The following is a 72,089-nucleotide window of genomic DNA, read 5'->3' as shown; positions in this document are numbered from 1 at the left end:
TTGCAATGAGCTTGTACAAGACATTGCACAAGCTTATTGGCCTGAAATCCCCCACCTCCATAGGCTCAGACAGCTTTGGAATCAATGTTATGTATGTGAAATTCAAAGACTTTTCAAACTTGCCATCATTCAGAAAACTCAAAGCTGCTTTACTGATCTTTTCACCCACAGTCCCCCATAAGTTCTGGTAAAAACAAGCACTATATCCATCTGGACCAGGAGATTTATGAGGGCCCATATATGGAAAATTTGATTGTTTTGATATTATATATTGAAGTACTTTTAATTTCAAATAAGTTAAAAAGTACATTTGAAGATTTTGATGCTTTTCCTTATAGCATTTTTTGGATAATCTGGAATGTAGTTCAAATTTTAAAAAGATTGTCAATGGGCGAAAATATTCATACAACTTTTAGATAATTATAACTTTTAAACTTTTAAAAATATGATCATAATCCTTAAAAAATCAAATGATCGTCATTTCTATTTCAGAAAGTATTTCTTTAATTTGTTTCCAAACAAATGTAACATGTTTAAAACTACTTTAAAGATATGGGAAATGATTTGTATAAGCCATAAATTAATAAGCCCTATACCGGCCCTTGTAAAAAAGTGGATCTCACCTTAAAAAAGTGAAAAAAAAAAATATTTTACTGGAACCCACTTGTTTACAAAAAATTTGTATGAGATTTGTCTATTTAGGGCTTAATTACTCTAAACATATTGTTACTAAACTGTAAATACATTTTTATTAGTAGAACTTATTACTTAGGTGTGTTTGGAATTGTGGTGGAAAATATACCTTATAACTTATAGTTTAAGTAATACTATTAAAAAGTTATTTACTGCTTGGTTTCCATATGTTTAAAATACTTTCAAACATGTTACATTTGTTTGTTAACAAATTAAAAAGTGTTTTCTAAGATGGAAATAACAATTATTTGATTTTTTTAAGATTATTATCATATTCTTGAAAGTTTAAAAATTATAATTATTTTACAGTTGTATGGGTATTTTCGCCCATTGAAAGTCCTTTTAAAATTCAAATTACATTCTACATTTTCTTAAAAATCACATTTGAGGAAAAACATCAAAATCCTTACAAGTATTTTTTGGCTTATTTGAGATTAAAAGGTATTTTAATATGTAACACCTAAACAACCTAATTTTTCTATTAAAGAACTTTTAAAACTATTTAAGCACTTTTTAAGACTCCTAAAGCAAACTCAAACATGCCTTTAAGCTATAAGTTATATGCTAAGTTATAAGTTATATTTGTCACTGTAATCCCAAATATGCACATAAGCTAATAAATAATATTATTTGAAAACCTTTACACTACATACCATTATGATTCATATATGTTACCACGGCATTTCTTGTTAATCGATTGGTATATAAAATGCTTGCGTTCTCATTGTGCACTTTTCAGTTGTTGGATCAGGCATTCTACTCTTGAAATTGCTCATGCAACTAACTACAAATAATGGTGGCCTATCTCTTAGTTTCGAATAGTTGTTAGCCGTCCCGATTCTTTTATGGGAAAAGTTTCGATCATAATTGATTTGCCCTCCAAACGATATGTGGACATAATCCCTATGCCAAACCACGTAAATTCGTGTGCCTCATTCTCTACTTACATTTTCTATTTTTATTTTTTATTCACTGTTATGGATGTACATACGGGTATCGTATCGACGCTCCGAACTACCACCATGAGCTTCTGGCCACTTTGTAGAGGCCTAAGTCACAATCATGGGTTGGGGATGCTCTTTCTCTCGTTCTGACCTGTTGGATGATTTTACGCCTTAATACCATGTAAAGAAAAAAACAAGAAAGAGACAAAAGACTTGTCAATGAGGAGACATAAAAGAATTGAAGTGACTTTAATTAGAGAGAGGGCAAAGTTGACAAATGAGGAGACATATAGGCATGTTTGGGTAATGCGATGAGATGACAATTTTATGAATTATAGTGAAATGATTTATGAATAGTAGTGAAATAGTTTAAGTTAAGATATTTTATTAATTTTGGAAAATGAGAGAGAAAATGTTAAATAAAAATATTATAAAGTTAAAAAATTGTTTGAATATAATTTTTTAGAAAAAATCTATTTATCATCCTCAACATCCCTTAATATGACATTAAATGATAGACCCACAAGTGAAACATGATAAATAGTTTCCAATAATTTAGTATCATATCATGGAATGATGAGAGAATGATAGTAAAAAGGATGATGAGTAGCATTACTCAATTTTTTAATATAATTTTTTTATTTGAAATTTAAAAAATTTGTATTATTTTTGTGTTTTGTTTAGAAGTTTGGAAATTTGTAATGATTAAGTAATAATTAGATGAAAATCTTAAAAATTTAAAATAGAAAAGTATTTTATATTTGAATGATGTTTGGGAAAGAAATTATGAGAAATTTTTAAATAAATGAGATGTTCTCAACTCACATCTCACTTCCCTAACATGGCCTATAAACACACGAGAGAACAGAGACCAAAGGGGAGAGAGCAAGAGAGGCATGGATTTTACTTTTAAGGGCAAGGGACTAAAGATCACAAGGGAATCATCTTCTTCCTTCTTCTACCTACTTCGTGAAAACTATGCCAATAATCTATGAGTCACCATGAGAGCTTGCCTTTTAACATCTTCTAAATGGATCTTGTAAATGTGAAAAGCCTGCAACATGCATGGCTGTATATATTTGCATATATATATAGAATTTATAGAAATCATGGACAGCTGTGTTGATAGTTGTTTGAGAAGTATACATGGAATGTAACATATATGTTCAGCAAGAGCCATGCAAAAGAAACAGAGGAGAAATAGAGGAAAGGAAATTGGAGTAATTCATGGAGATTCAACGAGATTGTTTCTTCATTCCCCCTCAAGGTCGAGGCGGGATAGGACCAACAAAGAGCTTGCTCGATTGGGTTCGAACTTGGGACTATAGAGCGGCTTGGTGAAGATGTTAGCTACTTGATCATGCTCATAAACATGCTTCAAATTAATTAGACCTCGTGCAACTTGTTCTTGGACAAAATGGACATCGATTTCAATGTGCATTGTGCGGCGATGAAAAATTGGATTCTTGGTCATACTTAAGGCACTGATGTTGTCAGAATGTAGCGTAGGAGATGGAAGCTCATAACCGATGCTTTTAAGCAAATTCATATACCATATTAGTTCAGTCGTTGTTGAGGCTAAGGCTCAATATTTTGGTTCGGCTGTAGAACGAGCAATTGTAGCTTGCATCTTTTTACCCCACGACAACAAGTTAATTCCCATAAACTAGCAAAGCCATTGGTGGAACGTTTGTTGTCTCTTGAGCCTGTTCAATTGGCATCACAAAAGCTAGGGGTGCTACTCGCATGGTGTGAGGCGGGGTGGACCCATCTCGCCCCCCGCCCCATACCATGCAAGGGGAGGGTTTCCAACCCCACCCCAGTACCGGAGGTGGGGGTGGGGTTGAAACCGCACCCTGCCCCACCCCTGCTCAACCCAATGTCCCATTGGGTCTATAAATTATTTTTGGGTCTAAAATTTTTTTTAGACCCAAATTATATATAATTAAAATTATAAATTAAAATTTATACATTAAAAAAATATAAATTTATTAGAATTATATTTTAGATTGTCTTGGCCTCTTAGGCCAACCTTTATATAGGAGGCCAATGCAATACAATAGTCATAAATTGAATTCAATTTCAAGTTTTAAACAAATTGTATATATCTATATACAATATATTTATATAAATATTAAAAATATATATTTTATATTAAATAGGGGAGGGAGGCAGAGCGGGGGGCGGGGCGGGCCTCGCTAGGGGTCTTCCATGCAGAGCGGGGACGGGGGCAGGCCCCCACTTCCCACCCCTAACAAAAGCCATGAAATGCCGAGATGAGAGCTTTTGTGAAACAAAGGCCTAGATTTATGGTGTCCTTGAGGTATCGAAAAATTATTTTAATATCAAGAAGATGGGGAGCCTGTGGAATTTGCATAAACTGACAAACAAAGTTTATAATATAGGCTATGTTGGGCCTCGTCAAAGTTAAGTAGTGTAATGTTCCAACCATATGTCGATAATGAATTGGATTGGACAAGAGTTGGCCTTCATTAGCTTAAAGTTGAGCACCTAGTGCAAGCGGAGTAGATACGGGTTTGGTCCCCTCAAAATTGAATTGTTGGAGCAAAGTTAATAAATACCTTGATTGTGTAAGAGTTAACGAAGTAGAATCCCTTGCAACCTGCACTATACAAAAATAATGTAATTCTCGAAGATCTTTCATATGTAATTTTTATTTTTTGATAGATTATTTATAGAGAAATAATATTTGCAGTTATAGAGTACGTAAATCATTTATTTTTAAAAGAAGTGAGTGAATATGAAATCTATATGAAAAAATTAATTTTTTTACTAATAGACCTCACTTGTTTTCACAAAAAGTACGCAACACTTATACAATTCATAATTCTATCTAGCATTACTCTTATTTATAACTTGCACAATTCTTTAAAAAAAAATAAAAATTAGCAAAATTCTTTATAGAAAATGATGGACGCGTAATTAATGTAAACTCCAATTATTATTGAAAAAGAGTTGAGCTTTAGCCATTGGAAATGAATTTGAGTGGTAGGTGATTCGAAATAAATGGCTTAATAATGTATAATTAAAAGAAGGGAACCAAAGAATCTCAATTTATAACATTATTAACCAAAAATTGATCTGTCCTAGGTATCCACACTTGTGCATTAGCTCCTTGATTAATTCCCTTTGACAGCTCACCCTCACCAAATGACTTGTCATTTTTTATCTTTAAAATAATAATACTAAATATAATTATGAATTGTGCAAGTCGCATATTCATTTTAAAAAAAATTAATATTTATTATTAAAAAATTAATATTTTTATGTAGATCTCATATTTACTTAATTTTTTTTTAAAAAATACGTTACATGTATATTAAGTAATTTAAATTATTAATTATATTAAATTAAAAGTATTTTTTTTACTATACAATATCAAACGTCTCAAAGCCTAATCACAGAGAGATTTTATATCTATTTGCAAGCATTTCTCAGGGATTTTTATAGAAATCTAGGAAAATTATTACATAAAAAATTAGGAGAAAAATATTTTTTTTTTTTGGAAAAAAACCATTAAAATATATTTAGATTGAAAAGACCATTAAAATATATTTAGGTTGAAAGGAAAAAAGATGTTTAAAAAAAAAAAATCATAAAAAGTCTTTCGAACCAAACATTTGTCCGACAAGATGGTTTGGATAGTGAGATGAGATGAGATGGTTTTAGATAAAAGTTGAATAAAATATTATTATTATTTTAGAATTTAAAAAATTTAAATTATTTATTATATTTTGTGTGAGAATTTTAAAAAAATTATAAGAATAAGATGAAATAAAACTCTCTAAATCCAAGAAAAGGTCTTGGGAGCAGCCACTGTATACTACATCCAAATTGCACACATTACGTGTCGAAACGGGAGTAGCCATTGAGAGCTGAGATGAGAGAGACAACAAATGAGAGAGAGAGAGCTGATGAGAGAGAGAGAGTAGAGATGAGGAAGAGAGACCCGGCGAGAGAGAGAGCTGATGAGAGAGAGAGAGTCCAAGATGAGAGATAGAGAGACCGAGATGAGAGAGAGACTCGATGAGAGAGAGAGTTGATGAGAGAGAGAGTTGATGAGAGAGAGACTGAGATAAGAGAGAGACTCGATGAGAGAGGGAGATCGAGATGAGAGAGAGAGAGTTCGAGAAGAGAGAGAGAGTCGATGAGAGAGAGAGACCGAGATGAGAGAGAGTCAATGACAGAGAGAGATTAAGATGAGAGAAAGTCGATGAGAGAGAGAGTCTAAGATAAGAGAGAGAGTCGAGGAGAGAGATCGAGATGAGAGAGAGAGTCCATAAGGAATGAGAGAGATCTAATAAGAGAGAGGAAAAGGTCTAGTGCGTTTTGCACAAAAGAAAAAAAAAAAAAAAAAAAAAACCTACTAGATGACTAAAAATAGGTATATAGTATATATAGTGTATGCACGGCTATAATAACTACTACGTAGCAATACTCTTAAATCCAAATCATCTTTAAAATGCCAAATCCACTCACTTTCAAAACGCAGTCAGACATTGTTTTTCTCACATGCACTGAATACGACTCATAGATTTGAATATTCAGAGAGACTTTAAAGTACAAAACAAAAGTTTCACCGATTCCTCAAATTTCACGAATTGGATTAAAGCAAAATCTTTTTCCGATTTATATATTAAAAAATATAATTCTGAAATTTATAAATAATTTATTTAATTTCGAAAAAAAAATTTGTGTTCTCTTGATTTGACTCGTAGGTATATGGCATGTGGCGGACATGATTGTCAGAGCTTTATGGTATTCTATTTCCGTGCAAAGAAAGAGAAAATGACAAGTCATTTGGAAAGATGTTGTTGACACGTTATATACACGTATGTTACATATCGATTATTAGGTTAGAATGTTATAAATTGAGCTACTTTCTTCCTTACCTATTTATATCAGTCTTTAAAATTATTTTTGTTACAAGATAAATTTAATATATTATATAAAATTATATCAGTTTATAAATTTATTTTTATAAAATTATTTATAAATGTAGAAATTATATAATTATAATTATAATTAGACTTAAGTGTGTTGGCAATAAATGGTCATACTAGTTATAAATGCAAGAGTCGCATGATTGGGAAAGCAATAAATGGTCCTATATCTTTCCCCTCCGTTCCTTCTTCCCCTTGCTATATTCATATTCTTTTTAGTGGTTTACTTTTCTCCTTTTTCTTTCCAAGGTGGAAAATACTTAATTTGGATAGTAAAATATTTCACTACTATTTATTATTTTATTTTTAATTTTTTCTTTTTTTTCACTTCTATTTAATATTTTATCATTAATTTTTTACAGAATATCTGAGATTACTTCACTACCAAAACGCAACTTATAGTCATTCAGTCACTTTCACGTGACACGCAATATCGTATATAGGATAATTGGAGAGTCACTTAAATCTCTAATAGACTGGTCCAAAGATAGGAAATAAAAAGTCCATATAATAGATCCAACAGGTCAAGAAACCTACAGGAACACAGTAAGTTTCACAGGATTAGATTGCCTCCAATAAGATTACTATGGTAACCAACATTAATGGTAGTAGATATATACCACTAAGAAAAAGGCGAGATACTCGAGATATTATTTCCCAATATGTCAACATGTTCCTTCTAGGATCTTATCCCGAGAATATGGCGATCAGGATCTCGAGATTTGAGAAAAATAAATTATCCTTATCAGCAATAGTTGTCCCCTATATAAGAGATCAACACCAATAAATCCAGGTACGATTCCAGACTCCCTTTTTTTCTAAGCAATACGTTCATATTCCTGATTTAAGCATCGTAGGTGCACCAGGCATACCGGGCCACTTTCTTCCTTGTCGCAGGTCATTGATTAAGATCAGTTGTTGGTGAAACACAACTTCAACAATAACGATATATTTACAACTATTCTACTATTCATTTTAAATAAATCAATGTAATTACAATACTTTATTAAAAAATAATTTTAATTTTACATGAATACTCTTTATTTTAAATAAAATAATAAAAATAATTTCATATTAATTATAAGTTTATTATTTTTCATTGATTGGCCGCCAAACTACAAAACTAAAGTAGTAGTGACTCAATCTGATGAGCAAGTGACTCAAAGTGGTACATGGACACACACATCACCCCAACTCCAATGCTCATACAACTGCATGCACGCATTGTCCTACTAATTCCTTGAAAGTCCAAGTTGTCCACATATCCTACTAGGGGTGAACTCAGTCCGTTCCGGCCCGGTTTTTGGCCATTTTGTGGACCGGAGCGGGTCTAGGGATTTTCTGCCCTAGACCGGACATAGTTTATATAGGTCTGGTCCGGTCAGGTCCAAGGTCGGTCTATTCGGTCTAAATATGTCCAAAATGAGTCATTCAACTCATCTAAATCTGGTTTTTTTTTTTTTTTTCCAATTTCAATTATTTTCAGCCCACTTGAAGTATTGTACATTTTTTTTTAGCTAAAACTACTAAAAAAACTTGATCTTGAAAAATAAAATGATAAAAGAAAACTAATCTATATAAAAAATTAGAAAAACCAAAAAAAAAAAAATAATGGAAAAGTTATTACAAATTACACATTATAATCCAAAACTTAACAACTTAACATATAATGTGTAATTTCTAAACTTCTATGGGCTGACAAATATTCTTCCAGTTGCATTCATGATTCCTCCTCCTCCTGATGCGTAATTTACACCATATAATATAGCTTTTCCAGTGGAATTTGGTGACAAAAATGAGACAACATAGTTTCGTGCTCCTAGTTCTTCTCCTGATATTGGACTCTGAATGTTTTTCTAAAATGGTTACCGAAAAAGAAAGAAGAACTAAATGACACTTTTATTAACTCAACCCAACCACCCCATCCCCACATGCACCCCACTAAACAAATATAGACAGATTAATAAATCATAACCCATATAAAGAGATCATCAGAGCCAAGTTTACCAACAATCTTCTCACCTCTTTAGTCTTTAATCAACATTGGGTGTAAGGCCAGTAGGCATTGAATTTGACACATCCATAGAATCAACAAAGTTCGGGTCCCCAACAAGTTCTATCCATAAAAATTTAAAACAAAATAAGTTAAATAAAATTACATAACATAGAAGATAAAACAAAATAAACCACAAAAAATATTGAAGGTAATTTTATTACATATCCATATCCAGCTGCTTCTCAAATCCTCCACTTCATCCATTAAAGTCCTAAAACTTATCGGAGTAGAAGAAGAACAAAGCAAGTTTTGTGCACATATGAGACCCTCAACCCTCATTGGATTTAAACTATTTCGGAAAGGGTCAAGTACACGACCCGCAATGCTAAATGTAGATTCAGAGGCCACAGTAGATACCGGTATTGCAAGTACATCGCGTGCAACCTTTGAAAGTACGCGATATCTAATTGAATTCACATTCCACTAAATTAGAAGGTCAAAACTATCATCTTCATCTTCACATCTTTCAACTAGATATCTATCAACACTATCATCTTCATCTTCACACCTTCCAAATTGTCTTTTGACTGTAACTGTTGCTTAAATTCGACCATCAAATTTGCCTTTTTACTCTCCACCTTGTTAGCTGAAGAAGCTACATCTTCATGTTGAGAACTTGTGCGTTGAGGAGAATGCCCTTCTTCATTTTTTCTATATGTCTCATACATGCGGATAAATGCATTTTTCACCTTCCAACTGAAATCAATTTTTTTTGCATGATCATGTGCATATATTTTTCCTAACCCAAAATCAAGATATCGCATCTTATAGCGAGGATCAAGAAGAACACCAACATAGAGCAACACATTCTGATTTTCTAAGTTTTCTCAATACTTGTCAAACTTTTTCTTCATATTTGCGGCCATTAATCCCATCACGGGGTTTCGTTCTTCACACTCTATGTTAATGGCATCTTTAATAATAACCAACTCCGGGAAAAAAAACATTACAAGTTACATATTCACCCCCCGAGAATTTTAAAGTTGCATAATGAAATAATTGAAGAAATTTCACAAACAACTGTACATTCGCCCAATCAGATGCATTGGGAGGCCCTAACTTCTTTGACTTTCTCGTATTCACCACATGGTCCACATTTTCATCATCGATATTGTCATCATCATCATCTCCAATACTACTAAGGAAGCATGGATCTTCTTCCTCCAACTGATCAAAAACCCTTTTAAATTTTGAAGCCCTCTCCAACATAAGATAGGTAGAGTTCCACTTAGTCAGTACATCTAGGCAAACTTGGCTTTTGGATTGAATCTCTTCCAACCCCACACATTTCTTAAAAGTACTCCACCTTTGAGAGGAGGATTTAACATACTTCACGCACCCTTCACCTACGCAATAAACTCATCATACTCTTTTAACTCCTCATGAATGATTAAGTTCAAAATATGGGCACAACATCGAACATGCAAGAATTCATGTTCCAAGATATTGTCTCTTCTATACTTTGTTTTTTTTTTCAAATAAGAAACAACCTCATTATTAGAACTTGCATTATTAAGTGTGAGTGCAAGTATTTGTGGTCGCCCCCAATCATGCAAACACATCTCTATGCCCTTATCAAGGATATCATCCTTGTGATTTTCAACCAAACGAAAAGAAAAAAAATCCTTTTGTGTAACTTCCAGTCATCATAATAAAATGTGCTGTGAGACATATAGTTTAGATTTTGCACAGATGTCCATGCATCCGTGGTGAAGGAAACTCGCTGCCCTCAAAGAACATTTCTCAACTTTTGTTTTTCCTTCAAAAACAAATTAAAGCAATCCTTGACAACAATCATACGGGAGGGAATCCCTACCCACTTAAGACAAACCACAAGCATAAACTTCTTAAAATCCTCCCCTTCAGCATACTTAAAGGGTAACTCATCAAGAATAATCATCTCTGCTAAGGCTTACCAGCAAGCCTCAACACTAAATGCAATAGGCACAAGTCCCCCACTACCACTACCATTTCCTCCATCCACCTTTCAACCTAGAGTTATCTGGGATTTATCCGTTTTCTTAAACGGACATTTCTTACATTGATGCTCAATGTGATACTTCATGTTTTTTTATACCATTGGTCTTCGTATCACATGCATACGAAGTAGCACAATAATTACATGCAGCCCTAGATTTACTTGGATCACCTTTTGGTATTTTTGAAAAGTGATCCCAAACAAAAAACCTAACTCTACCTCTTTGTGACCCACCAACTGATTGATCACTTACATTAGATAGGGGTGGGGGTGGGGGTGGGGGTGGAGGCATGTTTGGGTTTGACTCTTGCACATCATTTGTAGAAGACTCCATCTATAAAAACTTTCTAAGGCCAAATTCCTCATGGGCTTGGGCCTTCCTCAAGATCTCATATGTCTTCTATTCCAAGCTAATTTCTCAATGGGTTATTCATCCTTTCTTGGCCCAAATTAACAATATTTAATAAAATGCATAGAAAGCTTAGCAAAAATCTTGGTCATCACATCCTCCCTCTCTTAGAAAAAGATTTTATCCTCGAAATCGATACTGTAGTCACAAAACAAATCTATTAATAGAAAGAAAACTAGTCCTCATTGGTACCTCTTGCACTAGCTGTGGTAGAATCCTTAGATGATGACGGAAGCGATACTTCACCTTCTTCTTTTGTCACTAAATCTTGCGATGAATAGAATATTACGTCCAAGTCATAATCATAATACATGTTTACTCGCATCTCATTTAACTTGTCCTCAATCTCGAGCTCAGTATCTTCAATGGGTTGTCTTTCACAATAACGAATACGGTCAGTAGACGTATCTAAAGTTTCAAAAGCCTCATATCATAAAGCGCGAGCTTCTGCAGCGTGATTGGACTTTGCCTCAGGGCTAAGTCCGAGTAGACGTAACCTTTTTGCATCTCTCCATTCCAAATGATTGTGTGGGGGTTGACACCAAATGATCGTGTGGGGGTTGACACACTTCATGTGGTAGGGCTTTCCTTAGAAAAATATTTCCCTGTAAATCTGCATCCAACACATGAGTGCGATGATGCTCGAACCTTTCCATCTGCTGCCAGTGAGCACTCATCATTTGATCCATCCTTACTCGTCGGTTCCTGCGACTGCATTGCATCTCGCCCTAATCTACGCTATCGAGGATACAAACATGCGAGGGGTATTCCTATTAGGAAAAGTCTAAAGGCAAGCGGTTTGCGCACCCATGCGCACCAAAGTGCTGACATGTAATGGATTTAATGAAACGGTGTGTTTCATTTTAGTCATTTGGGGAGGGAAAGAAGTTTGTATCAAATTGCAAAAATGAAGGGAAAAAACGCAAGTCCATCACAGATTCTCCTCCATCCCACCTTCTCCTCCATTCTCGCCCATCACAGAAACTTGAAGGCTCCTCCATTCTTGCCGAAACGGTAAGGCTCTCTCTTTTCTCTATTTCTCTTCACTTCAGCAATGTTGATTCTCGGTCTCTTTCTCTTCCTCTTCAGCACATGACTCTTCTTTAGGAATCAACACCATGAAGCCGTTTCTTCTCAGTTCTTTCAACCTCCTCTTCACCTCATTCGTAATAAAATCATCATCATCATCCTCAACTTTAGCATCAGGATCAGCAATAGCAGACTTACTCAAATCATTACCACCATTCTCAATCTCTAGTTCCTCGGGCTGGGGCATCGGCTTATCCTCTAAATCTTTTTCTATGCCTGGTTTATCTGCCTTGCTGAATTTTTTGACTTTAAAGAAATTCATGTTCCACTATCGATGCTTTGCTGATAAGCTTTTCTGGTGCCAAGAGTACCAACTAGATTGTTTCCTCTAAATCACAAATTAGAATCCCAAAAAGTACACTAGTAACTCTGTAGACAGAATGATTTTCTCAGGAAAAAAACCTCCTTCTATCCCGAACGATTCATAGACCCAATGTGAGATGGTACAGTCAAAATCCAACAGAACCCCCCGAAGACCTTGGTCGAAAATCTGTTGCATCTACCGAAACCATTTGACGCCAGAATCTGGCAAGCATAAACCCTTCGAAATTGAGATCCATCTCCTCAAAATAAACACAGCGATGCAGTACTAAAACAACAAAACACTAATATTGAAGCTTAGATCAGCTTCAAATCACATTCTTTTCGCAAAGAAACGAGATCTTATGAAAACCCATTAGCCGTAGCGAGCTCGAAACAGTAAAAACACTAATGACTTCTTCCCCATAGTAAATTATAAAAAAACACACATAAAATCTTATAACATCAAAAAATGTGTGAGCAACGTGAGACCATAGACACCCAGGAAACCCCAGAAGCAGAGCTAAAGAGTGAAAGAGAAAAGTAGTGATTTTAGTGGAAAAAATGCTTATTCAATCAATGTTATGGAGCGTGATTCGTGAGCATTAAATTGCTGTGATTTCCGATTCGTGCGTAATGGAGGAGGGTGTACTACTGGAACCATTTATTGTTTTAGCTTTATTGGAAGTGTAAACCGATTAATTAAGAAGCAATGCGTTGGATTTTTCTGGAAAACACACAACAGTAGACTGACTGCTCTTTCGTACAGAGAATATTGTCAGAAAACCAAACTAGGAGACGCGGGATTCTTCTTTCTTTTGTTTTAGTTGCCCCTGCTGCCTGCCATGTCACCTTTGGGTACACAATTGGTACGCAGCTTTGCTTGTACCTAGAAGAATTGTTCCTATTATGAGCCATGCCCTGTTCACGGGTATGGTAGGTGAACATATCAATACTAGAATTCATAGATAACATAGAGACATCCACACACAAGAAATTAAGGTACAATCAAACAGTCATTCATAAATGAGATTCATGAATATACAAGTTCTAAGTTACAAACAAATGAGGATATTTAGCCCTTATCAAATCTTCTCTTTCCCATGTCGCTTCTTAAAAAGTTGGGTTGTTCCAAAGTACTTTTACTAAAGATAATTTTTCGATTCCTTAGCTCTTGGTCTTTGCTATCCACAATCTGCACATGTCATTCTTCATAGGATAGATTTGGTTGAAGTTGTATACTACCAGCTTTCATTACCACAGGCTGCCTTTCCCCAAAACTCTTCTTTAATGACGATACATGAAAGACATTGTGCACTCCTTGCATCTTCGTTGGTAGATCCAATCGATATGCCACGGCACCGACTCTTTCCATAACTTCGAACGGTCCTACATACCTGAGACTCAATTTTCCTTTCTTCCCCAACCATATGACTCCCTTCATGGGCAAAACCTTGACTTACACCCAATCTCCCACATTAAATTCTAAATTCCTCCATCGTTTATCGGCATAACTCTTTTGACGAATTTAGGCTACTTTCATCATTTTCCGGATTAGTTCCACCTATTTTTGTACGTCCTGCAGTTATTCTGGTCCTAACAACCTTATTTCACCAACTTCATCCCAATATAGAGGGGATCTACACTTCATTCCATACAACGCTTCGTAAGGTGCCACTTGTATTGTAGTCTGAAAGGTATTATTGTAAGCAAATTCTATCAATGGCAAATGGCTTTCCCAATCACCACTTGATTCCATTATCCAAGCACGTAACATATCCTCCAATGTCTGGATAATACGCTCTATTTTTCCGTCTATCTGTGGGTGATAGGCACTACTAAACCTCATATTCGTGCCCAACATCTTCTGTAAACTTTGCAAAAAATGCGATGTGAACTGCCTGTCCCTATCAGATACTATAAACTTAGACACTCCATAAACCCTGACTATATCCTTAACATAAACTCGAGAAGGCTTGTCCAACGTCTATTAGCAATTGGTAGAAAATGTACACTTTTGGTCAATTGGTCAATTATGACCCAAATCGAATTCTTCCCTGACCATGTCCTTGGCAAACCTATCAAGAAATTCATAGACACATCCTCCCACTTCTATTTTGGGATCAGTAATGGTTGTAACTCTCTAGCTGGCATTTGATGCTCAGCATTTACCAGCTGACAAATTGAACATTTTGCAACAAACTCTGCCACATCTCTTTTTATTCCATCCCACAAAAATTGTCCTTTCAAATCTCGGTATATCTTGGTGCTACCAGGATGAGCAGTATATGATGGGCAATGGGCTTCCTTCAGAATCCTTTCCTTTAATTCAGGAACATTAGAAATCACTTTCCTCTCCTTGTAATACAACATCCCATCTTTACCAATTGAGAAGTGATGTGGTCCTTAGGATTTCAAAATTTTCTATCGAAGTTTCTCCAATTTATCATCCTTACCCTGTCCTTGGAAAATTTCCCCATCACTTAATGGTACAATCTTCTACACTACTGTTAACCTGATATCTCTTGGCGGCTTTCCTATCAGCAATTCTCGTGTTCCTGCCAAAAGCGATTGCACATCAGCCTGAGTCTTATGACTAAGGGCATCGGCTACCACATTGGCTTTTTCAGGGTGATACTTAATCTCACACTAGTAATCGTTGATCATCTCAACCCATCCTCTATGCCTCATGCTCAGTTTCTTCTAACTAAACAGATATTTGAAACTTTTATGGTTAGTTACACCTCAAACTTTTCTCCATGAAGATAATGTCTCCAGATCTTCAGCACAAAGACTACTGCAGTAAGTTCCAAATCATTAGTATAATTCTGCTTGTGATCCTTGAGTCGCGAGGCATAAGCGACGACTTGCTCTTCTTGCATTAATAAGCACCCTAAACCCATCTTAGAGACGTCACTATAAACCACATACGGCTTATGAGGCTCAGGTAAAGTGAACACAAGTGCTGTGGTTAAACTCCTTTTGTGTTCCTGGAAGGTCCTTTCACATTCCTCACTCCAAACATACTTGTCATTCTTTTTAGTCAATGCCGTTAAAAGACCAGACAGTTTAGAAAATCCTTCGATGAATCTTCGGTAATATCCTGCCAAACCTAGAAAACTATGTATCTCGTGGGCATTGGTCGGTTTCTGCCATTCCATTACTGCTTCTATCTTAGCAGGGTCTACAGTCACACCTTCACTGGAAATGACATGTCCAAAAAATTTCACCTCTCTAAGCCAGAACTCGCCTTGCTAAGCTTAGCGTAAAGCTAATGTTCTTGTAAAGTCCTCGACACTATCCTCATGTGCTCCCTATGTTCTTCATCACTTTGGGAGTAAATCAAAATGTCTTCAATGAACACCACTACAAAGCTGTCCAAATACTGCCTAAATATCTGATTCATCAAATCCATGAATGTTGTTAGGGCATTTGTTAGTCCAAAAGGCATTACTAAAAATTCAAAGTGTCCATAATGAATCCTAAAATTTGCTTTAGGTACATCTTGATCCTTAATCTTCAATTGATGATATCCTGATCGTAGATCTATCTTAGAAAATACCGACGCTCTTTGCAACTGATCCAACAAGTCGTCAATCCAAAGTAAAGGGTACATATTCATAATGGTTACTTTATTCAAATCCTGATATCCAATGCACATCCTCATAGCCTCATTCTTCTTTTTCACAGATAGGGCTGGTGCACCCCATGGGGACAAACTTGGGCAAATAAATCCCTTTTCGAGGAATTCCTCGATTTGAACCTTCAACTCCTTCAACTTGGTCGTGGTCACTCGATAAGGTGCCTTGTATACTGGGGCCACAGCTTGCTCCAACTCAATTACAAACTCTACTTCCTGGTTTGGGGGTAATCCAGGCAGATCATCGGCAAAAATTTCAGGAAACTTTTCTATCATAGGAATCCCTTTGACTCCTTTAGGTTCCGTTGTTGCACTAGTCATAAGCACTAGATATGCATCGGCTCCTTCCTTCAAGTCTTTCTTCACTCGTCCTATCGTTAAGGTTGACATAATCGACTTCACTATTTCTCTATCCCCCATGTAACAAATTCTGTCCTTCGGGGGTAATTTGAAGATCGCTTTCCTTCTTCGGCAATCTATCATAGCATAGTGCCTAGACGACCAATCCATTCTTAAGATCAAGTCGAATTCCATTAAATGGAAAACGATCAAATCTGCGGTTACGGTCAGTCCTGCAACTTACGACGGACAATTCCTACTTGGCCTTGTCCTGATTCATAATCCTCCTCAGTTGCTCCACAATCGATCCTAAGCAAAAGCACCCAATATTTTGGACCTCCAATCCTCAGGTCCGAAACTTGCATCAACTCAAGCCCTAGTTGAAAATAAACCCTAAAACCCTGTGTATGTATGTGTGAGCTCATACGTGAGACTCCACAAAACAAGAGCTAACTTCCTCTAGCTCGAGTGTGTGTGCTTGAGAGCATGAGTTCATGGTGAACTTGCTAAAACCAAAACTTGCCTCTCATGGCCGTGTGTGTGGTGAAATGGAAAGGTGGTTTTTGGATTCATAACTTATGTAATTTCCTCCTTAGAAGGTATCCTCTAATTTTGCTTGCCCTCAAAATGGTGTTTGAAAGAAAGAGAGTAACGTGGGTAGTGTTTGGATGGTGAGAAAGTGATGTAAAGTAGAAAGAAAGGTGGTGGTCAATAGCTTCAAGAGAAAGTCCTCCAAGTTACTAAAAAGAATAGGGTTTTCGACATCCCCTCCCTTTTATAAACATAAGTGGCTTCTTGTACAAGTTAAGCTTATTTGCATGGATGCCAAGTGGCACCTCACCCTTGAGTCTCTTATCCTTCTCCATCATTAGATTGTGTTGGAAACAAAAGGGAGCTTTTTGGGCAAGTGGCGCCCCCTCTCAAAATCGAAACCTTCATCCCCAATTGCCCTTCATCTTGTGTCTTGGTTCAATGAACCCTCATGGAAAAATAGTCTTTTACCTAAGATCTTCCTCAATCTCCTACAATTGTGCATGTGTGCCAAGTGGCACATGAGGAGTGTGTGTGTGTGTGCAAGATGGCCGAAAAGTCCATTTCTTCCCTAGAAGAGTTTTCCCCCACCAATGATTGGTCACAAAGGTGGCAAAAGTGCACAAACTTCCTTGTCCTAGCCATCCACCTCAAGGGATTTTCTTACAAAAATCCTTCTAGAAACCCTAGTAGGCGTGTTGCTCCTTCTTCTAACAAGATCTTGCCCTTTCCCGAGACAAGACTCTTCATTTTCCATTTGCATGCATGACACATGGCAAAAATCAAGTCATGTCTCTTTGTGGTTTTTGTGCATGCCCTATGGGCTTCCCTCAAGTTCCAACTTTTCATTTCTCTTCATCTTCCTTCTAGAAGCTCTCCCCTTTAGTGACTAGTGTCACCATACTATCACCTCACAAGAAAGCCTTCTTGCATGTATGACACATGACAAGAGGGAATCCATTCCCTAGGGTAGGCATGTACCCTAATTTCCATTGGGCTCCAAAACCCTAATTCTACTACAAGGCCGAATTCCTCATGAGTTTGGGCCTTTCTCAAGATCTCATATGCCTCCTATTCCAACCTAATTTCTCAATGGGTTATTCCTCCTTTCTTGACCCAAATTAATAATATTTAATAAAATGCATAGAAAGCTTAGCAAAAATCTTGGTCATCACAATGTCTTTCTTATTATCTAGTACTGTATTTATATTTACAAGCCAAGAATGATCAAGCACAACCACCAAGAACCATTGTATAGCGAGGAGAGCGTCGTTCGACCACACTGTGGGCCTCAAAAGGCCACATAATCCCTTGAGAGATCCTTTAAAATTTAAAGGCAAAAACAACAACAAGTTCTCCCATCAAAAGAAAAAGGAGTCACCAGATATGAGAATGAGACCAAACTATCTAGGAAGACTATCACAAATAAAATTTTGCATGACCAGAAAATTAGTCCAAAGTTTTAAGGATAAGTTGCTCATTATTTTCTCAAGCACTTCATATTTGTTGTTTAGCTTTAGAGATTCAAAACTTGATAAAATTCAACATCCGTGGCCTCATGGGCCATTATTGCAAAAAAAACATGGGCGGGCATGCCACATCCCATGCATGCAGGTGAGTTCACCACTCTAGATAGGGTGCGCTCACCATCACACCCCACAAGGACTAGTGGGCTCAGGTCCCAAGACGTGTGTGCCCCAACTTCAAGCAAAGGGCGCTCCGATGAGGGTGTCCGACAAGACTTAGCAGTATGGGCTCAACAAACAACGCGTACACGATTTATTCCATCTCTAAGATGCTGAGATCTTTCAAGCTCACAATCCACGGAGCTTGCCTAGGTGACGAGCTCAGAGCTCACCAAGGACCCACGAAGCTCGCCAAGTGGCAAGCTCACCTAAAAACTGATAACATTAATTGAGACAAATAAATGAACAAATCTTATTTACAAATCTAATGTAAAAATATAATTGCAGCCTATAGCCGCAACACCGTGTGCTGCAGTAAAAAAAGAAAAAAAAATACATTGGAGTGCTGCGGCTATAGGCTAATGTATAGAATGGTTCAAATCTAATTCCATTTAAAATCATGTCGGGAATTGTGTGTAGGGTTCAAGTTTATCGATTGCCCTTCCACAACACGTGGCCACTTTCATTTCTCCCTTTGGGTTTGCCAACAAAAATTCTATTAAGAAGTCTCGATAAGTAGCACACACCACACACCCACAACAACTATTGTGAAATGTCGATTTTACTCTCATTTAAAACACAACCTTTCTTAGGCTCACCCACGAGAGTAAGGAAATCTCAAAGGCAACAAAACTTAACCCATAGGGGGGGAAAAAAAGGCTCAGGCAAATTTTCACCCACAAGAGGGAAAGAAGAGGCAAGCAAAGCTCTCACTTTGATAGACATGGGATCTACTAGCCCGAGTGGATTGCACAGAAAGGTCTAATTTTTATTTTTCATTCCGTGTTTTTTTTTTTTTTTTTTTGGTTTAAGTATCAAAAAATGAAAGAAAAATATGGGTTGAGAGAAGAGTGTGAAAATTGAGAATTAAAATATAGGATAACATGAATTTCTCCTCCTTCTCGAGCATTTTGTTTAAAGTAGATCACTTCGTGCATTTTCCCTAGAAAAAAATATCCCCCTTCTAATTTAGATTTGAAATTACACAGATCAAGGAGAGAGAGAGAGAGAGAGGTTGATTACCTTTTTGTTGTCCCGCGAATTGCGGTTTGCTACCCCCATAATCACAAGTCTATGAAAAAGAAATTTACATGCCTGCCTCACACAATCTTACGGCCTCTCCTCCCCTTCCCTAGCCCCCCACCCCCGCATACTTACTACTCTAATTTTTTTCCTCCTCTCTCTCTCTCTCTCTCTCTCTCTCTCTCTCTCTCCTTCCTTGAGCAAATCTGCATGTATGGAAAGGGAAGTGGATCCCACAATACCATGGTCTTGGTCACGATTGTGATGCCGACAAGGATGTTCATCGCGCTAGAACTTGAGCCTTTAAGGCCTCCATATCTGGCCTCATTTACATCACCGAGAGCAAAAGTGGGTCTACCACGCCTTAAGAGTACATGACACTTGTATAATTTATAATTATATCTAATATTACTCTTATTTATAAGTAGTAGAATTCTTTATAGAAAATGATGGACGCATAATTAATGTAAACTCCAATTATTATTGAAAAAGAGTTGAGCTTTGGGAATGAATTTGAGTGGTGGGTGATTGGTCACCCGAAATAAATGGCTTAATAATGTATAATTAAAAGAAGGGAACCAAAGAATCTCAATTTATAACATTATTAATCTGTCCTCGGTATACACTTGTCAACAACTTGCATTAGCTCCTTGATTAATTCCCTTTGACAGCTCACCAAATGACTTGTCAATTTTTATCTTTAAAATAATAATATTAAATATAATTATAGATTGTACAAATCGCATACTCATTTTAAAAAAAAAAATAAGGTTTATTATTAAAAATTTAAGATTTTTATATAAATTTTATATTTATTCTATTTTTTTTTTTTTAAAAATACATTATATTTATGTACTCTATCACTGTAAATATCATTTATATGAGAAATAGAATACCATATTACTGCCATGTCACCCACACATGTCATGTATCCATTGACTTCATCCATGAGTTACGTGTCAAATCAAGATAACAGAGTTTTTCTTTAAATTAAACAAATTATTTATACATTACACGTGCGTTTATTGACTAATTTAGAGATATATTTTTTTAATATATAGATTGGAGAAAGTTTTCATCAGTCCAAGTCGAAAGAAACCCCAATTCTTTGTTGAAATATTCAGCAACAATGGCTTATTAATTTCTAACAATTGACTCCGCATACATACTAGCTACCTAATTACAAAGTCTGATTTCACTCTTTACAAATTGTATCTTATGAAACGATGTCGTCTACTCCGATCCTAAGCATTAAGCAATTAGTTTTATTTTTCTATTTCTTCAGAAAAGTAGATTGGATTTTTACTTTCTTTTTTCCTTTTTATATATTTGCAGAAAGTGACAGTTGACCAATTAGTGAAGATGAACATTCAAACTTTTGTTTTGTACTTTCATATAAAAATAATCCTACGTATGCTTAAGTTTACAAGAATATAAGAAAATAAAAAGTAATTTTTAAAATTGATATTTAAAAATTAAAAAAAAAAAACAAAATAGGGTTAAGATTAACTCCAATAATATAATATTAACTTTATATATAATCATAGTAGGACACAGAGTCTATAGATTTCTTAATGGTCAGAAGTCTATAAATAATATTGAGTAGTTAAGAGTTCTCACCTACAACATCATTATATCTCTAGCCATCGGGAGATACTCGAAGGTAAAGTTGTTATGGTAATCCTTCTCTCAAAGTCAGGTCAGATTTTTTATCGAATTGTAATGGAGGGAGGTATATTTTTTAGCTGTTATTATTTTATTATCATGGATTATAGAAAATCAAAAATCTAATTATTAATGATTATGTTAAAATATTTAACAGTGGCTACCAATACAGGGGACGGCTTATTGAGTATTTTAGAGATATATTTTTTTTCATATACATATGTTAAGTAATTTAAAATTTTTAATTATATTAAATTAAAAGTAATTTTTTTACTATACAAAATCAAACGTCGAAAAGCCTAATCTAGAGAGTTTTTATATCTATTTGCAAGCATTTCTCAGGGATTTTTATAGAAATCTAGACAAATTATTACATAAAAAATTAAGAGAAAAATATTTTCTTTTGGAAAAAAACCATTAAAATATATTTAGGTTGAAAGAAAAAAGATGTTTCAAAAAATAAAAAGATCATAAAAAGTCTTTCGAACCAAACATTTGTCCAACAAGATGGTTTGGATAGTGAGATGAGATGAGATGATTTTAGATGAAAGTTGAATAAAATATTTTTAGAATATTATTTTTTAATATTATTATTATTATTAATATTATTATTATTTTAAAATTTAAAAAATAATAATATGAGAATCCGAGATAAGAGAGAGAGTCAGATAAGGGATAAGAGAGATATAATGAGAGAGAGAGGGAAAGGTTTGGTACGTTTTACACCAAAAAAAAAAAAAAAATTAAAGAATTAGAAGTAATTATATAATATGTGTAATATATGCACAGTTACAGTGTTCTATAGCAATGCTCCTAAATCCAAATCATACTTAAAATGCCAAATCCACTCACTTTCAAAACGCTGTCAGACATTGTTTTTCTCCCGTGCACTGAATACGACTCATAGATTTGAAACTTCAAAGAGAGAGACTTCAAAGCTCAAAGTACAAAACAAAAGTTTCGCTAATTCCTCAAATTTCACGAATTGGATTAAAGCAAAATCTTTTTCCGATTTATATATTAAAAAATATAATTCTGAAATTTATAAATAATTTATTTAATTTCAAAAAAAAAAAATTGTGTTCTCTTGATTTGACACGTAGGTATATGGCATGTGACGGACATGATTGTCAGAGCTTTATGGTATTCTATTTCTGTGCAAAGAAAGAGAAAATGACAAGTCATTTGGAAAGATTTTTTTTTTTTTTTGAAACATGAAAAGATGTTGTTGACACGTTATATAGATGTTACATATCGATTATTAGGTTAGAATGTTATAAATTGAGCTACTTTATTCTTTACTTAATTATATGCGAAATATTTTAATCTTAAAAATTGACGAAATTTATTATAATATATCAGACTGTAAAATTATTTTTGTTACAAGATAAATTTAATATATTATATAAAATTATATCAATTTATAAAATTATTTTTATAAAATTATTTATAAATGTAGGAATTATATAATTATAATTATAATTAGACTTAAGTGTGTTGGCAATAAATGTTCATACTAGTTATAAATGCAAGAGTCCAATGATTGGGAAAGTAATAAAGGTGTGAATAGTCATATGGTGTTTCTCTTTCTCTATGTCTCTCAACTAACTAAGGTCTTGTTTGTGTATACAAATATTTTTAGGTATATTTTGATATTTTAAAATATTTACAAATATTTTTAGATAATTCATTTCTAAACATCATTTAAATATAAAACTTTTTTCTATTTAAAATTTTTAATTTTTTCATCTAATTATTATTTAGTTATTATTATTTTCCTAAACTTTCAAATAAAATACAAAAAATAGTACAATTTTTTTCAAACTTTAAAACAAAAATAATATTCAAATAATATTTTAATTTTTTCTCTCTATTTTTTCAAAACCTAAAAAAAATATTAACTTAAATAATTTCACTATTATTTATTAATTATTTTACTATTATTTATAAATATTCTAAAATATTTTAAGCATTCAAACAAACACTAAGTACGGCCTCTCCTATCTCTTTCCCCTACCTTCCTTCTTCCCCTAACTATATCCATATTCTTTTTAGTGGTTTACTTTTCTCCTTTTTCTTTCTATGGTGGAAAATAATTATAGTCATTCAATCACTTTCACGTGACATATAATATCGTATATAGGGTACTTAAATCTCTAATAGACTGATTCAAAGATATGAAATAAAAGGTCCATATAATGGACCTAACAGGTCAAGAAATCTACAGAAACACAGTAAGTCTCACATGATTAGATTGCCCCCAATAAGAATACTATGGTAACCAACATTAATGGTAGATATATACCACTAAGAAAAAGGCGAGATACTCGGGATATTATTTCCCGATATGTCAACATGTTCCTTCTAGGATCTTATCCCAAGAATATAACAATCAGGACCTCGAGATTTGGGAAAAATAAGTTATCCTTATCAGCATTAGTTCATCCCTATATAAGAGATCAACATCAATAAATCCAGGTACGATTCCAGGCTCCCTTTTTTTCCAAATAATACGTTCATATTCTTGACTTAAGCATTGAAGATGCACCAGGCACATCAGACCCCTTTCTTCGTCGTAGGTCATTGATCGAGATTAGTTGTTGGTGAAACACGACTTCAAGAATAGCGATATATCTACAACTATTCTACCATTCATTTTAAATAAATCGATGTAATTACGATGTTTTATTAAAAAAATATTTTAATTTTACATAAATACTCTTTATTTTAAATAAAATAATAAAAATGATTTCATATTAATTTTAAGTTTATTATTTTTCATCCATTGGCCGCCAAACTACAAAACTAAAGTGTTAGTGAGTCAATCTGATGAGCAAGTGGTTCAATGTAGTACTTGGACCCGCGTATCCCCCCAACTCCAATGTTCATGCAACTGCACGCACGCGTTGTCCTACTAATTCCTTGAAAGTCCAAGTTGTCCGCATATCCTACTAATTTGTTTGATACATTTTTAGTTCGCGGGTGGACTTAAACAGAATAGTCGAATGATACGCGATGGTTTTAGGCAGATAGTGCTATGCTGAGTAATTTTACATATAATTACGAAATGTGTAAACACAACATAATCGTTTTAAAAAAAAAAATAAAATTTACTATTAAAAAATCAGTTCCGTTTCTAAGCAGTCGGGCTAATATTAGAAGCATAGCAACCCTCCTTTTTATCCTGCCACCATGTAAGAAATCACACAATAATTTCAATAGTTTTAATCACACACAATAACATCATTTGCAAAAAGGCTCCATTTCACCCACGTGAATTTGAAGATTTGAATCTGAAAGTTTCTGGTTTTTTCTTGCTGGTTTATTGCGTATAGGTTTTGTTTGGTCGCCCAGAAAATTTGCGTGCTATAAAAAAATGGCATTGAATTGCTGAGTTTGAACTTATCCAACTTTGTTCGCACATCTCTTCCACTTTTTCTTTTAGAGGGAAAGATGATTATATGCTTGGAAATATAATTGAGATTGAGCTCCACAATTTCATGACCTTTAATCACCTGAAATGCAAGCTAGGATCACGCCATGCGAGAGGAGACGAAGGGGACAATGTGTGCGTAGGGGTAGCCGTGCGAAAGAGATGCGAAGGGACTGAAGTAGATGAAAGGGAGGGGCAGTGAGCTTTCCATCTGTAAAGGGATAAATGAGTTCGAAGGGAGAAACGAGTGGGGGCTGAGATGCACATATCTCAATGATAGTTGTGGTGGGAAAGCTTACGTGTCACTTAATTATAAATGGACTGTTAATTAGTAGTAAAATTAGATGGACCGGTATTAAGATTTTCTCTTAAAAAATTAATTTTTTTATATAAATTTTATATTTTATTTATTTTTTTAAAACGGTTATGCGACGGTTGTACAATTCATAATTATAAATATATTTTTATTTTTTTTTAAAGAGAGGAGACACCCGAAATTTACATAGCTCAGACGTTAAAATTTATGTTTACAAGTCTTTTAATGACCAAATTCACTGCGAACAATGATGGTACAAGCTCTCATGCTTTCTATTACAATGATTAAAAATGGTGGAGGGAGAGATTGGAGAAGACGAGGATGTCTCTTGCAAGCTGGGAAGAAGTCGCCTTGGCTGGTTTGCATTTCTAATGGAGTGTTCTCCATTTTAGTTTGAAAAATAATAAATATACGATACTTTTTACAATATATTTCATAATCATATTTTAAAATAAGAAGTATTATTATAAAGTAACGTATAAAAGTAACACTATTTTATAAAAATATCTTATTTTATAACATGTATAGTAAAAATTGTTGTAAAAAGTATTATGTATTATTACTATTTTAATTTACCTTTCTCTCACCTTTATGTTACCTCCCTTCTAGCCTTTAGTCATATCTTGTCTTATGTGTCAGCCCCTATTTTTTTTCTTGGCACTTGGCCGTTTGTCTCTTCCACTTTTATCTCTTATCACTTATTGTGGGCCTCAAATAGATTAATGGGTTGGGCTTTAAAGTCTTGGGGTATTTTAGACCCAACAGTATCAGTCCGCCAACCTATCGAACCAGAAAAAAGTAGAGAAATAAAATCTATTTTTTGAGAAGACGGTGGTGCATCTATCAATCAAAGGATATTTTTGTTGATTTCTTATACTTTAGGGGTGTGCACCGAGATAATCCGAATTGGAGTTCCATTTTCCTGATTTCGACTCCGACTTTATTTTATTAGAATTTAAATCTAAACTCCGAGTTCGGTTTGTGTAGCCTCTAATCCGACTCAGATTTTAACTCCAACTCCTACTTGTCGGTGATGAGTCGGATTTAGACTTTTTTTAGTTTTCATTTTTATTTTATATTTAACCTATTTTTAAAAAAGAATTTTTTGTAGGCTTTCAAATTTTAAATTTTTCCAAAAATTAAAAACTAAAACTAAATCATTCACTAGTAATTTACTTCTATATTAATATCTAACTCATTTTTATATTAAACTTATACTATATTGTCTAATTACATGTTATCACACTATAATATTACACATTATTTTTAGTATCTAATTACATGTTATTATACTTTAATAAATTAGTATTATGTGTTATAAACTTATTATATTAGGTCTATTTCAATATTAATATCTAGCTTATTTTTATACTTGATTATGAATGGTAGTAATACTATGATGTTTACATTACTAAATTATTATTAGTCTATTTATATTATAGTATAAGTAAATTTTATAATAATTAGCTCATACTAGTATATTATTAAATTTAACTATATAAGTTCTAGTTATATAACCATACTATTATAGATGATAAATATATAAATAAATATATATTTTTATAATATATATATATATAATTTTAGAGTCGGATTCGGAGTCAAAGTCAAATTTGGAGGGCAAAGTCGAAGTTGGTCCAGTGACACATTTGACTAAAAAAAAAAAAAAGACACTAACTCTGCTTTGTCGAGGTCAAATTTAGAGTCGGGTTGTTGGATTTTTCTCAGCCCTATCTATTTGGTCCCATATCAAAAAGTCATTTATTTTACACATAGTTGTTAGTTACGTTTACATTTGCTAGAACGGATCAACTCACTTTTTAATCTCAAAACCCCTTGATCCCCAAATTATAACTTGTCCATGTTCCTTAACGATATAAGGAAAAGAGTTTGGAAAAATAAACACAAGAAAAAGGGTAATAATTTGTACAAGTCTCAAATAGAACAAAATATTTTCTTTTTTAGTGGGACTTATTTTTTTACAAAGGGTTTGTACGAGACTTGTACCTAGCATTGCCAACAGATAAAACCATCTATAAGATTTATAAATATGAGAGATTATGTTATATATTTACTCAAAAGTGCAATGAAATAGGGACGATTCATTGTCCCAAAATGTTGCAACCCTTTTTCAATTCTAAACCTTTGTTGAGGAACTTCATAAGCAAATGATCTTAATTTTAACAAGACCAAGAATTTGTGGGATGTGTAATTAATATTGAAAGCTGGAGTAAATGATGGGATATTAGAATGTAATTTGGAAAATAAGAAGTAAAAGGAAAATTTTGACTAAAATCTTCATAACATAAGGCCTATAAGTAGTTTAATATGATACTTGACATGGTTGCTTGGGCATGTTTGGATGCATGGATTATCTCAGGATTTTGTGAATAGTTGTGAAATGGTTTGAGTGAATATATTTTATTTGATTTTGAAAAATGATAGAAAAAAGTTGAATAAAAATATTATAAAGTTAAAAATTTATTTGTTAATATTATTTTTGTTTTGAAGTTTGTAAAAATTGTATTGATTTTTGTATTTAAATAATGATGAGGTAATGATTAGATGAAAATTTGAAATTGAAAAGTATTTTGTATTTAAGTGATGTTTAGAAATGAAATTATGAGAAGTTTTGAAAATTTTGAGAATTCTCTTGTTTGCCCAACATTCATTTGTCAAATCATTTATACATGCAAGCATTTATTTTGTATGTTTTTGTTTTAAATTTGACCATGCCACGACATTAATACAATGAATTAAATTTTCTCCTTGTGTTTTAGTTTTTTCTTTTGTTGAGAGGTAACTTGATTCCTGTTCAAAAAGCACCTCCACAGATTGTTCGTTCGAGTGGTATCTATGCTACTTGAGCAAAGCTTCAAATAGTGAGTTTGCTCATCACTTGCTCGACAGTCAGCTCGAGCTAGACACAACCCATGAGTTCGCTCGACAGTCAGATCGAGTAGGATGCCAACCCAAGAATTCGCTTGACACTCAGCTCGAGCGAGCGCCAACCCTAATGTTCTATCAAGCCTCGCTCGATGCTCCACTCGTGTGAATGTTCGTATTAAGGGCTCTGCGCCATTTTAGTATAAATACGAATTGTTTTCATTGTATTTCATTGTTTATTATACTTTGAGCATCCGAAAACTTACAATGAGAGAGTGAGGTCCTCTTGTGAGAATCCGAAGAGTCTATTGGGTGTATTGAGATTTTGGGATTTTGGATTTTATGATTAATTTCTTGTACTCCACCTTTGTTAATAGTGAATTCATTAAGACTGACCCTGCCTGTGGATGTAGGCTCACATTGATCCGAGCCGCTTAAATCTTTGTGTTCTATATGTGATTGTTGATTTTTCTTTTGTCTGCTTCCACTATTTCACTTTAATTTAGCCTTTTCACTTTAATTTAGCCTTTGATAACCAGTTAATTCCAATATCTTTAATTTTTCAAATAGATTACACTTTAGATCTTTCTACAGCACGTATGCATCACTCGTGATGGTTAGATCCATGACTTCTATGTCTCTTTTTATTTCTACAATGAGAGAAGTCCCTTAGTAGGGTTAGAACCCACGACCCTACCCTTTCCTTTATTACTACAAAAGGAGAAAATACTAAAGTCAGCTGGTCATTCATAAATGATTATGCAACATTTATGAATTGCTTATGCGGTTATTACATTGCACAATGTCTTTCCCTCTCTATGCATCTCAATCTATTTGTAATGGTATATGTGTCTTCATAATGTCATTATTACTTATTTACTAGTTGTCAGTTATTTTCTGTCAAAATGAGTAAATTCTTTTCACAAATGCTCATTTCCATCACAAATAATTCATCATAAATGAGTCAATTCCTGACCTCAAGCTATTTGTTGGTATCACGTTGTAATGGGTCTTATTATGATAATAGTTGACAACAGTGTAGAGGATTAATGCATTGTTATCAAATCACTTGCCACCAAAGTAATGACCTGTTTTGATTTATATGCATGGTGCAAGTTTTTTACACTTTTTGTGTAGTTTGTTTTTGTTTTTCTTGCAAAAGATATCATTTTGCTTAATAAGTATCTTGGTTCTTTCCTTCTTGCAGATGGTTGAAGTTCTTTGCTGCAAGTAATTGACTCCTCTTCAATCAGACCTGTACCACCATTTAATACAATTCTATTACAACCATTCTAGTGTTGGTTGTGAGCAAGTTTTGTTTGTTGCATTCAAGTAAGGAAATTCTCGTTAAATCAGCGTCACTTATTCTAAAAGTTTAAACTGATAGACATAGATAGATTATCAATAAGTCTAATACACAAAATATTTAATAAATGGGGTGAAGTTCTTTTATAAAACTAAAAAATTTTGCGTGAACCTTAATAAGATCTTCATCATTTTAACAAAACGTTTAACCTCAAGAAATTTTTAAAGGTCAAAAGATGTATTTTTATAATTAACCACCAACCAAAGTATTATTTTTCTCTATTATCTCTTATTCACTTTAACCTATTTCTTGCTATCATCCACAATAATAATTTTAAATGAAAATTAGAGTTTTTTTTTGAAAATAGGAAATCATAATTTGTAAATTCATGATCGATCACAACCATGATCATGTATTTTAAATATGGTTGATAAATATGTTGATATTTTTTATTTTTTATATTTTCAGTTATTTTTACGTGATGAGTTTTGTATTATTATGAATGAATAATATACAAAAAATATCAGTAACACAACATAAGTTCACCTCCTTAAAATAACATAAATTTCTAGGATCCGCCGGCGCTCCCGTAGGTTCTTCTTCTCATGCATAAGGCATGAGTTTGTTTGCCAAGAATGGGAAAATTGTCATCGTCTTTATCATGTGTTGAGAATGCCATTGGTTTGAGCTTATTTCATGGATCAGTTGAGTAAGAAGTTGGCGATATGTCCCACTGGATAGGGTTGATCAATATGGTCAACTAGCAACAGAGGTTGGTTTGCTTTAAAAATAAGGAAAAAGATGTTTTCAGTAAGAAGAATAGACCCTTGACCTATTGGTAGGCTACCACCTACATGGAATAGAGCCCTGAATTATTGATGGACCATATGACATGCAATCATGCAAACCACTTTCCTACTGATTAAAACAAGAATAATGATATATATAAATTATAAAAGGACAAATCTTTCGTTTGTTTTTTTATAAAAAAGTGAACACCATGAAAAGTATGAAAACTTTTTTTTTTTTACTTTTTCTTTTTATAAAAGGCTTTGTGCAAGGCCTTGCATTTGAGCTTATACATTAGAATTTTGTTCTTAGTATTATTTTTAAAAGAAAGAATAATGTTACTATTTCCATTTTGCTTTTTCATTTTAATTGTTCATATATTTAATTTTTTTTTATATTTTTTTTATTTTATTTACTGATTAAGAAAATGACTATTAGTGTATTGATATATTTTTTATATTTTTTAAAAATGTTTAAAAATATTAAAAAATATGAATAAAAAAATAGAAAAAATTAAAAAATAAAATTTTACAGGGAGGCATGACTGCTGTGCGGCACCCTAAAGAAAATAGATACTTTCACCCTTCAAGAGCAAGGATAAGACATATAAGAGCATTGGCATGCTAGGTTTAAAATTTGGTTAGAATCTTAACTTTTAGCTATAGTATTAACTTTTGACTAGTTGAGTCCTCATTGGACTAGCTATCTTAAAGTGAAAATAATAATATAATATTATCTATTTTAATAATATTTTATAATTTTTTTTATATTTTACAAATACACTTCATATATTAATTAATAATTTATATTTTATTTAAAATTATTGTTTCCCAACTATTTGTTTCCTCAACCCAATATTAACATTTCATACTAATATTAACCGAAGTATTTAACCACATCTATTAGAATACTATAATGCCAATATACAAACAGATGCATGGCTGAACCACCCATATTACTATATAATATCACTTCCAATAAAATTGCAAGTGTAATCAAATATATATTTGAATCATGCAGATATGGATATCAAAATTGTGTGAGAGAGAGATAGAGACCCGAGCATACAAATGGAGAAGCTACAACAAAGCATGGCTGAAAGTATTTAAAAACCCAAAAACAAATATATATTGTACATAATATGAAGAAATCATAATATATATTATAAGAATTTCAGAGGAAATCAAAAGACAAAAGGAATTGAGACAAAACTCTATTCTCATTCATGAAAAGGAATAAAATATACAAATGCAGACCTACTAAAATTCAGACCTTCTGATCTGTTCAGTACACTAAAATTCAGACCTACTAAAAATACTAAGAAGGACACTATAATAGAAATTTATTTACTAGCAACAAGCCAAAACTGAGTCTACAGTCCACAAATAAATACCAACACGTTCCTTTCAGGCACCAACACAGTTCACAGTCTAACATATATAAAATGAACATTAGTATTGAGCAAGACAGTCCATAAATAAATACAAACACATTCCTTTTAGGCACCAACACAGTCCACAGTCCAACAAAATAATGAAGACACACAATTTAGTTTAATAAAAGATATTCTCAACAAAATAATATATATACAGATTTGGTAACAGTCCAAGCATTTAATTGCTACCCAACCACATATTTATCCAGCCCACATATGGCTGGGCAGCCACTAAATTCCCAAAAGATTTAGTATTACCAACACTAGAAGTCATAAGGTGTTGAAGGAGATGTAGATGTACCTCCAAAATGAGATTTTGCATCCTCAAAAATTGCTAGTTGAATAGCACTTAAATATTCTTGTTGCATGGCATTCATGCCACGTACATCTAGTATCATTATCTTTAGTTCAAAATTTGTCTTCTCTAGTTCAAACTTCTTCTTCTTTAGTTTGAATACTTTCTTGCTTTTTTGGTCTGCCTTCAACATAGCATTTCTCCGCTCTTCCATGGTCGTCACTCTATCCTCGGTCATTTTAGCTAACGCAATTTTGATCTCTACCTCTTTACCTTCTATCGACTTCTGCTTTATCTCCCTTTCTTTCTTAGCTTTTTAGCCTGGAGGTCTCTCAGTAAGAAGGTCCAAATCCTCCTCAGCTAAATCAACATCAACTTCACCAACATATTTTTCTTGTGGCTTTCTCTTCTTACCAAATGTGGATATTTGTTGCTACCATTTTGGTTGGTGTCTCAAAAGACACCAACAATGCTCCATTGTGAAATTAAACCATATCATCTCTTTGTACAACATCTTTGCTTTCTCAATCTACAAAGGTGAATGAATATTTGTTAGTTCATAAATAAGTCCAACATAAATTCATGATTAAAACAAAATGGTATATACCTTGTCTTACTCGGTTGCACCACTCGGGTGAAATGACTCTACCTGTGCTATATATGCACAGAACTTATTTGTCAATTTTTGAATTGGACCATCGATTCATCAATGAGCCCTCAGAACGGTCAGGAATGTTTGGTTTTTTATATTTATGATAAAATGTGGTAATTTTTTCTCACATTTGAGTGGACTTTTGATCAATAACTCTTATCGCATCGATGCTAACGTTGAGCCAAGCTGAGACGAGGAGGTTATCCTTCTCTACAATGAAAGATGCACCTCTTTGAACTTTTTTTGTAGGATACCTCTTTTCACCATCAGTGGGGGTTGCTTGGATCACAATATTAAAATGTTACGTTGGGGTGCTATTACAACCTCCTCCTCCACTTAGTAAGAGAGTGGTGAAGAAGGGGTCATCATCAAAATGTGTGTCTATCCTTGAAAAAGATTAAATTTTTAAGGAGTAAGAAAAGTTACCCAAGATTCCAAGTTCCAGCACATTCACAAGATTCCAGTTTCAGTTGCCTTGGTTTTTAAAAGTAGGATGCCTCTTTTAAAAGTTAAGTGAGAGGAGAAATGCAAATCAAATATAAATGCATACTAGTTACCTTGCAAACCAACAAAAACAGCATAATATAAACTGCTTTGGTTTTCTAGAAATGATATATATCACAGATAATTGAACAGTTAGACAATTAATGCAATAGTTAGACATATCAAATTTGTTATATAAACAATTAGACAGATGATGCATTACTAGAAAATTGAAACAAGACTGACCATATTAGAAGATTGAAACAAGACTAATCACTTTTAATGCAAAACCTCATCAATAAGTGGTGGGCAGAGGAAAAATAAAACAATCTTCCCCTATCATATTCTTTAACAAGATTCCATGTATCATGTTCTGCAAAAAACATACACTACAAAATTTAATAGGTTGTTTGTAAGAATGAGGATTTTTATTATGTTTGATAAGTCATAATTATCCATAAGAGTGATGCTATAGCTTGCTAAAGGAAGACTGATCATATTAGAAGATTGAAACAAGACTTACACACCCTACACCAACCAAAAAACTTTACGGCCAAGGTAAAAAGCATTTGTGGTGGTTGTTTAGGTTATCCTTTTGGCTAACTATTGTTATCCACTATCATCTATTCTTTTCAACTTATAAAATTGTGGGAGGGGGGAGTTCCACTAAACCCAAGAATATAACAATATACACTCTTGTAGGAATACAGTTCATAGGCCACTAAACCCAACTTATAAATGCTCTCACAGAATGGCTCATAGTAGGGAAAACATAAACAAAAACGTACCAAGAAAATAACCATTTTCTGATCTAACAGACCTTCTGATCTAATCAATGAGAAAATATTAAACAAATCGCGAAATCTCAAACCAAAAATACCCAAATCAGAAACCAAAATATCCAAATCTCAAATCAGTTACACGGAAATACCCAAATCACAAACCAAAATACCAAAATCTCAAACCAAAATACTGAAATCATCAAACACTATGCATGCCATAGACAAATACCCAAATCACAAACCAAAATACTAAAATCTCAAATAGAAATATCCAAATCGCGATTTTCAAGCTCAATTTGTGGAGAAAATGTGCAGCCTTTTGGACGACGATTCACCAGGAAGGCAACCTTGTGACAGAGTGGTCCTTGTAAACCCTAACACATATTCAATCACTTGATGAAATGAGAGAAAATAGAAAGAGAAGAGGAAGATGAAATCTAAGCAGAGAAGAGGGAGAGAGGAGTGAGGAAGAGAAATTACCTTTTGGGCTGGAAGACGACGGCTACACAACGGAGAGAAGGCGTCTTGCGGTTGAAGAAGACTCAGGTCTCTTATGTGCTTGCGGTTGAAAAAGATGAAGGGCTACAAAGATATGGGGTTTGTTCGCACGTTTCGGGATGAATAAATGAAAAACGAGAAAAATGAGATAAAGAAAGAGAAAAGAACGAGGGAAAGTAGATGAAATAATAAAATATTAGTTTCAACCATGAACAATAACTCACTATGTTTGGAGATGAGTTTAATTTTAGTATAGCTGAAGTTTTTAACTTTGGACTTTTAGCTACTGCAATGTAGATGGGTGTTTTTTTTTTTTTTTTTTTTTTTTTTTTTTTTTTTTTTTCTTTTTTTTACATATAGCTAAATTATGGACATGCATTGTCATTTGGCTAGGCCATTGCCAATGTTCTAAGCCTTGTTTGGTTTGGCCTTTCTTTTTTCCTTTTTTCTTTTTTCTTTTTTCTTTTTTTTTCCTAATTTTTACAAACTTGAAAAAAAAAATCAAAATCAAACCAAATATCTTCAATTTAGAATAAATATGTTACTTCAAATTTTCAACTTTTTTTATCTAATAATTTCACAAATACAAAAGTTAAAACATTTCTTTACAACAATAAATTAAAATATGGGTATGATGTGAGTGATATTGAAGAAATTCTTATAAAAAACCAGTTGGGACATGAGTGAGTGAATGAGTCGAATCCAGACCAAATGTGTTATGAGCCCTTTGCTAAGCATCTAACCCACTTTTACAAACTTTAAAACAAAACACATTTCAAAAAATAAATATTCAAAATTTTATTTCTCCTTTCACAAAACTAGTAAACAATACATCTAAAAAGTCTTTACACAAATTCTCTAGATTTTCTCAAAAATAGGGAAACCAAACATGGCCATATATAGGAACTTTCCTTGATATTAGAATTTAAAAGCTTTTCCTGCAATTTTTAGCGTATGACAAGAGCATCTCCCCTTGCCCTCTGTTTGCCTTCCATCTATAACTCATATTCCAAATGTAAAACCATTGTAAAACCATTTCCCAAAATTCAATAAATTAAATATTTTAACTCAAACTATTTCACTATTATTTATATAATTCTAAAATATTTGAAGTGTCCATACTAGCCCTAAGTCTATACTAAGAATGCTCGTAAATAAGATTATTGAGATTCATCTTTTAATTCTTGATCAAAGTTTATGATACAAATAGTGATTTAATATGATATCAGAATATAAATTAAATGATTAAACTCGCATATTCTTCTCATCATAAAACTTTGGTTTATAAGTATTTTAGACAAAGAATATTGGAATGATCTTGCTTTGTTATTTATTCTACAAAGCTTCAAAGAGCACCTACCAGTTTCAGATGAATGTTAGGTGCAGCAATGCAAGAAAATGAAATTGACAAAAATAGATGTAATTCTTCAAGCTATTTGAATGTCTAATTCTAGACGACGATTTAGTCAAATGGGCCGCCGCCTCAAACCGAATTAACCATCTTATCACGGCGGCAACAAACCTTCATCAACCACTTTGTTGCTGTTGAGAATGATATTAAGTTTGAAAAAAATACTATGCTGGCCAATAGTTACCACTCTATTTGACCATTCAGTGAATTTTATTTTTTTATTTTTTATTTTTTTACTTAAGGATGAAGGAATTGATTTTAAGTGTATTGGTGTATTTTTTTTTATTTTTTTAAAAATATTTAAATATATTAAAAATATGAATAGAAAAAAAAAATACAGAAGCAACTAATGGTAACAATAAGTGGTGCTACTCAAGCAGCAGAGTAGCACCGCTCATTAAGAGTGCGTTTGGATGTTAAACTGAGTTGAGTTGAGATGATAAAATATTATTAGAATATTATTTATTATTATTATTATTATTTTAAGATTTGAAAAAGTTGAATTATTTATTATATTTTGTATTGAGATTTGAAAAAGTTGTAATGATAAGTTGAAATGAGTTAGGATGAGTTTACTTTCCAAACGAAGCCACATGATTTGAATAATACAATCTTAGAAGAAATTGGTACAATTCTAATCATAAAAGAAAGTGATAACATTATGAAAAATAAAACTCATGAAGTTTTTGAGAAATAAATATTATTCTTCATCTTAATTTTGTTATTATCAATTACACCAATAGGTGCCACTTTTCATTTACGTGATTAATTTATGACACCACTTAACATATACCCAGTTGACTAAAAATGACTAAATCAATTCATGAGGATGGAGAATAATATTGGTTTTAATTATGTTTGGTCGATTCGCGGGAGGGAGAGGGGACTTTCAAAGCGATACTAGACCACGTTTGGATATTAAGAATATCTCAAAATATTTTTGAGTAATGAAATGATTTGTAAATAGTAATAAAATATTTTTAATTAAGATATTTTATTAGAGTTTTGAAAAATTAGAGAGAAAAAATTGAATAATAATATTATAAATTTTTAAAAAAATTTGAATATAATTTTTGTTTAAAATTTTGAGAAAGTTGTATAAAGTTGTGTCTTATTTAAGAATTTAGAAAAGTTGTAAAAATTAAGTAATGATTAGATGAAAAAATTAAAAATTAAAAATTATTTTATATTTAAATAATATTTAAAAAGAAAATATTTGAGAATATATGTTCTATATTCTTAAATCAACTCTAAAACTATGGATTCAATGACCGATTAATTAAAATGTAAAGATGGAAGAAAAAATTCTATTTATTATTTTTATATATTATATTTTTTTTCTTATTAAATATGTGATATATGAATAATAAATAAAAGAATTTAATTAGTTTAAAAATAAAAAAATATGATATATAATATGTGAGTATAATAATAACAAAACTCCTGAAATAACGCATATCAGAATCCGAAGAGCGAAGAGAGGAAGGAACATTTCAACGTGAGGCATCCTTATCTTCTTTTATCGTTATCTGATGTCACATAAAATAATCGATGAATCAATAAATAATAACAAATAAATATTTCAAAATGTTTATAAACAAATATTTTTTTTCTCAAATTATAGATTAAGATATGCAACAAAACTCTTCCCCCGACCAGAGACGGAGGATTAGACGCATGGGAAGAGCATCCTTATCCACTGTCTCAAAACGGGTCCATTACTCGAAGGTTGACTGACCGTTATGAGCTGAAAAATCAAGTAACCCAAAACTCAGAACAAACATAAAACCCCAATACAAACTTCCGACTTTGAGCAAAAACATCGTGTACTGTCTCTCTATCTATATTTTTCCGTGACAGAGATTCTGGTTTTTGAACTATCTGTGTGTGTCTGAAGCCCAAACCTGCGTAAATGGCTGCTGAGATATTGGGAGGAGGAGGAGCTGAGACTGAGAAGAAGGTGATGGTGGCAATCGATGAGAGCGAGTACAGTCACTATGCTCTGATTTGGTTACTCGACAATCTCAAAGAATCCATAACCAAGTCGCCGCTTGTGATCTTCATGGCTCAACCTCCCACCAAAAGTAATTACACCTACGCTGCATCTCTTGGCTCTGCTCGCATGTACTGCCCTGTTTCAGCCAGTTAAGTTCTTCAACTTCTTTCGTCTCTTTCACTTCTTTCAATTCTTTTCAGCACGAATGGAAAATGGGTTTAAGGTTTATTTACGATTAAGCATCTTTTTGCATCACAGATCCGGACTTCGTTGCGTCTGTTCAAGAAAATCATAAGAAGCTAGCCCTGGCTTATCTGGAGAAAGCTAAGGATATATGTGCTAGTCGTGGGGTATGTCCATGAAATTCTCTTAATATTCGATCCATTTTGGTTTACTTTGCAATTTAGCAATTGAAATGACATGGAAATATCAATGTAATCATCCAAGACTTGCAGAGGTGGGGTCATTTAGTTAGTTCTTTTAAGCCTTCTTTTCTTCCTTTGAAAGCTCTCCATATGGCCAAAGGGTTGGAGGAAAAGATATAGTGGTTTCTTCTGGATCTTGTATACTGTGTTTACTGTTGAGTTTCTATTGGCTTTTGAATTTTCTATGGATCTCTTAAATATTGCTTCAAAAAGTTTATGGACCTATGCTTTGTACAAAAGTTCTTGCATATTTGTAAGCATGTGAAACTTAATATTCTGATCAGGGAGTACTGAAACTTAAGGCGACTTTGAATGATCATCAATGACTTAAGAGTTGAAAGACGTGTTGTCAATAATCAATAGTAAGATTAATAAATGGTTCAGTTTGAAATATTCTCTTAACAATGAGAGTATAAAGCTGATAATATGCGAAATTCAGACATCTTCTGTCTCTTGCATCTTGAAACTCGGCCTTTGAAGTTTAGTTTCAAATTCAGTCTTTACTTCTTTTTATTGCTTTATCATGGATCCTTAATGCCTACTATTACATTTATCAACGAGAGATTAATACTTTAGTCTACATCAAGTAGATGTAAGTTTCTTTTTGCTGCACCAATTAGAATACCTCAATCATTTATATATCATTTGCAAGTTCAAAAAAAAAAAAAACAAAGATGAGGGCAACAACATCTCAAATAATAGTTGTGGAGAGAAAATTTACAGTGCAGTTTCCACCCTGTATGTTCTGGCTTATATTTTTCTTAGCATTGGACTTCCCATTTGCCCCTCCTTGGTCAAGAGAAGCCATATACAACATTGATGTGCCAACTGATCAATTCATTCAACTAAATATGTTTAATATTAAATGAATGGGGCATCTTTTTATTTTTTGATTGGCACCGGGAGTCCGAGAACAAGGCCCCGACTAATCTCGGGGTGCATAGGCTCTTGGCAAGGAGTTTCTCGCAAGTGCAGCTTGGGTAATTCAAGTAGAAATTCCCCCAATCCAATGGCCCGTTGGAATTGTTTGCAAACAAGAGGATTTGAACCTTAAACCTAGAAGGAGCATAGCACCAAGACCAAGGTCCTTACCACTTGAGCCAACCCCTAGGGGTTAAATGAATAAGTGCATCTGAATGTAAATTTTGTTATCTTTTATTGATACTCATGCTTGGGAGTTCACATGTTCAGATCTAGATGAATGCAGTTCCATATTGTTTCCTCCTTTGGACCACAGCCATGTGAAAGACTGGAGTTTTGTTGATGTTTGTTTTCACAGGTAAATGCAAAGACACTTACTGAGGTGGGGGATCCTAGTACTGCCATATGTGATGCAGTTCAAAAGTTCAACATCAATTTACTTGTTTTAGGTGAGCGTGGCCTTGGAAAACTCAAAAGGTTAGTTTCTTTTCATCTTAATTTTGATGCAATGCTTATGTGCTTAATGATGCAACAAAATATCCCTACAACCAAATGAAACAACCCATAAGAATGTACTAAGTGGAACTACATCCCAAAATTGAAGGATGGTTGCATTCCAATGTTAAGATCATGCACGACACATTTAACACAGGCATAGTCAAACTCCCACTAACACTCAATATAGGACTCAATTCATTTGTTAAGATTGATTTTAATGTTGAAAAGGTTTAAACAAGGAACTGCTGAGCTTGAAGTTTATAAAGCCAGATTGAAAATTTTCCCTCCACTTGATTAACAGCGAAGAGGATATAACTCTTTTCCTTGTAATGAAGTCAATATTTTTTATATTCTACTTTTATAATGAAGCCAAACTTGAAAGCACCTGTTAGACACATAACTCTTTACCTTTCAATTATTCCTGTGATCCTAACTCAGGTCTGTTTAATATGGCTTAGACCTACAGTGAAAGGCAGAAGAAATACTTTATTTTACATGCACAAGCAATTACACTCTTCACACTTTTTTCATTTGTATGTATAAGGATATTGACTGTTGGGGTTAATGATTCCCATGTTCTGCAAGTTCATTCTTTGCTCTTCTTATTTCGATTCTTATAAATATCAATGTGGGTTAGAGCTCTACCACCTTGCTTAGTGCATGAGATCTATTTGGCAATTAGAAAATATTCTTGTCGTGAGACATGAAAATTAAAATTATTGGGTGCTGATACCATTGTCTTGATACAGGACTCTTCTAGGGAGCGTGAGCAACTACTGTGTTCAGAATGCAAATTGCCCTGTCCTTGTTGTAAGGAAACCTTAGTACTTAGCATACTCGATACACTTTCAAACTGTGAGTTATTTCATGACAGAGTTTGTTTTAAAGTTGTTTGTTACGATTTATAAAGTAAGTTAACTTCCAAATCAAAACATTGCCTGATGTGAGGATATTCACTCTAATGTTCTGTAGTGAATGATGACTATGAAAGGTGACCTATCTGAAATAATTTTGATCTTCCTTTGGAACAATAGATAGTGTTAATTAGAGCCATCTGCTTAGAGATTCCTGTGAAAAATCTGTAGCTAGAAGATATAAGAAAGCAGCCTTTAAAGTTACTTTTAATCAAGTGTGAATATAAATGTGTGGATCAGCAGCTTTACAAAGGAAAAAGAGTGCTAGATGACTGGAATAATGATAATTTATACATTTAGAAGCAATGGCTAGAACCTAGTTTAGACGATAGTGGCAGACCACTACTGTGGTATAAAAACATCAGCCATGCTGTATATAATCCAATGAAGTATAGAAGAAACTAGTACTATCACTTGAAATAATGGTTGAGAATGGCTGCCAACCGAACTCCAGCTTGCGCCAGCCGCGTGTTGACTATTGGTAAACGGGAGAGGAAATATTCATCTGCAATTAGCTTTCATGTTATTCTTGTATGCAGAAGGGCGAACCAACATGCACAACTATTGAGCTCATAAGCATTCATTTCTTACCTTCTAAAACTGAACCATCAGTCACACCTTTGTATGCCCAGTCACAGGCTGCTTTGATGCCTTCAGATGCATATCTGCAGAAAAATAACTAGAATAAGCTTTGTATATAACAGTCACATGGATTATGGTACGGATGGACGGTGATGGAGAAATGATTAATATACGATCTAAGCCTAAGTTTCTAAGTAGAGATTTTAAAATAAAATGATCAATGACTATAGTGGCAAGAACTACTGAAGTGAGTGATAGAAACAACAGCAATACCAGTTTCATGAACATGTTGAGATAGGATAAGTGGCAATAAAGGATAGAAAACAATGTGTCCATTTGTGCAAATGAAGATAAGGTTGCATCAATGGAATAGGCAGGGAAAGCCGAAACGAGGGTAATTGAAGGGAAAGATGACCTTCATGAAGAAGAGGTGGAATTAGGTTCATAAGAACTCTAAAAATTACCACCTTAGATATTCAACTAATGAATGTGGTTGTGAAACATACACGTTTGCACATGTTGTATCAGTATAACTGCAGCTCTCCCATCTCTTAACTTGATCTGCCCATTCAGTCTGCAGTCAAAACAAATACAGGTTAATGATACGATGAAACAACATGAGGGACTTAAAAGTATTAAAACAGTCGGTCAAAAGCAGAAAACAAGCAACCGTAATATTTGTCTGAATTGCATCGATCATGTCATTGATATTTGAATCGTAGAACCTTTCTTGTGCTGTCTCTATTATGTTGTTGTCCCATATCTGTATGCATTAAAATCAGGGCACAGCTCATGTCTATAAGCACAGCTCTTTTTCAAAAAGCAGATGAAGTTGGCAACACCAGACTCACATGGTGAAGATTTTGCTTTCTTGTATACCAATGGACCTCAATCGTATTCCCTCCCTTGTCTGAAGCAAAACCAGCGTGTAGAGGCTGCGATAAACAAGTACTGTAGTGGTTAAGAATGCATAAAAGATCAAGTTGGTTGGTAATTATTAGATAGTCCCGAAGTACGTAGACACGATACTCTCATCTTATCAGATCATGACATAGCATTAAAAATTAGTACGTATATAAGCAATTTTAACTTGGGGGGTTGGTCAACTTGATGCAGGAGAGGCATGAGTGGAGTTCGATGTTGTGGTATATAATAAGTTATTCCAGGACTACCCAATAATTTTTTCAAGTTGTTGATGAAAACATAGCACATCCAGAAGCATATTTATGTGGATTTTGAGACCTGGTTTCTGTTAAGATATAAAATAAATAATAAAATCAACATATTCCTATCAGTTTAAGCTTTTGGGACAAACGATGATTTTACATGGTATCAGAGCAGAGGTCATGAGTTCGAATCCTGACTCTACACTCTATTCCATTTAATTAAATATTTCACTTGTTGGGCCTATTCATTAAGGGGAAATCTGGCCCACAAGTAAGGGAGAAATTGTGATTTCTCCTTCCCATCAGTTTAAAATTTTGAGATAAATGGTGATTTCACAGTTTCATACCTGATGAATGTCTCCCATAAAATGGGAGTAAAATAGAAGTGCCTCTGTAAGGTTGTCTGAAACAATTTGGCCAGCATAGTTGCATTAATGAACAGAACAACAAGAAAAGCAGCACTTTTACTATAGTGAACGTAAGCAAAGAAGTGATTAGAACTCTAAATATGTTAGTTTTTGGTCTGTGAAATGAACACGAACTCTGCCGATTTCTGTCAATGGTTAACAACTGCTGCGTGTAATTTTTGACTGCCCCTGCAACGCACCTACCCTCCTCTTCACTTTCATCCTTGCAATCCCCTGAACATTAGTTTGACCGTTTAGGACCACACGACATTAGCCTACTTGGCGTGGCTAATTATCACATGTCAAAGCTTAACATGTCTTTAAACCATATAAACCACATTTTCATAGAAACTGATCACTAGATAATCATACAGTTATCGGCAATTCAATTCCCGAAAGAGTTCTACTACTTATAAGTCGGCATTAAAAGAATCACTTATTTCGGGATCTATTACAATCATAAAAGAAGTACGCTAGCTGATTTGCAAGATAAAATTTAAATTATACTACGTGAATGGTGTGTGGTGAAAAAACTTTCAAATAAAATTATTCTTTTAAGAACTATCATGGGTCTCTGCCCATATATAAGAAGTTTAGGCCATCCTAAATTAGTTTTCCTTCAAACTCTTAACAGTTTCTTCTAAGCAGGATAGCAGTTATGAATTATGATATTGATATCTTCCCTCCCCACAACCCAGACAAAGAAAGAAGGAAGAAAGGAGAATTGGGGCAGCAATAGAGAACAGAAACTTACTTTTGAAGTTGTAGTTGCAAACATCAGGGGTGTTCACATAGTGGAGGGATCTTGACCAGGGATACCTAAACTTGACCCCATCCGCCCATGAACACACACTTCCCAAGTCATTCTCTGCAGATTTTGGAAGCAACTCTTTCACGATCTCTGCTGCTGCCTTGTTCAAGCGTGACTGTCCATTTCCACACACAAATACAGAAACAACATAAATAGTGCAGAGAGACAGGACGAGAGAGAGAGAGAGAGAGAGAGAGAGAGAGAGAGAAGATGGTTAAGTACCTGAGCAATTGTGCAAACTATGTAATGCCCATCAATACCCCAACCATCAATGGCGGCTGGGAATAGAAGCATCAGTGACACAAGAGCTAAGATCTGGACTCTGCAACACTTCATCTTCCTGCTCTTAAAACCATCAAAATTGCTACAACTGCATGAGGATGGCCTTTCTCTTACACTTTCATATATAAAGGTAAAGAACCCACAAAAGGAAACTACAACATAGGATGGGATGGTGTGAACGGTATGAATAATTCACCAGTTTTGCGGCCAACCCATAACGTCTTTGTCATAAGGAAATCATTTTAGTGTTCCTTTTGCAAATAGTGAATTGATTAATATTCATTAAAGCGTCCCTCCAAATTCTATGATTTAATGGGAATTTTGAGAAACACAGTCTACAATAGTTAATTTTCCTGTGCCATAATGTCAAAATCCAGTGTAAGGAATCTATGTTAAATTTTGAATTGAATCCAAAAGAATTCTTTGAACGTTGAAAGACCTAAAACAAATTTAATAATATTACTATTTCACAAATTTATTTTAATAAAGTGATATAATTACGCTAATTGGTTAAAAACAAGTTGTACAATTATTTTTTATTAATTTAAAATTTTTTATTAATTTTTTTAATAAACTACGTGGGACCATCAAGGAGACAAAATAATTGGTATAAATGAGGTGGCACAATAGCAATTCTCTAAAAAAAAAAAAAAAAACTTTCTTATATGAATTTCTTACCAAAATTGCAATCGTTTTCTTCAGAACGTACGCCTTTTTTCGTTATTTGGCCTCGCCCTTTCTTATGATCTTGTGTCCATATTTATATAGCCGTTCGGAGGCTTTTGAAGCAAGTGTAAAGTCGTGTTAATAGACTAAAAAAATATCCCTACAAATTCACTCGAAAATTCATATCAAATCTACGTAGCATGTACGGGAAAGGGATAATCACATTGTACAATATTATATATATATAATCATATATGAAATTAAATTAATAACCTCGTGTATCATACGTCAGTATTTATATGAACTAAAGTTAAATTATATCTACGTGTGTCATACGGATGACAAAAATCCCTGATCAGCTTGATGTTTGACGGCCTTTAGGGGCTACTAGAAGTTTGAAGCTTAATTACATTTTTTTCTAACAAAAATTTTATGTGCAGTCATTTTTACATATATTTTTGTGTATTCCATTAATGTGATTGTCTGTATATTTTTTTCAATATAAAATAATTGTTTTGGTCAATCATATCAGTAGAGTATGCAAGAAATACATAAAAGTGACTCTATGTAGTATAATTCTAAAAAAATATTTTTTTCATGTATGTCCAGTATTTATTCACTTTTTTTAAAGTGATTGCGCGACACTTGCACATTCACGATTGCAATTATCATTTCTCTATTTAAATAAGTTATTTGTTTGTTTTGAAAAAACTATTTATCTTATTAAATGAAAGAAATATATATATATATATATATATATATATCTAGAAGTCATGTATTGGGGGCCCAATCATCACCCAAAAAACATATACAAGGTGGAATTTGAAAGAGTTTGAGAAATGATATCGAATATGGTGTAATCCCATTTTGGCCATCGGGAGATGATCATTGCAACAGACGCGCTGCGTGCACTAAAGTTTGATTGCGTCGGGTAATGGTTGAAGAACTCCAATCTTTTGCATTCTTGGATGGCAAGGTTGAGCCAAGGGTAAAGGGTAAGGCTACTTGGGCTAGCTAGGGGTATTGGGCGAATACCTGCATTTTGCCTGCCCGGCAATCCCACCCAGGACCCGCATAGCACGGGCAGGGAGCCCACTCACACCAAGCAGGGGAGCGGTTAGTTCAGACGAAAAAAATGCGGGGGCGGGTGTGGATCCCCACCACCCGCCGGTGTATACATTATATATATAATATAATATTATATTGTTTTAGAAAACATTATACTGAACGATATTTAAGAGCATTTTTATTGGATTAGTCAAAGTTAAAGGATATTTTTTATGAATGTAAGAGAAATTTAACTTTTAGCTATTCTATTCACATAAATCTCTATATTGAAATAGCTATTTTTTTATTATATAATAATAAAATAATATAAGATGAATTTGGTTTTAGTTATTTACATCAAATCTCCATATTAGATTATACATTTATTCATTATATAATAATGAATAACTAATAATTTCAAAAATATTTAATTTTTTTAATTATTAATTTATTTTATTTTATCATATTTTACTATTCTACCTATTATATATTAATTAATAATCATATTCTTATTAAATTAATATATCACTAACTCAAATTAATATATCAATTATGATAAAAATATGTGATAGAAAAAAAGGGAGAGAGAAATAATTAATAAAATATGTATTTGATGTATGTACAGTAATTTTCAAATTTGGAAAAACTTTTGAAAGTTACTGTAGCTAAATTTTAAATATTTGGAATTTGGCTAATCCAATGTGAGCATATTTTGCTCTCTAATAGTTAAATACTCATTGGATTTAACTTTTACCTAATCCAATGAGAGTACTCTTAAAGTGTTTAAAAACTCCCTATAACGGCTTCGTTTTTCCTCCAAGCCTCCCTCCCACAATTTTCCTCCCTTCTCCCCCCACTTTCTCGACTCTAACTCTACCGTCTCTCTCAGTCTCACATCTCACTCCGCCATTGCCATTATCGTCATCGTTGGAGCAGGCCGCTCTCTCAAGTATCGTCTTCCACTCTCCAATGTCAATTATAAGTATCTCAAACCTCTTATGTGTTGGAAATTGGAGGTTGAGATTATTTTGAATGGAGTATGAGATTAGCTAGTGTTGTGATTATGTAAAGTTAAATTTATTTGATTGGATGTGTTTTTCAAAACCTAGAATGTTTGTATGATTATGTGACTTTGTGATTATGTGTGATTTTAAAAACCTAAAATCTTTGATACTTTGCATTATGTTAAGTGTTTGATAATTTGATACGTTCAACTGATAATGGTGATTATACTAGTGTCGATGATGATAATAAATTTCCAAGTCCAAACCCTAGCACTAGTGTTATGTCCCCTACACCTATCCTTACCACATATGGATCCACCAAAGAAAAAAAGGTCTCTATCGTGTGGGACCATTTTACAAAATTAGATGATAGAGACCCTATGACCTACAAGCAAAATGTAGCTATTTTGCTATTATTCATGGTTGTCACTATAAATGACATGGCACTTCCCAATAAAAATTTATATAGAAGAACAATGCAAGAAGAGTCTTAAAAGATGTGTCGAAATTAAAAAAGTCAAAATCGATGGGAGACTGGACATAAAAAAGTAGCGGATGGGTGTAATGAGGGCAATACATCGAACAAGTTTGTGAAGTTTGATCCAGATATGTGTTAAAGGTCTTTAACTTCTAAGGTCACAATTAACGAGCTACCATTTGGATTTGTGGATGGTGGAGGGTTACAAGCCTACTCTAAAGACTTGGAATCCAAGTTTAACATTCATTCTCACCACAAGATGGTGAATGATGTTCTTAAATATATGGACTTGAGAATGATTTTTTAAGTAATTTATTTAAGGGTCAAAGAGTTTGCCTCATCACTGATATTCGTGCAAAATCTGAAATACATTTATCTAACTGCTCATCTTTTAGATAGTGATTGAAAGTTGCATAAAAATATTCTTAGATGTTGTTTAATTGCCATTCACAAAGGTGATACCATTGCTACAGTAGTGTTGGTGTCGCTCCTTCCATCGCACCCTTTTAAGTCATCTGCTTTTTAGAAAACTTTGATGTAAGGGTAAATACTTAACAATCACAAAATTGAGATTTTGGCTTTTATCCAATGCCTTTTAAACTTAGGGGGGGACTGTCAGTCATATCTTTGACGTCCGTCTAACTTTAGATATGTTTGAATAGGATACCTTCAATCTTGTCTATCATTTTGCTCTCTGGCTTTACTATAATGGCAGAGGCTGACGGGAACAAGGCATGCATGTCCTCTACAGTTTGCCTTCGGTTATACAATATTATACGATAAGACCTATAAGTTCGTAATATTTTTCCATAGGCTCACTCCAGACATAACATCTATTTTGGAATATGGGTCTCTCCGTATGACACTTGCCGTCTCTGAGCACATCCATGTTATTTTGGAGAGCTCTTGTGTTTGCTCGCCTGGTACAGGATGAAAAATCCATTATCACCCTGTGTTGGATTGTGCTAGCTAGGTTTTCTACAACGTACTGCTAGCCTTACTTTCAGGTTGATCGTACGTTGCCCACCCAGTTGCCTCTTCTTCCCTAACCTTTCATCCTTGGGAGGGGATCTCCTCCTTTGTTTCAATGAAGTCCTCATGTCAATATCTTCTACTTTTGAACAAAACATTATCAAAGTTAAGTTTGATTTTACCTTGTGATAGTGATTTCCAAATGAGCAAACTCTTCATTTCAAATAACAAACTTGTGACTCTTGATAGTGTTGTAGCGTTCAACATATACAAGGCAATTATCAATAACTTCCTTAATTACACAATCTAGGTTTTGATATAATATGAGGTTTCCATATTTTTGTATCCCTATGAAATGGTAAGGAAAGTAGGGACTATTTCCATCGAGAAATGCTTTAACTACAAAGAGTTTTCATTAAAATAAACTCACGAGTTGATGAGATTTAATGTAATGTATTAGATTGTAAAATTATTTTTATTATAAAATAAATTTATTGTATCATATGAAATCATATCAATTAATTTACTTTGTACTTCTCATTTCCATATAAACTTCCCACTAATTGCCAAACCATAACATCATACCTCCAGAAAGGTTGCACCCAAATTGTATCGTTCAACCCAAATTTGTTTTACAGCTGGAACCTATAAATATTGCATGACTACTCTCGTCAAGTTCTTTTCTTACATTGATCACATGCCCATTGGAAATAATTCCTCTCATTGTCAGATTCTGTTTGGTAGGCACGTTTTCAATTTTCAAGCAAGACTCTATACTTTATTAGGTAATACCTATAACATAAGTCCATTTAGGTGATTTCGTGGTAATTGGAGTTCTAAAGAACCTAAATTAAATTCAAAGTCTCCTCGTTACCATTAGCGGAAAAGGTCATCGTAATTGGATTTTAAATATTTTAAAAAAATCACAACATTATTAAAAAATACATTTTTAATCACTAAATTAAAAAAAAAAATGTTGAGACCATTTCGAGACGCAACTCTCAGTATCTCTATCATTTTTCTTTGCCTAAACCTAAAATAAAGGCCTCTCTTTTTAGAAAAATGCTACTTTACCATCTGTAAGATATCGCTCAAATGTACCGTTTAATGAAATTTTTTTTGACTTAGTAATTAAGAAAGTGATTTTAAGTGTATTGATATATATTTTTTATTTTTTAAAAATATTTAAATTTATTAAAAAAATGTGAATAAAAAAATAAAAAAAAAACAAAAATTAAAAAGTAATAAGTAGTAAAATGGAGCGGACTACTCTTGATAAAGTGGAGCGGGCTACTCCGTCCGACTCCTCTGGACGGAGTAACCCGACTCCTCTTTATAACCAGTCAATTGAATTGAAGTATTAAGAAATTAAAACTTATTTTATATTCTCACGATGCGGATACTCTCACCGTATTATAACATTTTGTATAAAAAAATTATTTATGTAAATATAAATTTTAATTGATAAAATAGTTTTGATAAGTTGAGAGTACCACATATTAGTATTTGAAAATAAATTATATTTTAATAATCTAATTTATTGTATTGTCAATGTGTCATATAAATAAAACTAACTCAAATGGTTTGATTAATGAATTATTTTCAATTTTTCCTTAAAAAGGAAAAAGTGCTATTAATGTTGAGTCGCCATCTTTGCGACCGAATACAGAGAAATTAAATTAAATAAAAAATAAAAATAACTAAATGCTAACGAAAATAAAATTTATTCACATATTTTCTAATGAAGACGTAACGTGCAGGTCAGTTACTTTCACCACGTGGTTGCTCGTCCTCGACAAAAACGGCGTCGTCCGCGTCCCACCAGGAATCCATGTCGGACGCAGTTACATTTGTTAACGGCGAGCTTACGTTCCTCATGTCACCAACGGTTAGGTCAGCGCTGGCATCATCCCTGACGTAGACCTTCTCGACGCCGCCGCATCCGATACCGACGATCTTTCCTAGCTGGGGCCGCCACTCGGCAAATATCGCCGGTATCCGACGCCGGAGGCGTGAGTCCCAAACCCCCAACGATACGTCGCCGGACCCGCTCGTCCTCCTCGCCGCCACGATTACAGGCGCTGATTTGGAGGCAGCCGCCGGTGTCCCTCCCCAGAGGGAGACGATTCTCTGATCTCTGTTGGTTTGGTACACGGAGAACACACTGGAATAGGATTCATCGCCGGCGGTGCCGTCATCATCGAAGTCTAACCCCGAGCCTAGTTTGTCCCACAGCTTAACAACGCTCCTGCCGCCGGTCAAGTCCGCCCACGAAAACCCACGCCGGAGCTTTGGTTTAGGATTCTCCCCGTGGCTTTCCACATAACGACCCGAACCGCCTGCCACCCGGAAATCATCATCCATGGGTTGGTACCGATGCAATTTGGGTTCGTCGTCGTCGTCATCGCTGTCTTCTTCTTCGTCATCCAAATAAGAAGACGACAACGAACAAGTTTCGTCCTCGCTGTCTGTATAATCGTCGACGACGAATTTCAGAAGAGGCTCCGAAGCTATAGAATTCACTCTCTTGATTTTGACAATGAAAACCTTAATTCCGTTCACCAGGGTGCCAAAAGATGCGACGATCGCAAGAATCAAGGCGCCCAATTTCCAAAAGCTGGAGGCTTCGAACCCAGAAACCGAAAGAACCCGAGAAAGCAATGAAGGATTCTGCATCGAGCTTAGCCTGTTGATCACTGGGATTTCCATGGCAACCAAATTTCCTATTTCCGACACAGTCAGCTTAGCAAAAAAAGGATTGAATCCGTCAGAAGGAAGTTTTTTGGAATGGGATTGGAAAAGTAGAGAGATAGGGGAAGAAGGAGGATGTAAAAGAAGAGGAGGTTGGGCTTTTAAAGACGAAGATTATTGGAAAAAGAGTAAAAAGTACAGAAAGGTGACGTGGATGATAATACTTAGGACACATCAGAAAAGGTAGCATGCTTTTCATAACGAAGGGAGGGAGGATGAGGTTGAGAGACGAGACGGCTGCGTCAGCATCTAGACGACAGGCATATTGGAGTATAATATAAATTAATAATGTAGTGGTCCTTATGATTTTTGTCAGGTTTTTGGAGCAGTTGGATGAGGCTTTTATCCAGCGAAGGACAGAGACATTGAGGTTGTAAATCCTCTAATGTTCGAAGCGGTAGGCCGTGTCCGCCCCTCTCAAATTTTGTGGTGCTCATGGTGTTTGGTTCCACCACTCGGCTGCTGACACGCTTCCTCAGCCCATTGTTTGGAAGTGCATTCCAACTCTAAACGTAATTTCTATAGTTTTTAATCTTTTTTTAATAGTTACAATTTCTTTTAATAAATAAATGATATTAGAGTTTTTAGGATGTATATTAAAAAAATGATAAATCTGGAATTATATTAAAAATTATTTTTTTAATAGTAGAGCATTTTTTTTTTTGTCAAAAAGAATACATAAACTTGTATATCTAATATTGTATTGGTGCCTTCCTTCTCTATGAGAGAAAAGAGTGAGGTTCTAGTGCCTTGAGTTTCCTCAAAGGTATCACGTCTCACTTTCTGTGAGCATAGTATTTGTTTCTTAGGCTGGAAATGGAGGCAGAAGATTTGCAACACAATGGGAGAGACTCCATCTCTCCAAGGAAGAAAATGCTTTCTTTCATGTCAACCTCGAAAACTACACAACAAAAGATACCAGAGGCAAAAATTATATTGTGGGGAAGGCTCTAACCGAGAAAGACGTTAACAATGAGGGATTTAGGGTCACTATGTCCCAACTGTGGAGGTTGGAATGGTGGGTGATTTTCAAAGAGCTGGGAGAGCAATGCTTCCTGATTGAATTCCAAAAGTTGTGAGATAAAGAGAGTCTTAAGTGGAAGACCATGGTTTTTCGATAGGCACCTTCTGGCCATGATGGAAATGGATGAATCAGTATCTATTCATGCATTACAGTTCCGGTATGAACCCTTTTGGGTGCAGCTGCACAACCTTCCCTTGGCAACCATGACTGAAGATTTTGGGAAAAAATTTGCAGCATCCATTGGTTACGTAATCAGGGTTGAAGCTGAGGCTGATGGACGCACTTGGGGTAGATGCCTCAGAGTAAGGATAGCGGTGGACCTTCACAAACCTCTGTTGAGAGGGAAACGACTGATGCCGGGTGACAAACAACACTGGATTGCTTTTAAATATGAAAGACTGCATAGCTTTTGTTTCCAGTGTGGGGTTCTGTATCATAAAGAGAGAAGTTATACAAGGCTGAGAATGGATCAGCAAGGTGAGGAACAGGCCCCCCTCCAGTTTGGCCCTTGGCTACGAGCGCAACCCAGGAACATAAATATTTTTGACAGCCATAGATACTGTGGTGGAGGGGAGGGCAGCCACTGAAAGGGTGCTCAACCTGGAGAAGGGGACCGGCATGACAGTAAGGAGTCAAAGTACACTAGCCAGTTTGACAAAGCTGACGCTTGTGTAGGGAAACATGACATGTGTCCAGCGGAAAAGGAGGATAGAAGATCTCGAGGGGTCCAATCTCACCCACCAAAGGAAGAAAAATGGGGCAAAGGTGGTACTCAGGGTGGCTTTCTTGGGAACCTACCTCAAGATCAGACAAGTTTCCCTCGTCCAAATGCAAGAAAGTCAACGTATGTGCATGAGGGTTTTGACAGCGTGGGAGAAACTGTTGCAAAGGTCACACATGGAACCAGGTTGAGTATGGAGCCTGGGTCTGACTTTCCAAAAGAGGCACATGAGTATAGAGGCAGATTTTGGCCTCCAGAAGATCCCGAAAATAAGGAAACTTTTAAGTGTAGTGAGATGGCACCTTCTGGAAGTCATGTCACCTATAGTCCACATAGCTCTGAAAAGACGATGATGAAAGACAGGTTAAACAGCGTTGGAGATCACGTGATTTCGGGGAGGGTGGATTTGGGTAGCACAGTAAAAAGGTGGAAGAGGAAGGCCCGAGAAAGAATCAACCATGGAGAAGGAACTGGTGCTACCCCACTGGCTGATATTTCCAATAGGTCAGGCAGAGTTACTTACCAAAGAGGCTGCAAAAGAAGGAAAGCACATGTTAACGCAGTTTCAAAGAAACTTAAGGAGCATGATGATGCAAAGGAAAATTCTCTTGTCCAGGCAGAGGCGGGTGTCCAGCCCTGCCATACGCAATGAGTATCTTGGTGTGGAACTGCCGAGGGCTTGGAAACCCTTGGACAGTTAGTGTCTTTAGAAATATATCTAAGAAGAAGTGCCCCGTTTTGGTTTTCCTAGTGAAAACTAAGAGTAGAAATAGAAGGATGGAGGAGATCAGGAGATCTTTAAAGATGGATGGTTGTTTTGCTGTTGAGGGAGTGGGACTTAGTGGTGGGATAACTCTCTTATGGAAAAAAAATGGAAGGTCAAAGTTATTAACTACACGAGATGGCATATAAGTGCACTAGTCCAGGAGGAGGAAAGTGGACCAAGTTGGCAATTCACAGGATTTTATGGCCATCCAGAGACTGGAAAGAGGAGCAGCAGCTGGCAGCTTTTGAAGATGTTAAAACCTGCCAGCACCATGGCCTGGCTTGTGTCTAGAGATTTTAATGAGATCCTTCACCAAAAGGAGAAACTGGGTGGGGCAAGCAGACCTTACAAACAAATTGAGGATTTCAGGCAAGCAATAGAGTTTTGTGGTCTTAATGATATTCACTCACAATGGCTGTATTTTACATGGTCCAACAACAGGTTTGGAAGGGAGTTTACAAAAGAAAAATTAGATAGGGCCCTCGGGAACAAGGAGTGGACTGACCTTTTCACTCATGGATCGAGTACTGCTTTGGCTGCTATTAAATCTGACCATTCACCCCTTATCATTGACACATGCAGTATAAGGGAGGAGAGAAGGAAGAGAAGAAGGTGCTTTCGATATGAGATGGCTTGGGAACTTAAGGAAGAGTGCCAAAAGGTTATAAGTGAGGCTTGGAAAAGAGACTATGGAACAGGCTGTGAGGCCAGTTTCGTGAGGAACCAATTGGAAGTTTGCCAACAATAGCTGCTGGCCTGGAAGCAGAAATCAAAACAGATGGAAGGAAGGGACATCACACAGGGTATACAAAGAAATGGTCACCTCCAAGAAACGGGCTCAAGTGATCATGTTACCACCATGAGAAGAATACAGGAGCAAGTGGTGTCCTCAATGACAGAAAATGACTTAAAGTGGCGCCAAAGGGCTAAGCAGCATTGGCTCAAGCTTGGTGATAAGAACACTCACTATTTTCATATGCAGGCAAGTCAAAGAAGAACAACCAACACCATTAAAATTATTGAGGCATCACATGGAAGAGCTATAACTGAGAAGGCATAAATTGGAGGAGTATTCACAGGTTACTTCTCTTCACTCTTTGCTACTACAAATCCTCCTAATATTGATACCTGCTTGCATACTTTGGAAACCAAATTGGATATGGAGATGAAGGATTGGCTAATGACCCCTTTCACTAGAGAAAATATAACAGATGTTATTTTCAAGATGAACCCTCTAGGATCCCCTGGACCAGATGGTTTTCCAGCTTAGTTTTATCAGAAACATTGGGAGGTGGTGGGTGAGCAAATATGTAATTTTGCTCTCAAAGTCTTGAACCAAGGTGGCTCACTAAAAAAGGTTAATGATACTTTCATTTCTCTCGTACCCAAGAATAAAAATCCCAAGAGAGTGACTGATTACAAACCAATTAGCCTATGTAATGGTGTTTACAAAATTGTTTCAAAAACTATTGCAAACAGGCTTAAGGTCATACTGCCCAAGCTTATATCTCTCAATCAAAGTGCATTTGTACCCGAGAGACTTATTTTGGACAACACTATGGTAGCATACTAGATCTTACACTCCATGACATCAAGAATGAAGGGCAAAAGAGGGTTTATGGCCCTCAAATTAGACATGAGCAAGGCTTACGATAGGGTGGAATGGAAATTTGTGGAAGCCATTATGACCAAGATGGGTTTCCCAATTCACTAGATTGATTTAGTTCAGACCTGCCCCAAATCGGTTTCTTACTCAATTCTTGTGAATGGGGAGGCTCAAAAATCATTTTTACCCTCTAGAGGACTTAGGCAAGGGGACCCTTTGTCCCCTTACCTTTTCATATTGTGTGCAGAAGCCCTCACTGCCCTTCTAAACAAAGCTGAAGCTAATGGAGTTTTGACTCCAGTCCCTATTGGAAGAGGTCCCATATCTGTTAATCATCTTTTCTTCGCGGACGACAGCTTGCTTTTCTGCCAAGCTAAAGCTGAGGAACTTAGGTATGTTCTCTATATATTGGATATTTATGAGAAGGCCTCGGGACAGGTTTTGAACAAAGACAAGTCTTCAATTTTTTTCAGTAAAAATACTGGCCAGGGAATTCAACAGCAAATCTTGGAGCTAGCAGGGGTGAAGTCTTCTGGCACTTTTGAAAGGTATCTGAGACTTCCTGATTTGATGGGTAGAGCAAAGGTAGCTTCATTTAATTCTCTTATTGATAGAACATGGAGTAGAGTTACAAACTGGAAAAACAAGTTCCTTTCTACAGCTGGGAAAGAAGTGTTACTCAAAGCTGTCCTACAAGCCATACCTACGTATGCCATGGGGATGTTTATGCTACCAGCCTCTATAACAAACAAGTTAAATCAACTACTCATGAAGTTCTAGTGGGGTTTCAATGAAGACTCTTCCAAAATCCAATGGGTAAACTGGAAACAACTAAGTTTTAGCAAAGATTTGGGAGGACTTGGCTTTCGAGACCTGAGGAGTTTTAACTTAGCCTTGTTATCTAAGCAAGGGTAGAGGATTTTACAAGATCCAAATTCCCTGGTGGGAAGGATTCTTAAGCAGAAGTACTATAAATCAGTGGGGTTGCTGGCTCAGCTGGGGACAGGTCCATCATTTGCTTGGAGAGGCATCCATGCTGGTCTTAGGCTGTTAAAAGAAGGCCTTGTATGGAGGGTAGTGAATGGCAAACAAGTGAAGATCTGGACTGATAAATGAATACCATTTTCCCCCCCATATAGAATCCAATCTTCCCGAGAAGTGAATTGCTGGTGTGAGTATGTGTATGACCTGATAGATCCACAACTGCAGCAGTGGAATAAACCTATTCTCCATGAGATTTTCTCCTAGCAGGAAGTAGCTGACATCACAGCCATCCCAATTAGCTTGGGGGGAAGAGAGGATAAGCTTGTATGGCAGTTTACACCAAATGGGATATACACAGTTAAAAGTGGATACCACCTCAGGAAAGAGTTGGAATGTGAACTAGAATGGGAGACCTCAGGAAAAGCTAAGGAAAAACAAGTTTGGAAATCCATTTGGAAGCTCAGAGTATCTCTTGCTACCAAGATGTTTTTATGGAGAGCCTGCAAAGAAGCCCTTCCTACATTAGCAAATCTGAAGAAAAGGAAAGTGGTTGAAAACAGCTCATGTCCAGTATGTAAGCAGGAGGAGGAAACCTCTAGTCATGTTTTATGGGGATGTATTGCTGCCAAAGATGTGTGGGGTCAGGGAATAAGGAAAGTGCAAAAGCTATCTCTACAAAGTGATCTGATTTTTGAAATTTGGTCAAGACTTCTAGAGATCCTCAGTCTAGAGGAGCTAGATGAGGTGGCAGTCACTATGAGGGGCCCATGGTCCAGAAGGAACAACACTTTCCATGGCAAGGAGTTCCAACACCCAACGGTACTTCACCAACAGGCCAAGGCAGACCTTGTATCATACCAGGAAGCTCTCACAGAGGATAGTTCAGTTAAGATAACTGCATGAGCAGGCATGCCAAAGTGGAAAAAACCTGAGGCGGGTTCTTTAAAGGTTAACTGGGATGCGGCTATCAACTTAAAGGACGGAAGGATTGGACTTGGAGTGCTTATCAGAGATCATGATGGACTGGTTATTGGAAGTTTATGTGCAAACAGAAACCTTAAAGGGAGTCCTTTTGATGCTGAAGCTTATGGCTTGCTTTTAGCAGTTGTTTTCTGCAAAGAAATTGGACTAACACAGTTTTGTTTAGAGGGGGACTCTAAGCAAGTGGTGGATTTATTGCAAAACTACACCAAGAACTGGAGCTTGGGAGGCTGTCTAGTGGAAGATGCATGGGAGATACTCAACTCATATGCAGCGTGGTCTGTGGCACATGCATATTGAGGTGCCAATCTGGCAGCACATCTCCTAGCAAAAAATGCCCTGGAAGGCACAGAGGATGCCTATGAACTTGAATCCTGTCCATCATGTATTTTTTCTATAGTATCTAAGGAAATGCTGTAATTGTTATCACTTGGTTTATCTTGAGTTGATGTAAGTGACAATTATGATTAATGAGATCAGTTCTTCTATAAATATATATATATATATGTATATATCTAATACTGTATTGAGTACCATTACTCTTTTTTACAACTCATTTAATATTAACTAAGTGGTTGTGCCACTTCATTAAAATAATATTAATTTAACATAATTATCATTAATTTTAAATAAAATTATAAAATAGTTGAAAATTTATCATTTTCTTTGTTTTATTACGTAATTTCAAAACATTAGACAAGATTCAAAATAGTCGAATTTTCTATTTTCTTGAAGTTTCAATGAATTGTTTTCTTTTCTTTTATTTCTTTTTTTAACTTTCGGTCTCATGGGAGCCACGATCAAAGCTTCTCCGCAGCTGAAACCCTCACATACCACAAATTTCAAGTATTTTTCTTTAAATTTTTCTCATTAGGCTCCTTCATTCTTCTCATCTCTCCTTCCTCCTCCACCATGTCCATATCCAATCTACTTTCTTCCTGCAATTAAACACCCATAGTCACCCCCACTTTGCCACTTTCCACTGCCTATCTATCGATATCAGGCATACACTCAAAACAATTGGCATTTGAAGCATGCACGCCACTTAGAATGCATGCGGAGTGTAGATTTCACTCTGTTGCCTATCCACCGCTTCAACGGCGACACGCCAACTTATGTTGTTTGATATGGTACGAGATGTTTAGATCTATTAGAAATGTGAAATAATATTTTAGATACAAATAAATTACACAAAAGTAAATTCATAAATTTATGTGGTTTGATGTGTCACATCAGATTATAAAGTTATTTTTATTATAAAGTAGATCTAGTGGATCTCATGAAACTACATCAGTTAATTTGTAAGTTTAGTTTGTATAATCTATTTATGTATATAGCAGTTCTAAAAAAAAAAAAATCATAATTTAGCTAATGTTGCTCAAATTTGGCCTAGATTGGATTAGTCAAACTAAAATCATCCACAATATTAATTAAATCAATCCCACAAGTCATATATAACTTGAATTGTAGCAAAGTCATATTTATATTTTATTATTTCTAACAAACCCTGTCCCACACGTTCTCCTTTTCCTTCTCGCGGCTCCTACATTTCAGTAGTTGTAGTAGCATAATTTGTTGCTCATGAACTAGAAATGATAATTATATAGATTGTGAAAATAAAAATAAAAATAATTGTTGAAAATTGTTTGGAAGAGTTGGAGGTTATGAAAATGAAAATAGAAAAGTATTTAAACAAATAAAAAAAATTGTATTAAAAAATATATTAAAAAATAATAATATTTTATTATTATAAAAAATGAGATGACTAATCTAATATGGAGTTAAAGTTTTAAATAATTAGTCAAAAATAAAAAAGTCATATATTAGCCAAATTTTAACTTATTTATAGATATTTCTTAGATCATTGAAGAAATTCAAGAATAAGTGGAGAATAATATATTGGTCCCATAACCTATTTATAGATATTTCTTTTAAGTAATAGTTGGAGTGTTTGTTAGGAAACTTCACCGTCTTCTTTTGTAAATGAAATACTTGCTTAAAAAATGAGTATTCATTAATGTGACGAGTAAATAATTAGGAATATGTTAATATTTAGGCTCTGTTTGTATACTGAAAGTATTTTATTTTATTTTATCTCATCTCATCGCATCGTTATAATTTTTTCAAATTTTAAAATAATAATAATATTTTAGTTAACTTTTAACTTTTATTTTAACTCATCTCATCTCATCTCAATTCACTATCTAAACGCACTTCAATAGTTGAATCATAAATCATGTTATCTTGAGACTTTGAAATTTCACTCCCGTAATAGTTGATCTATATTTTAGCAATTTTCTAATACGCGTGTGATAAAAACAACACGTGTTTGAGAATTAGTCCAACCAATCTTGGTCAAAGAAACATATTCAAACTAGAGAATAGCGTATCTTTCTTCTTCAATTGGTAAATGCTAAGGTTGTATTTGTTTTTGAATCAAATTCAACTTATCTCAAATTAATAATTGATAAAATTTATTATTTTTTTAATTTTCTATATAAAAAAATTAAACTCATATCAATTTATTTCATATATTTTAACATAAAAAATTAAACTCATCTCAACCTAATAGAGTTAAATTTATCTCAATATAAAGACTTACAAAATACTATTATTTGTAACTCAATTCAATTCATCTTAACATCTAAACGCAACCAACTTTGATTTTTTCTTTAGTGAGTAAAACTTCATTTATTTTATTCAATATATAGGACATTTTGAATTGTTCAATTTCATTAATTAGTTATTACTAATTTAATTAAACATATACACCTAAGGCACGTGGATTTAGTGGCAGTGTGGGATTGAGCCCATTGATAGTTTTTCATGGCGGAAATTTAATCTAATATTCAAGCTGTTGTTTCTGTTCATCATACTGTTTCCTGCGATTATTTTAAAAATGGAAAAACTTCTTTGCTGCCTTGATGGACTGTTGAACAAATTTTTTATTTTTTTTATTTAGTGATTAAGAAAATAATTTTAAATGTATTGATGTATTTTATTATTTTTTAAAGCTAATTAAATATATTAAAAAAATATAAAAAAAAAAAGTAACCTGGACGATACGCCAAGCAATAAACGCTGAGTAGCATAGTAACCTTATCCTTTTAGAAATAGATTTGCAAGGTACGGCTTAATTCGAATGTTATAAAATAATATATATATTATTTATTTATTTTCTTCTTTCTTTACCTTCCAAATTTTATCATGTCATTGTCAAATATGGTGTACGCACCATAAGAAAAATAGACTTTTATGATTAGTTAATTCTAACGAAATGATTATTTACAATTAAAATTAGTTGTAAATAGTCTTTTGATTATAATAAATTAGTTATAAAAATCTATTTTTCTTGTAGTGACTTTTTCAATAGTATTAACAATTTTATGAAAAATATGAAAAATTATATTCATAATCTTTTAATCATTTTTCAACATCCCTAACGTGACACTGGTTAACGGTAGATAAGTGAAAAAGCAACAAATAGTTCTCTACTAATATTTGTCATTATTGGAAGTTGTCATTGAAAGGTCACACATTTATATCACGTTAGGCTTCTAGATTATATTAACATTAATTGACTAAGAAGTCGTGCATTCTCAAAAGGATAATCCATTAAAAATCATTTTGAAATGCAAAAGGAACGACATTGAGATTATGCAAGTATGCTACGTGATTGATCATGCTTCAAGCAAGTAAAAAAGAAATAAATCTATTTTATGTCTATAATCGCAGACGATATGTTTAAGGCTGCGTTTAGATGTTAAAGTGAGTTGAGTTAAGTTGAGATGATAAAATATTGTTAGAATATTATTTTTTAATATTATTATTATTTTAAAATTTGAAAAAATTGAATTGTTTATTATATTTTATGTTGGAATTTGAAAAAATTGTAATGATGAGTTGAGATGAGTTGAGGGAAGTTGAGGATTCAAACTACTCTATAGTTCCGCTTTGGAGCGGTTAGTTTGTTTTGTAGACTTTAACAACCTCCAATAAAAAGCTGCCACATCAGCGACTTTTCACAAATGAATATAAGACTATTATACCTGATAATTCCTGGATTTCATTAGTGTTTTTGTTCATCGTTCTATTGCCAAACAATCCTTTACTATCTGTCAAGTTTGGAGACTTGTTGCCGGTGCCAAACCAGTTCCATCGTCACCACAACTACACAACGGAGTTGCCGCACCTAGTTGTGTCGCCCACCAAGGTCCGCCACTGCAGGAGTCCAAAGTATTGATTTAGCCACCAAGTTTCGCCGATTGGGAGTTGTTTATCATGACCATCGTTCACAACAGTGATTTAATCACATCAATTAGTATCAATTTTAGCAATCACTTCCTAAAATGGCCCAAAAATGAACTTGCACAGACCCCAAGCATGCACTAGCCACCAATTAGGATATAAAATTTTTTTTCTTTCTTTTGAAAGAACGCAGATGCAAAAAAAGTCTATCCAATCCCAATTTATGAATTTAAAATATCACTTGAAAGTGATAGTTCCACCATAGATGAGCTTTAAGAGTCCTATACCCACCAAGTAGCCAGCACACAGGAACTTTCGGCTTTATATATATATGCTAGTAGTGCAGTTACGTGAGAGGCATGTTTGTCCTATATTATTATAAAATAAATTATTTTATAATATATACATCTAGTGTAGAAGAAGAAAATTTAATGATAAGATCTACAAAGATAATATAGCTCATTCTAATTAAAAACTACTAATTCAAACAATATTAACTTTAAACAAACTATAGGTTCAATCAAGTTTAGAAAGTAAAGGATCATGTTTCGAATTCATATTACAGTTTGTTTCTTAAATGACTAAATATCACAGAATTATTTTTTTCGTTACTGAAATGGCGGTTAAAAAGTCTTGGGGGTTATGTATCTAGAGGTGGTGTGTTCTCCTCATTCACAATATTTATAAAAAGAACATTGATGTTTTTGTGGCGCTGCTTTTGGAGTTGATTTAAGTCTGCACCCAATTGTATGATCCATTTTTTGTTTGAACATAATATTGCAATGTTTTGGATATACGGTAAATGTTCCTGCATGAAATGAATTTGGAGTTTGAGCATGGTTATCAAAGATTTAAGAGTATGTTAATATAGAATATATAAAGTATGGTGAACAAATATAAATGTAGATTTTGGGTTTAATAATAATCTTGTCAATATATAAAGTGGACCTATCTATAATTTGAAAGAGTAATGGCCTATGTAAAAGACATTATTATGAGTAAACAATTTTAAATTTCTAACTGACCAAACAAATGTAATATCAAAACCATACCTCATTAACATATTAAAATTAACAACCATACAAGAAAATCCAACAACCTAAGACCCGTTTCAAAGTTCCTCCAACGTTGTTTGGCATCAAGTTCCACTCTTAGGGTGTGTTTGGATGTTAAAGTGAGTTGAGTTGAGTTGAGTTGTGATGATAAAATATTGTTAGAATATTATTTTTTAATATTATTATTATTTTGAAATTTGAAAAAGTTGAATTGTTTATTATATTTTGTATTGGAATTTGAAAAAGTTGTAATGATGAGTTGAGATGAGTTTGGTAACCAAACGCACCCTTAATGATCAAGTTGTTAAAGAATTTAGACATTGTATGCCAAAATTTAGGCTGATAGAGGTAAATGGTTCGAACGTCTATATATTCCTGTAGTCTTTGAAACGAGGGAAATTTTCTTTTTACATATTTCAAAAATGCTCTATAGATGAGCTGATCATGTGAGCCCCTTTTTTAAGTATTAGAGGTTTTTGATAGAAGAATGTGATTCCACTATAAGCATTTTCTCATCTTTACTCATAAAATTCTCTATTTCAAATCCTATTCCAAAAATTTGGAGATGACCAGCTTATTGGCGTGGCTTGTAAGTGAGATATTAAAATCAAATCTTTTCTATACTTAATTAATATGTGAATCACAATCTAAACAAACTGATATATAAATACCTCTAATGCATGTTTCATATTCATACGAGAAGAGCTTCTAATTTATTCATTAATATCTATAAATAATCATTTCATTCGGTATTTATAGAAAATTAAGTTATTCTAATTTCATCTCAATGAAATATCTATAGTATTCCTTCACACAGAAAGGATATTATTATATGAAATGAAATATTCCCATTTATTATGCTTGGTGCTGATTCAACCTCGTAGTGAACTAACATTTATGCATTGAAAGGATTTCGTGTTTAGAACGTAGACATTTCTAATATAATTTATAACACTTGTTTAATCTAGTGTATAACAAAGAAAATTTATGCTACTTACTATTTGAACATATAAGATCAATTTTTTAAAAATAGAAATATGAATATGAACAAGTTGGTTACCTCCCCTGTGTGTTCCATTAATTCAATTGTTGTGCAACCTAGAGTTTCTTCTACAATTTCACCAAACATGACACCCCCAAGTCGTCCACTGCCATTGTCGATGTCAATGTAGGCTCGACAGCTATATAAACAAACTATATTCATGAGTCTGAATGATTAAACAATAATTTGAATATAACATAAAATTGATTAAACAAACTATATTCATGATGTAAAATATGAATATAACATATATACTATGGTTGTGCATTACTCATATGCTTCAATGATAATATAAGAGTTTTTCATTTTGTTCATATCCAGTCCCCTTCTTACATCCAATGTAGGACATGTAGAAAAACACTTGATGGAGATCAATAACAAAGATGGTTGCCTTAATCCAAAATTTTGGCTTCTACATTAAATTTAGAGCAGACACACATTCTTAAATGGTTGTAAATGGTATGAAGCCTTAGGAGAAGATTGTATATATTTTAAAAATGCATGTGCGGTATTTTTAACAGGCAATATATATTTTGAGAAAAAAAGTTGAAGAAGACCGTAAAAATGTACCATAATTGGCTGTAATGATTTAAGGAAGCCAGCAACATCATCAATCTTAATTATGTATTTGACATCAACAGTTGATGCCGATATCGATGCCGATGTGCCATGCAAATTTTTTTTGACGATTTCTTCAAGCAGTGCATCATTAAGCATCGCCCTTAATATTTTTAGAAGAATTTAAAAGTAATGAGAGAAATTATGGAGAGAAATGTATAAAAGAAAAAACATTTTAAAACTAGTCGATAAATATGTATTTTGTGTATATATTTTGAAACTTTTTAATATGGTATAGAATGCCCCAGTTTTTTCTATAATAGGTATAGATTATATATGTAATAAGGTAAGAAAGGATTACCATTGATACAATGGAGTTACACCGGGAATGATAGGATTTAAGGTGAATACACTCGTTGGTTGAGATGAAAGAGAGAGACCTATATTGTAAATAAATAAAAATAGTTAGTAGATAACGATATTCTATATTAAATATATGTTGATATTGTAAGTTGTGTAATATACCATTGTATGAACTGACTTTCAAATGTGTTACAAGTAGAGTTGGTTTAGTTTCAATAATATGAGAGATTATCTGACATTTACCATCCACAAACTGACCCCACATAGTCAACCATACTGGCATTAGGCTGTAAAATTTAGGGGAAAGTATTTTAAAGTATAATATGACAAAATAGTATTAAGAACAAGGCAATTAAAGAGTTATCAACATCACATATGTAGTTGAGAAATCTTGTTTAATTTTGGTCAATAACATATATTTCTTGGATCTCTGTTGATCCATGTATTGAGGTAATTTTTTTAGGAGGTTACATGTGTATTGCGACCGCCAGAATACCTACCTAATTATGTTTAATTTTTTTTTTTTTGTGAAAAACTAAATAAGAGTATCAAGAAATAACTTAAATATATTAATGTGGCATTTACCTCTTATCCAGTGTCTTTGTAGTTATGCAGATTGGTGAATGAGATAATATTATATTCTGGTGGTTGTAATTCCTCTTCATCATCTAGAATGTTTTCGATGATTGTTCTTGAATTTAGGATCCACTGGTATTTGTGCACTTCGATTCTATGTCTGGGATCTAAAGGCCTAACATAGGCATTGCTAATGTAGTATGATTAGAAGATGTGTAACGTGTCATTACGTACGTCTATATCTTTGTAAAAATTGTTGCCTGCAGTCGGTTGTCCTGCACAATGTTATATGAATGACTAGTTATATTCACTTAATTGATTGTAAAGTAGTATTTATTAAATATATACATGTATGATTTAATTTGAGAATATAGTTAGAATAAATCCATTTTGTAAGGACAAAATATATTTATTTTGGATATGTCATGTAAAAGAATACAATATAAGTATTAAGTATGTTTTTGTAAGTATAATAATGATGTCAATGTATTACCTCGGGGTCTATCAATGTTAGATTTTGATATTTTGCCGATGATTTTTGTGCAGTACGTTTGAGAGATTTGTCTGACACAATTATCTTGGTGCTCCAATTTCTTGTACTTGGAGTAATGTCATTGATTGATGTATGGACAGTCCGCATGTTAAAGGTTGCCCATGCATGGAAAAAAAAAAAATATTAGTAAAAACAATTGAATTTAGACAAAACAATTTTAATAAATAAAAAAATAGGAAGTTGAGAAAAATACACAATGAAAAAATAAATTGTAGTCAATCAGGAGGTATATATTAGAATTAGATTACTCACAGAAGTTCATGATATATATGCTAGTGTTAGTAATTCACTATAAACAATATTATTTGTTTCAGTTTCTTCATAATCATTAGTTGATACTGGTCTTATAAGAACTTTTACTGAAGCAGAAGTCTTGACTCTTGACAATATCACATATAGTTGCCCATAACAGAATACAGGTTGAGACAAGTATACACCAACAAAATCTAATGTCTGCCCTTGTGCCTTGTTTATTGTCATCGCAAAACTTAGTCTGATAGGGAATTGTGTTCTTTTGAATGAGAAACCACTATTATCGTCTGCATTTGGCAAGAAAGGAATAATTGGTTTGAAAACTCTTTTTCCACTATGGTGACCAACTGCAATTTCAGTATCAATGATATTTCGTTCAAAGTTGTGGCAAATAAGGAGCGTTCCATTTCACAGGCCTTTTGAAGGATTCACATTTCTGAGTAACATGATAGGACACTTTTTTTTAGTGACAATTCATGAGGTAGAAGTCCATTTGGTATTAATGTATTTAGAAAATCCTCCACAATGCTCTGTTTTGATGTATCAATTGTTTTGCTGAAGTTATAGTGTTGTGTAACTTTACTAGGAAATCTTTGAATGAGCATTGCATTTATCTCATCGATAGAATTGTTATTTGGTGTCAAGATAGCTCGATTTATCATTTCGAATAAGTTTTCTGAATAACTGCCAATATCCTGGAAGACCACATCAATCAGATTATCTAAGGACTCTTCATTATTTTTGTAATGAATAAGCATTTCATTGAAAATTTTTATCTTGTTCTCCATTGTGATTGATGTTGTTCCATTTCTTACCTGAAATAAATAATTTGAGAAATTTGGATCTAATTTTTCTCACATATTCGCTCAACCTAATCTTAGTTAGAGTGGACCACAAGTATGACGATGCTAAATTGGCATCAACCTCTTATTGTCTTGTGCCTTTATGAATCACATGTAAGACTTGACTAAAATCTCTACCAAATACAATACATTTTCCACCAAATGGCAATCTTGAATCAGTTATATCCCATAACATTATATCAAATGCTTCCATAGATTCTTTTCTATACATAAGTGCTTCATCCCATATGATTAATCTTGTAAAACGTAACAATTTGACAAAAGCACCTTGTTTGCTTACACTACAAGTACTATTTTTGTCAAGATCTAATAGAATTTTGAAGGGTGAATGTGCTGTTTGACCCCCAGACAAAATAGATGCAGCAACACCAGACGATGCAATTGCAAGTACAATTAAGTTTCTTGATCTCACTGTAGCAAGGAGTACTTTATATAGGAATGTCTTCCCTGTTCTGCTAGGACCGTCAATAAAAAATAGAGTAGATTCATTTAGAATGACTTTTTCCAAAATTGATTCGTATGCATGTTGTTGTTCAAGATTAAGAGTCATTGAAGCTATAAGATCTTCATTTGGTATCAAGACTGTAAATTTATCATTTATTTCCCTAAATTCAATTTTGTTCGGATCAAAAGAAACATCATGTTCTATTAAATGAAACATGTTTATGTCTTTTTCCATCGATTCATGTGTAGAAGAGATGCTTCGTAAGACTTTTGTCCTAATATATGCTGATGTTGCAACACTTGTTTGGAAATCACTTGACATATCTTGTTCAAAATATTCCCAAAGTTCTTTAGGATTTGTTGGATTATAATATATCAAAATTGTTGCAAATAACTTTCTTAAACTGTGTGGTATTTTGTACAAGGAAGCCTCTTGCATACAATCTTATAAACTGGTATATTTTTATAACAAATCATGTAATGTAGCTGCTTCATAAAAGTTTGGTGCAATGACACCACCAATTGTTTTGATGTGGTCAAACGACAAAAGACCTTTATATGATTTAACAATATCCGTAAGTAGTACCTTTTACCTTCGAATGATCTTGCTGTAATAATGCGATCTATAACAGTTTTCTTCTTCCTTAGAGTCTATATTTTATGTTGTTGGCTCTAAACAAAAGTCTCAAAAAATACTTTGTACAATAGCCTTCGGACATTTTCATTGAGTTGATTTGTTTAAAAGAATTCAATCAACATTGATTTTGCCGAGAAATCATATCTCAGAATATTGTTCAGGTCGTCATGTGTATGAAAAGTTACCAGATGTTGATTTTCAAGATGTAGATATAGATATAAACTGTAAACTAATGGATACATCTCATTAAGAGTAAAGCCATATATCTGCCACATGGCTTTTGGTGGAGCAATCCATTGAGCTAATTGAAATTGTTGGATTTTATAAATCTCTTGGATGTTTTGTCTATGAATCAAATTGAAAGCAATACGATCATGACCTTTGTAAATGTACTTATAAATGTATTTGACTGCTTTGATTGTTGAGCAAATTTCTACATTGATGTAAAATTCAAATTTTGCAAGGAGATATGGATTATGCTGAACAATCCAACGGTTATCTAAATCTTTATCTTTGACTTTGACAGTTATTCTATTATTACAACGTTTGTACTATGGGAAACAATCGATTGCAACAGTTATGTTACATGCAAAGTTTTTTGAATAATATTTCTTGTAATTGCCATTTATTTTCATACACACATTATTCAGATTTACTACTCCACATGGGTCATGCATTATATGTCTTACCATTGTTTTGTGCAAATATAAATTTTCATCTTTATCAGATATTTCTACTGATACAATTTCATCAAAAAATTCGGGAGCATAGATTTTCCATTCTCTTTATAGCATGAGTAAGAAATGTACATGTGATAGTCCTCTTTTCTGATGTTCAATTACATATATATATGCTGAAACTTTCCCAAACACCTCTCATTTGAATAATTCATCATTCAGTTTTTCTATTTTTTATCTAAAGATATGTGCCTCTTCCTGTGGACCCAACTCATCCAATATTTCTTTTCAACTTGGATTACACGTTATGGTTAAAAAGATGTTAGGTTTTCCAAAGCGTTGGACTAAAGCTATTGCTTCCATGTATCTTTTGCACATATCTCTTGATCCTCCAATAAAAGAAGAAGGCAAAATAATGCATTTGCCAACTTTGAAAGCACTGCTTTGTCCAATTGAAATGTTATCAACAATTCCTTGATACACTTCAGATCGAATCTCTTGTTGCTTATTATGAAAATAATCCAATCTCGATGTCTTAATTTTTATGTACATATCAACAACGCTGCAGTAAACTGCCAGAGAACAACAAAATAGACCTTATATTTTTCCTGATTTGAAGCTTGTAACAATAGTACTCGCAGCAGGAGACAACTGGTTCTTTTCTATTCTTTTTTAGCACTGTAAGATGATAAATTTAACAAATTAGAATTGTAAAACTTTTATATTAGAACAATTAAAAGTTAGAATAAGGACAATTATTCTAACCTTCTTACTCCTTTGTAAGTAGCTGTTCTGTTGATACTGATTGTTGGGGGTCAATTGATGTTCTTGTTACTCGTTATGGTGGTCTTTCCCCTTTCTTTACTTTTAATATCCTTTGGTGCCAACCATTATCACCAAAATAAAATAACAATGGATATTGCAGTGGATCATAACAACCAAAATAGTATTGGACTATATGACTCCCTTCTGTATGATTGAATACCTCAATATTTCGTCCTCTCAAGCTCTCTGAATCATTATTTTCAATCTAAATGACTGCTACTTGGCAAGCTGACGGAGCGTTAAAAACACGCTGATCGAAACCCACATCTGACCTAATATGAATTTTGTGGTTTTTCAAATTGGACAAATCCTCAAAAGTCTGAAAGAATGTTGAGTATGGATTAACATGAAGAATGTCCATGAGTGGAGCAAAAATTGATAAATCCAACCTTCCAGTGTCATGAACACGATTGTCCAATTCATTTTTAGTATCATAAAAATACAGTTGTAGATATGAAGGATGTCCATCCAAAGGAACCAAATCATTAATGTAATGATAAATTTGACCTTGTACTCGAAATGTATAAATTCCTTTGTTTCTTCTTCACAAATCTTTATCAAATTTAACCCCAAACGATGTATAAACAAACCTATTGTTATATGTGCGCACATAGGTAAAAAAGTTGATAGATTCAACTGTTAGAGGTAAATAAATGGTAAAGTTGTTCTGGAACATCATTTGTAGTTAAAGAGATTGCTTCATCGGCACAACAAAAACTATTCATCTCATGTTGAAATCTTTTTGCTTCACAATGTCTACAGAATGGAACTGACGGTAACAAAGTTGCCTTAGATAGCACTGTTTGTAGTATTTTTCTAAGACCAGCCGATCATTGATGCCGCTTTCCTATGGAAAAAAAAAAGACCAAAGAAATGAAGCAAACTCTTAAAGGTGCTATGATTTCTAATAGAAATATCATTGAATGAATCTGTATATAAGGAAGAAAGAAAAATGAAAGAAGTACGATTCAATTTTATACATCTTCCTCACCCCGAGAAGTTGTTGATATCCTTGTCTCAAAGTTGGGTTGGCATCGAAAAAAAGAAGAAGCCTAATTAATAGAAGATTGAGCATGTTAAATAAAAAGAAATAGGAGGACTGATGGAAAAGTACGATGAAAACAAACGATGTACAATAAACCTGCTTGACCGGAAGGTGACCAGGTGTATGTACATTTTCTATACATGTATTTGTTTCCCAAGTATCAAAGACATTGTGGCATTGTCCAAACGAAGAGGTTCTGTTGACACAATTTCAACTGTATTTATTTCCTGATAGGAAATTCTGAAACTATCAATATTAGAACAATATTCTATTTGTTCTGCGGAGGATACATCACTGGTCTCAGCATCAGCACGAAAAATACGTTGCCTTTTTGTATAGCATGGTCTGAACTCCTCATTATTGTGCATGAATTCTACATCGCCTTCTAACACATTTGTTTCATCGTGAAGGATTGGTTGGGAAAGAAATTGTTCTTCTTGTTGAATAGTATCATTCATAGAATTTATTTGTTGAAGATATCTTTCTCTCTTTTCTCGTCATATATATTCTTCTTCTTTTAAAGGAAGAACCCTATACCAATTGTTTATCCTATGATGTTTTCCAGCACATTGGGAATCGTTTTAAACAAGAACTCAGGTTATAAGAATAAAAAAGAACTAATTGATCACATCATAATAAATTTGTACTGATCTATTAATGTGAGCTTACCATTCTTCATTTATACATGCAACAAAACAACTCTTGTTGACAACTGGATAGAAGAAAAACTCATGATGATACAAGGTCAAAAACCTTTTAAATCCAAATATATCTTCCAACATGCCAAAACCAATCATCAAAATAGATACATTCAGAGCATCGTCGGTTACCTCAGGAATATTGGAGGTAGACAAAAGAAGTCTAATGAACTTAGCAAACTCAACCGAGCTGAAAAGAATGGAGAATGAAAATCAGGAATGCACTACCAACAAGCATAAAAATTATATGACTATTTTAGTATTAATTTCAAACGAAGAAGGTTCAAACAAAAAACCCACAACCAAATCAATTCTTTAAACAAAGAAAAAAAAGCAACAAATTCTGAAATCTATGAAAATGTTATATTTTGTCAGTAGACTTTTATATATACACCACTATATGCTCATTGAAATCATCTAATAATCAATCATATGAACCTCACTTATCAAGATAACTCAAAACATGAAATTTAGATAATGAGAAAGTAATGTGTTTTAAAACCAAAAATTTAATAAACATATTTTTTTTCTCGAAATATTTCTTATTTCTTATCTTAGTATGATAGAGGTTTTAAAGTCGTGATTTCTAGCCATTTCGTACAGTTGGCCCACATTGAACAGAAGATAATGTGTAATTCTTTATAGTCAGTTTTTTTCAATCAAGAAGAAATACTCATGATGATGCAAGGTAAAAAACCATTTCAATCCAAATATATGTTCCAACAGGCCAAAACCAACCATTGAAATAGATACATTCAGAGCAGCATCGATTACCTTGGAGCTATTGGAAGTAGACGAAAGAAGTCCAACCAACTTAGTAAACTCAACCGAGCTGAAAAGAATGGAGAATAAAAATTAGGAATGCACTACCAACAAGCATAAAAATTATATGGCCCTTTTGGTATGAATTTCAGACAAAGAAGGTCAAAACCAAAAATCCACAACGAAATCAACTCTTTAAATGAATAAAAGGAAGCAAGAAATTCTGAAATCCATGAGAATGTTATATTTTGTCTGTAGAATCTCATATATACACCATTATATATTCATTGGAATCACCTAATAATCAATCATACGAACCTCACTTATCAAGATAACTCAAAACAAGAAATTTAGATAATGGGAAAGTAATGTGTTTTAAAATCAATAATTTAATAAACATAATTTTTTTTTCTTGAAATATTTCTTGTTTCTTGTCTTAGTGTGATAGTGGCTTTAAAGTCGTGATTTCTAGCCATTTCGTACACTTGGATCTTAAGAAATTATAATTAGACTTTAAGTTTATACTGAGAGCAAACGATTGAAATCATCTATTTTCGAATGATGTTGCGGAATTTTCAGATAGTGGAGTTAATGGGGGAAACGAAGATGTTGCCAAGGATGATAAAAAAGTTATCCAATCATTTAAGGATGTGGGCGTAGCTGGTAAGCCTTAGTTGACCTTCATATTAATTGATTAGTTGTTATTGTCACTATGTGTTGAATAAATATTTCACCAATTAGTGGTCAAGTAGTTGAGATATTTAATTGCAATTGGAAAAGAGATTTCTAAAAAATCAATTTTTTGTAAAGACTCTTATAGAAGAAAACAAAAAGGAAGAGATGGTTGTTTATACCAAGGTATCTTCATTTTATAAAAGCGTAAGCTT

The 72,089-nt window shown here is 33.8% G+C and overlaps 3 protein-coding genes across 5 annotated transcripts; 1 reads left to right on the top strand and 2 right to left on the bottom strand.

Annotated features, from left to right (window-relative positions):
- The first annotated feature begins 37,257 nt into the window (after nucleotides 1-37,257).
- Nucleotides 37,258-40,451, top strand: LOC121244655 (universal stress protein YxiE-like). The gene is made up of 4 exons (XM_041142817.1): nucleotides 37,258-37,746; nucleotides 37,857-37,948; nucleotides 39,303-39,421; nucleotides 40,192-40,451. The coding sequence occupies exons 1-4, from the start codon at nucleotides 37,515-37,517 to the stop codon at nucleotides 40,265-40,267; spliced, it is 519 nt and encodes a 172-aa protein (XP_040998751.1). The 5' UTR covers nucleotides 37,258-37,514; the 3' UTR covers nucleotides 40,268-40,451.
- Nucleotides 40,452-40,535: 84 nt separating this feature from the next.
- On the bottom strand, nucleotides 40,536-43,783 carry LOC121244653 (endonuclease 2). 3 transcript variants are annotated; one of them, XR_005936467.1, is made up of 10 exons: nucleotides 43,545-43,783; nucleotides 43,266-43,437; nucleotides 42,647-42,745; nucleotides 42,452-42,507; nucleotides 41,790-41,873; nucleotides 41,609-41,701; nucleotides 41,445-41,512; nucleotides 41,212-41,353; nucleotides 40,948-41,021; nucleotides 40,536-40,861 (listed from the first exon to the last, which is right to left on the bottom strand). XR_005936467.1 is itself a non-coding variant. In XM_041142816.1 (10 exons), exons 1-9 carry the CDS (start codon nucleotides 43,656-43,658, stop codon nucleotides 40,969-40,971), a joined length of 822 nt encoding a protein of 273 aa, XP_040998750.1. In that variant the 5' UTR covers nucleotides 43,659-43,782; the 3' UTR covers nucleotides 40,536-40,861; nucleotides 40,948-40,968. The 3 variants fall into 3 exon arrangements, 2 of the variants coding, with proteins under 2 accessions (XP_040998750.1, XP_040998749.1); XM_041142816.1 differs by having other exon boundaries at nucleotides 41,212-41,294; nucleotides 43,545-43,782; XM_041142815.1 differs by lacking the exon at nucleotides 41,212-41,353 and having other exon boundaries at nucleotides 43,545-43,776.
- Nucleotides 43,784-49,370: 5,587 nt separating this feature from the next.
- LOC121245000 lies at nucleotides 49,371-50,993 on the bottom strand. The gene has a single exon (XM_041143264.1). It carries the CDS (start codon nucleotides 50,478-50,480, stop codon nucleotides 49,533-49,535), a length of 948 nt encoding a protein of 315 aa, XP_040999198.1. The 5' UTR covers nucleotides 50,481-50,993; the 3' UTR covers nucleotides 49,371-49,532.
- Nucleotides 50,994-72,089: the final 21,096 nt, after the last annotated feature.

The sequence above is a fragment of the Juglans microcarpa x Juglans regia genome, chromosome 8S (assembly GCF_004785595.1).
Source record: "Juglans microcarpa x Juglans regia isolate MS1-56 chromosome 8S, Jm3101_v1.0, whole genome shotgun sequence".
Taxonomy (NCBI): Eukaryota; Viridiplantae; Streptophyta; class Magnoliopsida; order Fagales; family Juglandaceae; genus Juglans; species Juglans microcarpa x Juglans regia.
The sequence above is the reverse complement of the archived record's forward strand: the minus strand, read 5'-3'. Positions and strand labels throughout refer to the sequence as shown.

Coding starts and splice junctions, on each gene's coding strand:
- LOC121244655 (XM_041142817.1), top strand. CDS start 37,515: ATGGCTGCTGAGATATTGGGAGGAGGAGGAGCTGAGACTGAGAAGAAG. Junction 37,949..39,302: donor ATATATGTGCTAGTCGTGGG/GTATGTCCATGA, acceptor TTGTTTTCACAG/GTAAATGCAAAGACACTTAC. Junction 39,422..40,191: donor GGCCTTGGAAAACTCAAAAG/GTTAGTTTCTTT, acceptor GTCTTGATACAG/GACTCTTCTAGGGAGCGTGA.
- LOC121244653 (XM_041142815.1), bottom strand. CDS start 43,658: ATGAAGTGTTGCAGAGTCCAGATCTTAGCTCTTGTGTCACTGATGCTT. Junction 43,438..43,544: donor TAGTTTGCACAATTGCTCAG/GTACTTAACCAT, acceptor GGAAATGGACAG/TCACGCTTGAACAAGGCAGC. Junction 42,746..43,265: donor TTGCAACTACAACTTCAAAA/GTAAGTTTCTGT, acceptor ACTAATGTTCAG/GGGATTGCAAGGATGAAAGT.
- LOC121245000 (XM_041143264.1), bottom strand. CDS start 50,480: ATGGAAATCCCAGTGATCAACAGGCTAAGCTCGATGCAGAATCCTTCA.